Source organism: Vigna radiata, chromosome 8, assembly GCF_000741045.1.
Source record: "Vigna radiata var. radiata cultivar VC1973A chromosome 8, Vradiata_ver6, whole genome shotgun sequence".
Lineage (NCBI taxonomy): Eukaryota > Viridiplantae > Streptophyta > Magnoliopsida > Fabales > Fabaceae > Vigna > Vigna radiata.
Window position 1 is genome coordinate 41,910,822 of NC_028358.1, and position 51,052 is coordinate 41,961,873.

Consider the following 51,052-nt stretch of genomic DNA (forward strand, 5'->3'; position numbering starts at 1 on the left):
CTTACCTGTAAAGAAATAACAAATTCTAATAGACTTTACACTGTCGAGAATAAAACATGCTTAATTAAAAAATATATGTTAATAAGATTTTTGAAATATTTAGAATTACATGAAAATTTTGGAGAATGATTAATTATATATTCATCGAGAAAAAAAATTCTTCAAAATTATCAAGCCTATTAAAATTTATTATGATTTGTTCTGGTAATTCCGACACCTCCGTACATTTCAATTTGCACCCCACCGAGTTGTGAAATGACCCATTTATCCTAATCTTCTATTATTCTTGTTCTTCCTCCTTTACCACTCTCCCTCACTATTTTTCCTCCATCTGGATCGTTGACACCCTCTTTTTCACTCTTCTCTTACTGAAATATTAATTTTGTATTTCAAATACTATAATTTAAAATACATTTTTATTTTGTACTTCAAAATATATAATTCGAAATACAAATTTTGTATTTTATATTGTGCGTTCTAGAATGTCTCTTAATTATGTATTTTGGAACTTAACATGAAAATCCTATGAATTAAAATTAAAAATTTCAAATATATGGAGATGCTGATGAAATTATAAAGGTGCAAGAAGAATTACAGTATGACGCCCCATACATATCAAAAGCCCAGCACAATGTCCATCTTTTATCTCCAAACAATTAAATGGAATTTATATTTATCATTGGCATAGAAACAAGCCTAAAGAAAAAAATGGAGCCAGATTTGTAACGCTATGTGAATTAATATCAGCTAATTCTTATTATAGAGTAATATTCAAGGTTTACAAAAATAATCATTTTTTCCTTTAAACTTGACAAATGATGAGTATTATATTGGGCTTTTTGATACATGGGTAATGATGTGCTTGTTGGGCCATTTTAATAGTGTCCATTGAGAGGCTACCGACCTTGTCTCGTGCAAAATTATTATTTTTTTGAAAAGGCTTAAATACCTATTTAGTCTCCAAGTTTGGAGCTGAATTTCCGTTTGATACCCGGTTTTAAAAGTGATTTAATTAGGTCCTTAAGTTTTTTATTTTGCTTGCAATAGATCCCTTCCCTTAAAGTAAGGTGTAACAGTGTTAATTTTTCTTCTTTCTCCTCTGCTATTACTGACACATCTTTCTCTCTTTCCTATTTCTCTTCTTTTTCCATTACAACATCATTATAACTACCTCTTTCCTTCACCTTTTTCTCTCTCATTATTTATTTCTTCTCTCTCCTGTGACACTTCTTTCTCTTTACAACATGGTGGCTGCAATCGCTTCAATGTGTGTTCACACGGAGGTTACACAGAGACCTTTTATGGGTGAAGTTGTACAGACTCTTAAGTTAATATACAATGACACAGATGAGACTTGTGGAATACAGTTCTGGTCCACTTGAAGAAATGGAAAACAGACCGTTTTCAACATCAAGCTTGATTGGAGATGAGATATCGTTGCCGATTAGGCATGGGAATAGATCAGGCCCCTTAAGAACAGTCCGAAACAAACTTTCCTTACATAAATTTACAGGAAGTCGGAGTGAGCATGGAGGACCTTCTTCCAAGCGTAATTGGAATGATGGTTACTGGCTTTGAAGAGGTTTGGGGGATTTTCCACTGTTTTTTAAATGTACAGTTTCTAAAGGGATCAGAACTAATGATTAAGTGACTGATTTAGTTTAGGGATCTCATTTCTGCAGTTTTCATGTTATGGTTGGAGAGATACAGAGACGTTGACAAATTTTGAAATATTGATTCATTATACAAGGAGGAAGTGTAATTTAAACAGTGTTGTAAATGCCTTGAATTGTATCTCATTGTGTCTTTCCATTTCGTTTCCATGTCTATCACAAAGGACGTTCCATGTAGTCAAAATGATACCTATTTAATTTGAACTCTTGTGTACCTCCAATGTTACATGTTAGAGTTTATTTAATTTGAACTGGAGTATCTCTAATATAAAATGTTATAATCTAATTTAAGTTCTGAATTCTTTTATTTAGGTTCTCGTCTAATTTTCAGTGAGTTACATTTTTTTATTTTTGTAGGAACTTCAATTTTATTGTATGATTTATCTCAGACCCCTCCTTTTGATCTCCCTTTCACTGCACGTCAAATCATCCCCAATTCTGTTTCTTCCAGGATATACAAGATAACATATTATTAATCTCACTAATTATAACGTTGAATAAATAAGAAAATATAAAAGTTAATCTGTAAAGATTCTTTTATAGGATTTTAAATTTCTACGAAAGTTAAGTTTATCTTATGGAACAATTTTTTTATATTATTTTATTTCTTCTAAAAATATTCATCGACAAACTTGTTTACAAAATTCTTAGTCTCTTAAAATTTATCTGTGTAATTATCTTAAAATTCATTGATACAATTTCTTTATGATAATTCTTATGAAATTAAATGATTTATCATTTTTGAAAGTCAAAATATGATATTTTGCTTTTTTTTTTCATTTCTCCATCTAAACTTAAAGTACTCATATAGCAATTAATTACACAGTTTTAATTATAGCAGTTAAGGTTTCAAAATATTATAACAATATATATATATATATATATATATATATATATATATATATAAATTAAAGTCTATAATTGAAAGTTTAAGTTATAAAGGTAAAGAGAAAGAAGTGTCACAAGAGAGAGAAGAAATAAATAATGAGAGAGAAAAAGGTGAGGGAGAGGTGGTTATAATGATGTTGTAATGGAAAGAGAAGAGAAATAGGAGAGAGAGAGAGATATGTCAGAAAAAGAAGAGAGAGAAGAAAAATTAACATCGTTACACCTTACTTAACGGAAGGGACCTATTGCAAGCAAAATAAAAAACTTGAGGACCTAATTAAATCACTTTTAAATCCGGGTATCAAACGGAAATTCAGCCCCAAACTTGGGGACTAAATATTTAAGCCTTTTGAAAATTTAATTTTTGGAAAGTGTTCATTAGGGAGGTGGAGGGCAATTTTCAAAATATAGTATTTAAAATACTGATTTTATTATATTAAAAATTAATATATTTTAAAATATCAAAATTAATATACATAAAATATTTTGAAAATACAACCGAAGAATAATATAAAGAATAAGAATCCAAATTTCTATCGCATACTCTACCTCGTTGATTTATCTTCACTAAATCATTATAAGAAAGTGGATTTAAGTCTAACTCACCTCACAAAACCGGAAATTGGGTGGTCCAATAACGGTCCAACAATGGGTGGAAAAGTAACAGAAAAGGTCACTTAGAACTCGCTAGAATAGACTTTAACCATGACTCTGATAACATATAAGAAAGTGGGTTTAAGCCTAACTTAACTCTACAAAACCGGCTTGTAAGATGAGGTTTGCACCTCACTTATATATTATAATTTGGTCTTATCTCTAGTCGATGTGAGACTTCCAACAATCACCATTAACCTTAAGATAAATAATAGTATGTGTTTTTGTATTTTTTTTCTCACTTATTGATGATTTCTCATGCTAGAGCTTGTATTTATTATTTTATTTTTTTGGAATTTTAAAATTATTCTTCATCAATGTAGGTCATTGCTTCATGTACCCTTACACTTTTTTTCCTTCCTGAACTTAAATATTTTCATTTTACCCTTTAGAAAATATTTAATTAAATCTTTTTTTTATCAACAGATGATAGTTGTCCGTTTTTGTTAGTGATGAAAGTTAAACCCGTAATCTTTTTCAGTCTCCTTTCTAAACTCTTTAAACTAACCATATATCTTCTTCCAAATATTAGTGAGAGGAATTGAATCCATAACCTCTCACACCATTCTTCTAACTTTAATTATTAGGTCAATCTTATAACTTCAGTCAAACCCTAATTTGAAATCCAATTTTCGTCTTGTGTCCCTCCATCTACCCTTTGTTCCTTCCCTGTCCCCTTACATTTTGCCTCCCTCTACATTGTGCCTCCCTTCCCTCTACATTGTGCCTCCCTTTATCAAGAACACTCCTTCACCCCTTATTGAGGCATGTCAACATGTTATGGCATAAGCCCAACACCACAATTCTAAGGGAGGAAGAAGACATTAGAAGTAGGTGCATACATTCACGATTCGTTGTTCCGAAAAATATTTTTTTCCCACTACCAAAATTTGTCTCATGCATTTGAGCCTATCCACCCCAAATTAATGAAGAGGAGTAGAACTCTTGAGTTGCTCATGAAAAATATTTTTAGAATAAGTGTTCTTGAAGGCATTTTCAAATTTGGAAATATCTATCGAAATACCTAATTAAAAATATAAAAGTTTTTTTTAAATGATTATTATGAATGAAACTGACAAAATGGGTCACACGACAAATTTAATCCGACTTATCACGGAGTTGATCACTAAATGAGTTAACCTAGCTCGACTTACTTATTAGTGAGTTCAAAAAATTTGAGTATATCAACCCATTGCGGTTGATGTGTTAAATAGATTGATTCACTTAATTAAAAAGATTACAAACTTTTATTCTTCAATCTAACATTTTTTTAATATGTAAAAAATATTCAAAATGTTCAAACCTAATTTAAGAATTCACTATTTTCCATTTTAGACGATAAATAAATCATTCATCCCATAAACAAATCATAATTATAAATTATATCTTACTACCTTAGAAAAAAGAAAATGACCAATGAGAGACCAAGATATAGAATGAAGTGTTATGAGCATTGGTCTCTCTCCTCCAAATTTTTTAAAAATAAAAAAGTTTGTTTGTATTTTAGACTAGACATTGAACTTATGAATGAGGTGGATTTTATTTTTTTATATCCGAGTTGGTGAGCCAACCAACTCAACTTATTAAGGTTTAATCCAAACGAGTCGGGTTTTTAATGGATTATGTCAATTTTTAGCTCATTAAAATTTGTAATTTTTTAAAATCCAAAACGGCTTGAACCAGTAATGGTCGAGTTGGATCATGGGTTTTAACCTATTTTATCGGTTCTAATTTTAAAAGGTATTTTTGGATCTAGAAATATCTTCCAAAACATCTAATTCAAAATATTTTTTCTTGTTTTTCTTCTTTCATGTCCAACTGTAGAGTTCTGCTCCTCTTCTTCAATTTGGAGTTGGATGTGTGAACATGCATCATACAAAACCTTGTAATAGGAAAAAATTACGTTTTAGAACGATGAACCAGACTAGGGATGACAACGGGTCGGGTCGAGTACGGATAATGCCTACCCACAACCCGACCCCTCGGATAAAATTGTACCCGCTACCCAACCCGTTACTCGTCGGGTATCAATTTAGAAAATACCCATAGGTATTTTAAAACTCACGGGTATCCACGGATATTGGCAAAAAATAAAAAAAAAATTATATTTTATACATTTTTAAGATAAAATTTAAATATATATATATATATATAATATAATATAAATATAAATTAAAAATTATTTTAATTAAATTTAACCTAATAAAATATAATTTTATTTTAATTTTAATTAAATTTAATTAAAAATATATAAATTGTTATTTTTTATTATTTTTTGCGGGTAATGAATACCCACGAGCCGGATAGTATAGTATCCATATCCGACCCATTTAGAAGTGGCTATTTAAATACCCGCTATCTGTTACCTACGGATAGTAAATATTCGCGAATAATAACTATTTGTCGCAAATTTTACCTGCGAATACCTGTGTCCGCGGATTTTACTTGCAGATATCCATGTTCGCGGATTTTTTTTGCTATTCCTAAACCTCACATACGTGCACGCACTTTGAATGCCTTATTCTTTTCTTATAATCATACAGTTGGACTCGCCTCATAACACATTGACTTGTTTTAATAAGTGATACAAAAAAGAAACATGGAGAAAGAGGAAGCAAGATGAAGGGAGGCACAATGTTGAGGAAGACATGATGTAGTAGGGGAGGTGTTGTGTGCATGAGAGAAGGAGAATAAGTGGAGGGTAGAGGGAGGAAGTGCAGCGCAAATGGACATTTCAAATTAGGGTTTAACTAAATATTGAGTGAATGGTAAAACGGAGATATTTGAATTTAGGGGGTACAAGACAGAGAGATGGGGGTTCTGGAAGAAGCCGCCTTCTATCTAATGCTGCCTCCTACTGCTCGCTCCACTTGGACATTACTCATCTCTACTATGGACCTGGCCCACCATAAGTGCTTCAAGACAGAAAAAAAAATACATGGCTTGCTTTACATAACATCGAGGTTAAGCAATTTACAGTATAATTATTGGTTCAATTAATAAAAGTGTCTGAATAATATTTAGATTCCTAAGGAAGTACACAAATAATCGAACATCGGACTTTCCATTGTTTTGAATAAGTTGAAAGGTGGATTTTAATTAGTTACAGCAAAATTTATGGAAATGAATAAATTTTAAAAGGATTACCCTTGAGTAAACATACTACTTTATTATATAAAAAAAAGTTATAAAGATAATTACTATGTACTTTTTATTTCTTTTATAAAAGTAGTTACTTAACATGTGAATTATATTTTTATTTTTATTTACTTTTAATTTCAATATTAAAAAGATATAGTCACAGTGCATTTAGAGGGTAAAATAGGTCATCGTTTGGGATGGTAATTTCATGTATGAAAGGTGTATTAGGGTTCTTCCGTGTGCTCCTCATTCACTATTAACACTTTTAGTGCCTTTGACGTTGCAGAAGATTTAATGGGTGCATAGAAGTCCTGCATGTTACCACACCTTAAAATATTATTGTAGAAATCTTATGATTACTTACTATTTTTATAAGAAATAAAATAAAAATAAAAACCACATCTTATATGACGACTTCAATTTATTATATTTAAAAAAAATTAAATAAATAAGAAGGTAAGCTTTTTAATTTATTTTGTACCTATTAATGGCGTTAGGGGTTAGGAATTTTATACATAAGGCATAATAATGTAAGGTGTTAATAAAATTAAATATTGATGCACCTAAAAGTTATATATAGATGTTTATTTTTGTTATGGTTATTTTATAATATAAGAAGGCTTAATTAACATTCTGAAGTAAAGTGTGTTAAGGTAACCATTGACGGGTAATATATTTATTGCTGAAAGCGGGGAAATTGATTTCTTTATTAAATTTGAAATATAAATAAATAAGGTCCATTATTATTTCAAGTGCAATATAAATAGCCATTGATTTTATGAATTACTACTACTATTATTAAGTATAAATGTTATGTAATATTATGATATACGTAAGTGAAAAAAAAAGTTAAGAACTTTTTTATCTAAAGTTATAACAGAAAAATGTGTTTATTATTTTAATAGATTGTTAACTCAGACTTTATATTTTATTATTATATATAAGAGGATAGAAGTGAATTATAGCTATCCAATATTGAAGATAAAAAAAATTACATTAGTTTATATCTTTTCAAAAAGGGTGCTATTGAGATAATTACTTTGGAAGGACCAAATTACATATTTGGAGCTATAATATTCGTTCAATATTGCTTTTATACGAGCTGAGCAACTTTTATATTTAAAAAAATAAAGTAACAAAAAGAAAACATATTAAAATACTTTTAGGAAAGTTTTTTTAATTTTGGAATGAGCAATACTTTCTTTTTATGTCCTAACAAAATTATTTAAAAATGTATATATTTCAATGATAAAATATTAATTAATGATATCACTTTTGATTTACTATATTATGAATAGCGGTTGGTGCGAGATTGTTTCACTTTAACAAGTGGTGGGAAGTTTGGATGATAAATATGCAATAGCAGTGAATGTAATTTGTAAGATATTGTTTGGGTTCGGTGGATAGATATGCAATTATATTAAATATTTGTAGACCAAAAAATATACTGTGAAATTAACACTCACTTTCATTGTTCATGAACCATCACACTGTAAAGTCTTATTGGATGAAAAAGACTCTGAATAAGAGTGCCTTTTTTGTACATTGAATTTCCTGCCATATCCGCCATGCAAAGGGGATTTTGAGAATCTCCCAATCCAGAAACCCTTTGAATGGTAGGAAAAACACAAGATCTGTATAAAGTCACCCCTTCACTCTGCAAAAGTCTGTATGAGCCATATAGAGTAACATTCTCCATAGCGGCATCATACCCTAAGCCAAGCTATAACCTTTTCCTTTTTTTGTTATTTTTTTGTTTACCACCATGTCTTCGGATACAAAGAAAAGCCGTGGCCGTCAGAAGATCGAGATGAAGAAAATGAGCAACGAGAGCAACCTCCAAGTCACCTTCTCCAAACGCCGTACCGGCCTCTTCAAGAAAGCCAGTGAGCTTTGCACCCTCTGTGCTGCTGACGTTGCACTCGTTGTGTTCTCCCCCGGAGAGAAGGTCTTCTCCTTCGGTCACCCCAACGTCGACGCCGTCATTGACCGCTACCTCGCGCGGGCCCCGCCGCAGGACATGGGCACCATGCAGTTCATCGAGGCTCAGCGCATGGCCAACGTGCGTGACCTCAACGCGCAGCTCACTCAGATCAACGCCCAATTGGAGGAAGGGAGGCAACACGGGGAGGAGCTGAATCGCATTACGAAGGAATCACAGGCCCAGCTATGGTGGGCCCAGCCCATAGAGAAAATGAGCCTGGCCCAGATGGAGCAGTACAAGGCGGCGTTGGAGGAGCTGAAGAAACTGGTTGCGCATCTTGCTGACAGGGCCATGCTTGAGACTGCAACAAATCAGGGTCGTCAGTTTTTTCCCGGGGCTCCTTCCTCTTCCAATCTGCTGCATTACCCACACCCTTCTCCGGTGTTCCCCCAACCGCTGATTCAGCCACCCATGCTTCAGAACTTCATGCTTCCTGATGGGAGCATCGTAGGCCACCAAGGATTTAATCACATGGAAATGGGAGGATATGCACCTGGACCAGGACCCTCTGGTGCTTTCTTTTGATCCTTTCGATGAATCCACACATATAATGCTACTCTTTCATGTTAAAAGCTTCGTGTTATTTTTATTTCGGTGTAGCTCTGGCTTAGCTAGTTAATTCCATGGCTCTGACATGGTTATTATTCGTTGGGGTTCAGATATTTCAGACATGTCCTCAACCATCATCATCAATGCCATGTTCTATTACAATGTCTTCCCTTCATGTGCTACAAAAGTTATTAAACGAAAAAGATAAACCCACTGTAATAGTGTCATCCAAAATAATCACAAATAAAATTTTAAACTTCCAGAATCTTCTTTCTCGTAAAATACATAATTCGAGGAACCTTCCACGACAGAAAACGGATGGAGTTTCTGAAACGGAAAATTATGCGCTGCAGTGTGATAGAAAATGACAAAAGGTAATCTTGACATTTCAAAATTTTGGAGGTGCAGGGGGGAATATGTGGCGAGCAAAAAGTAAAGCCTCAATCTGCTAGCTATTGGATCAGACTGAGCCCAATAATAACTAGCCTATGGGCTTGAAGCCCTGAATGCATCACGCCCATTGCCGGGCAACCTTTGAACACCGGCATGATGAAGCACTTACCTCTTGTATCAGACAAATATACGAATATAAAATATCCATGTTTTACACTAATTTCATTCCTTAATCGTGTATTATTCAACTTACGTACATCTCAATTATTCAATTAATCTTATTAAATAAAAGCCCATGTTTTAAATCATACGATGAACGGAATAAAATTGTTTTCAGAACCATGTATAAAAGTTAAACTTCATGTACATTTGTACAAGTATCATTATCTATTAATAATAATCCAATTTATTTTAGTACATACAGTTTTTTCGAATATCAGTAAAGCAGGCAGTGAGAAAAAGGAAGTGACAACTGAGGTTCGTGAATTTGGTTATCTATGTGAATATCTTATATTAACACCACATGGTTGCATATAGAATGGGTCAAGCTTTTAGTAGATTATTCCAACTCGAATTTTTAATTAGACGTATGTTAAGTTAAATAAATAAATTCAATTTTTTTTATTTAGACTTAATTATTTAGATGAGTTATGTACTATATTTAAAATTTTGACTTGCAAGAAATCAAGAACTCACGTACGTTTGTGTATATTATATATATATATATATGAAAATACTATAACGTAAGTTTTATTGAAATGTTAGTACACTTTCAAAACTCATTATGTAAACTAATAGTAAGTTAGTATTCCTATAAAACCATCTTCTCTTCTAATATATGAATTATTTTTCCAATAAAAAATTTAATGCATGTTTTTTATTAGTAGATTAATATTAGAATGATTTTCGGATGCTGTACTAATTAAATTTAAAATTAATTTTAAAATAATTTGACCAAAACGAAACTACTTAAGTTATAAATGAATTGAATAAATCATTTATTTATTTTTTATCGGCTAATCGCTTGGTAATGAAATTACAGGAAAAGTAACGCCGTTCAAATTTGGGTGCATTTTATCTTATCCAGTAGAATAAAAATAGAAAATTCGGACCTTCGGCCATTTGGCATCACCAAAATTTGCATTAACTGGGATAAGCAAATACATAACAATAAAAGCAATTTTCGCTCATTATTGAGAGAAAAGACATTCTATATATTTCAACCTTTTTTTCAATATTTTGGTGGCTTCATTGGCATTCAAAAGCCGCTTGCATATAAAGTTTTATAAAAGCCACCAGCAAGAACAGCCTGCTAAGTGGATCTTACTAACTTCCTCCAGTTTAAGTCGTAAGTTTCTTCTTAAACTTGCTCTGCGTTAGGCTTAGTAGAAAATCTGTAAATACGTGCTCATAACCTGGCATTTTCCCATACCCTGAAGTGCATAAAATCGTAAAAATCACAGTTATTATTAACATACATTGTCAAAAAAGAATCGACAAATTTCGATGAAACAATCGACACAGGACAAAGTGTCACATGTTTTTTACACAGAATGTGTGGGCAGAGATACTTGCCAGGAAAGTAGTTGATGTCGATTACGTAAAACACATCCTTGGTTCCATATTCTCTAATCATATCTATGTTGAACAAGTGGAGTCCCTAGAGATGATAAATCAGTTTCGTTTAAGTATATATCATCTGGAAATGAAGAGTGACTGCAAAAGAAGAAAATAAGAAATTACAACAGTACCAATCTATGACGGAGCTCTCTCGCAAGCTTCTCCAATAAAGGTGTAGGGGGATGTTCTGTAACAAAAATATCACAGAAGAAATGAGACACTAGTTCCAGCCATTGCGTCAAAGCATTTAGATGCATGTAGTAACTCACACAAACAATCACCAGACAAACATAAAAGCCTCTTCAAATATGGAGGAGAAAGTGTCAGTGGTTGCTGCACAATGGGATACACTCTCTAATGGTCAATATACACTATCTAATTGTATCAACCATTCAGTTGACCTTTGCAAAGCTTTAGTAAGGACACGTCCTTATCATGTGGAACGTAAAAGACAAAACAATAGTCCATAACTAGCACACCTTTGACATACAACTGAAATTGAAAAAATGAAAAGAGAAAATAAAAAGGGTAATAGTATTGCTTTTAAAAAAAAAAAATGTAACACCTTTTTGGTGATGATGGACGAAGGGTAGTTTTTTTAAGCCTTACCTGCGATATTAGGATCTAGATCAGCATCATCTGCAGAAGCTGCTGCACATGAAACTCTTGGGAAACGGAACACACCTGCAACTTTTGATAGCTCACGCTTACTGATATTAGGAAGAGAGAAACGCCTCACAACCTTTATGGTTTCCCCGACAACGTAAATCTTAAAGAGAAGGCCACCTGTATTGTCAATCCCCAAACCAAAAAACAAAATAGAGATTAGGTAACAGTGCAAATTGAACAGAAAAATGTCAGTCTATGGTTCAGTTCAGAGACCATGATTGACAAACTCCTGTAGAACTAGAGGAGGTTCAAGCTCTGATAAAGAGAATTCGTCATAAGCAAGAAATAGTTCATGTGACTTCGCAGTGCCATCCACAACTAGCGGTTTTGCAACTGAAAATACAAAAAAAAAGTAATATTTTAAAGAAACCGTGCTTCAGTCAATTTCAGGTCGTAAAACATAACTTTATAACAGAATATCCATAGGTAAAACAAGGTTCTTCAAATTCCATTGACATATTCTGGGCTATTTGTGCTCTCAACACCCATCAATGTAGAGATTGACCGAATACATGCCGATCATATAGTTAAAATAGTAAGTTAGATGTATCCCAAGAAAGAAAGACAGAAAAAGAAGATTAAACAAAGATACATACCTAATGGCAACTTCATACCAGCTTTAGTAACTTCATAAGGGATACTAGACGGGTCTTTCTCTTTTGTGATAACCAACTGACGTGGAATGGAAACCTTGCCTGAAAAACAGCAGTAGTTAATACGTAGATGCAGATACTGGTAGGGCAAAAACCTAGTTTACCATACATGAAACACAGAATCAGCTTGAAAAATTGAAAAGCCAAGAACTTCTTACATTTCAAAAATAAAATAAAACAAAGTAGTTCAACACCAGAGCAAGATGCATGCTACATTCTGATGATTCTAGTACTTCTGATTAAGATTTATATGTGCTATTCTGAAACTTTCAGATGAGAGTTACCATGACAATCGGATAAGTTCAGATCCACCACATCTTGCAGCATGGATTGGCGATTGTGCAAGTGTCGAATTGCATCGGGAGGATCAAGAACAGTTACCTCGGGATGTTTTTGCCTATAATCCTTCAAAATTAAAAAAGGGAGAAGAGCAAAGATCGAATTAGCTCCATCGATACAAACTTTACAGACTATTCAGAAATCATGAAATAATATTATCAGCTAGAAGACTGAAGAAGCAAAAGATAAAACTTTCATACGAAATGAATGCATTTGGTGTGTAGCAGTATTCGCTTGTAGCCTATATAAGAAATTTGATTTCCATGTCATAGTACAGTAGTAGTCACTAGCAAAAGTATTAAAGAGACAACATTTTTAACTAAGAAACAAAGAACCAAATAGCAGATAGATAGAGATAATAATCCATTCTTTGGGCAACAAACTCCAGCCATGCCTAACCAAATTATTTAGATTAATCACAAAAGTAAATCCTCACTTGTTTGAACACTTGGGGACTGATTTCAACTATCTGATCATGATTCATGATGAGGAGAGCATGAACTCTGCAAATTTTGTCAGACAATAATAAGCTTTTAAGAATCCAAAAGATTTGGTTGTCCAGTCCATCACCGCCACCTCATGCTTAATTCCCAGACTAAGGATACTAACGATATTCATGCAATGTCACAAATGTGCGTATAGAAAAACAATAAAGCTGCGCAAGATTGCTATCACGATGTGGAAGTGGGTAGAAGTGTCAGGAGTTCACTAACCTCAATAATATCATCCCACTCCTCCCCTGATAACTGGAAAAAACAAATACCCAGTCATTTTATAATAGAGCATAGGAAACTGTAGCAAAAGTTAAAATGCTAATAGCCTGTTATTGAACAAATCGACACATATGAAGAACTTCAAACGTCACCGGTCATAAAATGCTGAAAGAACTGTCACAAACCTTATGCAAGATAATGTCAAAAGGACCTTGTTCTGGTAGTGGCTTCTTTAGATCAACAGCAACAAAGATTATCCCCTTGTTCCTGCATCGTAAAACATTTTTACACATCACTATTAAGTGTCTCGAGAGAGTAGCAGAGGATTTTGTTAGCAACTTATTCAGAGATACTGCCAACCAATTATGCATCGTAACAATACATATACCACACGCAGATGGTCAAAATATGTATTACCTCAAACTAATCCTGACTATCTAAGCAAGATTAATCTTGTCATGCCCTCAAACTCATAATTTATATGTTTCCTGTATATATACTTTTAAGGAGAGATTGGTTTAGACTAGAATAGGAAATAACAATATTGGTCCGTTAAATAGCTTTATATGAAATGTGATATCGATCAAATCATTGAATTATAACAACCAATATCAAGCAAATCATGATGGGAAATAAGGATTTTACATAATATTGATGAACTTTCCATTTTGTACCGTAAAACTTCTAAAAAAAAATCATTAAATCATTCATTATGTAGCTGAACTTCACTGATATAGTTTAAGATTAACTATTTTAAATTATATGAAAAATAATCTTAAACTTTTTTTATTGCTTAACCGTTACAGAACTTAGGACACGAATAAAAATTCAATTTAATCCATAAAAATAACAATAATATTGAATGGAGTAATATATAAACAGGCCATACTGACGTAATTCGATTTCCTCTAATTCTAATGCCCAGTTGGCAGCAGTCTTGTCAGTGAACAGACAACAAACTGGAACATTAGTGGACAATAATGTAAATTTGACATTCCAGAGAAGCAAGCAACGTGAATTAATTCAAATTAAGAATTCAAAACCATGTACCAAGATTTGACGGGTTGCCCATGTGGACAAATCGAAAGGATAGTAGGGCATAAATGTTGGAATATTCCAATTTAAATTAGAATCGAGAAAAGCACAACACATAGCAGATATGCATAAGCAAAATCGGTACCTTTAAAATAATTTAAGAAACAACAAAAAAAGGAAAATAAAAAACACAATGGCCAGGGTTCGAGTCACGAAAGTGATAGCCATTAGGCATGGTGCAAAAATTGCTCCACCATTACATACTACACAGACAAGGACACAACGTATGGCTGTGAACCCCACCACTGCAAGCAAAAGCTGCTTTTACGTTAAACAGGTAAAATGTTGAAAACAATAAAACCGAAATGAATAAATAAATAAATAAATAATAAATGGATGAATGAAGTCCTTTGTTTAGGGAAATTGAAAAGTAAAAATGAATATGCATGCAGATGAAGGAGAAATACGAATAGCTACCGTGCAAGGCTAGTGAAACTTGGCTGCAGAAAGCTCTTTTTCTTCTTCGACGTTAAGGCGTACCCAACCACCACTTTCTGCCCCGAAAACGTTGTCGTTCCCGGTTGCTTCTCCTTTTCGTCTTCCCCGCTTGAGATTTCTCCGTTTAGTCTCATCGTTGCACACCCCAGAAACCCCTCGATTCGAAGATCAAATATTTTGCCCTCCTCTGCTTCAATTTTGGAGCCGTTAGGTTCTCAATCTCGGATTTTCCAATCCGAGAAACAGGGGAGGAAAGTGTTTAAGAGGGTAGAGAAGGGATGTAGAGGAATGTGTGATGATTTCTAAGAAGAGGAATATTGAGTTTTGCAGAGGAAGAAGATTGGGTTTGGATGTAATTGTGGAAGAAGTGAATGGAATGACAAGAATATATATATATATATATATATATATATATATATATATATATATATATATATATATATATATATATATATATATATATATATATAATAGTACAATAGTGTGGTATATGATGTTGTCAATCCTTGTAGAAAGTCTTCCTCTGCTCTTCTTCTTTTGTTGTTTTTTTCTATTTTTCTATTAGTTTAATTTTTTGGTTGGCCTATTTTATTTTTATTTTGTGAGTCAAAAGATTAAAATTTTGCAAACAAGACGGTTTTCCTAACTAAAAAAGACAAGTTTCTAATTCGTGGTTCTAAAAGCATATTAATATTTATATTATTTTTCTTTTATACTTTTCTATAAAATTTAATACTTCTAAATTATTAGTTCAGGAGATTTAAATCATACATGATTAATTATACGCGAATTATCAGCAATGTATTCTTAAGAAATATTTTGTCCATTTTTGAGGTAATTTTATATATTACTTAACTTATATAATAATATTTTATTAATACTTTGATAAGTTAAAATAAAAAAGATAAATGTTTATTTATTTAAATAAATAAATTTTGTAAATATAATTTTAATAATAAAATTATCTAAAATTTAAAAACAAAAAAATATTCATATAAAATTAAAAAAAAAATTAAAAACTAAAATAAATAAAAAATATTACTTATAATTCATTGATTAAATTATTACCAAATATTTCAAAATAAAGAATATAAAAATAATATGATTCTATAAGAATTTAAGAAAAGATTAAACAATTTAGAAAAAATCGTTAATTACATTATTAATAAACAATATAAAAATGAATTATATGTTTATATACAAATTTAAAAAACATAAAAACTTAAATTTCAAAAGATATGTTAAAAGATATGAGTAATAATGAAAAGAAAGAAGTGACAAATTAAAACAACAAATTTATATGTTAAAATAAAAATTTTAAAACTATAGTCATGAGGATAAAATATAACTTTTATATAAAATATTGTAGAAAAATTCCTCAAAGTTTATTTTAGATTGAAGTATTAACATCAAACACAACTTTAGTGTAATTAATATTTGATCAGAAATAATCATATGACTTTAGTCCAATAAACTTTTTTTAACAAAAGTCATAATGATTTTAATAAGATTTATTTTTTGCTAAATTCGTTTAGCCTATGACGATTTACTTTGAGTTTATCTAATTTTAATTTTCACAAAAATTATCTTTAACCAATACAACTTTAATACTATTAAAATAAGTTGTTCACTCTTTCCATAACTTCGTCTTTAAAAATCAGAAATGGTACATGTACTCTTTTACTTCAAAATGAAGTTGTGTTCATGATTTAGTCCTTTCGATAATTATTTTAAATTTAAACACATATTCATAATTTCAAAACTAAATAAATCTAAATTTGAAAAAAAAAAACTGAAAAGACTTTCGAATGTGATAGTATTTGGTCACAAACTCATTTCTCATTGTTTATAATTAACTTTTTTATGTTAACTTATATTTTAAGAGTTTAATTAACTTATAAGACTTTTATTGGGAGAAAAAAAGGACACATACCACAAGTGCAAAATCAGTGGAAACATGATTAATATTTTATCAAATAAATTTTTAGGATTTAGTACGTGACATTTGAAACAAACTGTCTTCAGCATGTAAATTGGAGAATAAGGAGTTTTATTTGTTAGTATAAAAAGTTTTAGATTATGAGTTAATAAAAGATAATAATTATAACTTTAAAAATAACTTTTGTAAAATTACTAAATGTATTATATTTAGTAATATATAATTAGACAACAATGTAAAAAGATATTTAATATTAGTGTGCGATCTATTCATTAACGTATCAATATGGTATATGGTTAAGCTGAGGATATATACCTTATTCATATTTAATGGTTTAAATTTCTTTTCACTAAAGAATAATTTTCCTGATAGTTTGACTTTGTATTTTTTAATAGATTTTTTTATGTTAGATTTGTTTTCTTTGTCTTTTTAGAATTGGATTTATTTCTTAGAAAGAATAAAACGTATCAAAAATAGTTGTGAATGTTTAGTTCGGTCAAACTTAAAATTATATATAGCATGTGTAAAATACATTTTTATTTTATATAATTAAAATATGCAACACTGTTATCTTAAATATACAAATTATTTTTCATTCAAAATCATGATAAAATAATTATTCTTAAAAAGAAACTTTTTACATAACAAGTATAGTTTCTCTTGTGCAATAGTTATTAGTTATTATAGTTTAGACAAAGACGATATTTTCTTTCAAAAGTTGTTGTATAATATACTAAAATAAATAAACATGTGTATATTTTTTATATTTTGATTAACTATCAAAATGAATTGTTGTAAACATCAATTATATACGTAATATTATAATATAGACATCTGTATTTGTACAAATAATTTTAAAATAATCCCTTTACTTCTGCATATTAAAGTATTAACAATATAGATTTTGTTTGTGTCTATAATATTTTTATGTGTTTCAATGGACATTTTATTTCTATCATCAATTTTTATTATATAATTTTAGATCAATTTAGTAATATTATGAAAATACGTTAAGATAATAAATGCATTATATTTTTAGAATAATGAAAGAAAAATAAAATATATTTAATTTTAAAATATAACTATATTTCAGGTAAAAATATTTAAAATATTTGAAAAAGTTCATAACTTATTTAAAATGTCTTGATGCACACAATAAGAAAACAAACGAAAATTCCTGTTTTATATGGATCATTCAAAGATTATATATATATATATATATATATATATATATATATATATATATATATATATATATATATATATCACCAAAATTCCCGATAATACTAATATATATATTAAAAGATAAACAATACAAACTCACATGAGATATATAATGTTTGATATCTTTTGTGAATTAGACAATTTGGTTGTTATCTTATCTACATATTAATAAATGCGAGGTTGTGGTTAATAAAACATTACTCTAATAAGTGTAAATTGATTGATAACTTTTAATATTTCAATATTATTTTATATTCACCACAAAATTTTGTCGATTGAAAAAAAATTCACCATAAAATTTTTCATTTCTTAATACATAAAAGATATGCCACTACAAAATGAACAAATTAAATGATAAAAACATAATTAAAAAGTATAAAAGTTGGTAAAAATTGAAAAAACATACAAATTTAAGTATCCAAAAGAAAAGAAAGTAATAGAAAGTCAATTAAAAATATAAATTTAAAAAAAAAAAAACAAAAGTTAATTAAACATAAACAATTATGTTAGTATAATACAACATAGACATCTGAGTATTATTTTTTTAAAATGAACATGCACTTGAAAAACCAACAAGACGAAAACATTTTTTTGGATATAACTAATATCAAATATAAGGTTAAGTATTTTTTATTATTGAACAGTTTAAGAACTTCCAAGTAATCTTATAATTATATGGAAGTGGGAAGTAGAATTTATAACTTTATAAACCATCTAATTTAACAGGGATTTGAAAGCATCTAGCTGAACATCAAAGCATTTCATTGAAACATTGACATTGGAATCCTTTTATTATTTATTTTACTATTAAAACCGATCTTGCTAAACTAGGGCACCACTATAGAGATATGCAAGAGATGCCTGACCTAATCACAATAATTTTTCAGGTTTCCTACTATCATCTTGAAAGCGACAACGAGTCTAACACTCAAAATGATATCACGTTTTCGAATGGTAAAAAAGGACTACATCATAGGGAAGAATTCATAACATATGTTATTAGAAATGGACTCTAAAGCCTAATACCACAATAGAAATAGAGTTTAAAGCATAATTCAATTTCACAAAATAAACTTTTTTAAGATGAGATTTACATTTCACTTCTATATTATAAATTGATCTTATCTTTAATCAATATGAGACTTTCATAATTTGTTGCTTTTATTGTGAATAGAAAACTCCTCACACTTTTTTTTCCTTTTCATTTTCTAACTAATAAACCAGATTAAAAAAATACATGTTTGATTAATTCCTCTATTTTATTTTGTTCCGTCCAAACACGATATTAGGCTTGTGCACATGGTAAAATAGGTGCGTCATAAAAAGTGTTTGTTGCTCTTTATAAGTGTAAAAGATAAGCAGCAACGTGAACCATATTCCTCACATGCTCCAACTTATTCCTTTTGTCAGTTGACTTAATTATAGCATCTTCTTTTTCCTTGAAATTCCGTCATCAACTTTGTTTTCATGATTTAAAATAGTATTATGCCAAACCTGTTGCATGGCATCTGACATCAGTGCAGTACACCCAATTAAAACTCTGGCTTTTGGAGGACCTTAAATTCATCCCGACCTTACATTAGTCCAAGGAGCTACGTACCAATAATATTGTTAGTGTTAGGAATTTAAGTATGAAGAAGAAAATTAATATTGTTTTAAAATTTCGAGTTAGATATGGTGATAATATCTTATGTCTTAGAATAATGTTTTATTAGGGTTGTGTCTTATTCTTCTTAATATATAATATAACCCCTTGTCTTTGGTGTTGGTTGAGATGCCAGGAATCATATCTCATAATCATACTGGGGCATTGGATTCTATCTAAATCCCACCATATTATCCGCATAAATAAATCAAGAATATTTCTATAAGCTAAGAGAAAAACATATATTACACAAATATAGCCTTTTTCCATTAAGTGTCAGAATAATTTGAAATCTCCCAAGATTAGTAAGTTGTTGAGCTAAATGACTAACTTCATGAAATTTCCAATTTTCATGACTGCAGCATGATGAAATAGTTTTTTGAAGTGAACTCACCTTTGCTCTATTCACCATCATGGCTTTAATTGTTATGAGAATTTATAATAGCTAGCAATTTGATGAATATAATAATAAACACATGAGTGATTGACTGTGACAAAATCTGCATATTCATACCAGAAATTAGTTTTTTAAGACGGTAACACCTAGCTCGTCATTTGTCGGAAGATATAGTTTGAAACTCTGCATGTTGCTAGCTAATCCAAGTTATTGAATATTAATGGATAGATAGAATTTGTATAAGCTAAATGGTCATTGAAAACATAGGCCACAGTTGTCTTTACACCAGACATTTGATGCTACAGGCCAAAGTAATAAAAACAAATCTGTACGCATGCAGATTAACTTAATAATTTTCACGAAATAATTTGGCATTAATTGTAATTCATATCATATTTTATCTGTTGATGTCGTATCTACTGATACGACAGTGTCCTTTTATTAACGGAATAGGACATAAAATTTGAAATCGTCAATGTGTTTTGTTTGTGAAATTGAAGCTTCGTACTCTATTGTATCATATGCAACCCTGGCTAAGTTACATAACAGTGTGATCTTATCCCTGGCTAAGTTACATAAGTTTTTTAACTTGACATAATGACACAACCTATCTCGTCTAGTGTGGCGCTCAATTCGACATTATAAAAAAAATCTAAATATAAAGAACTCATCTTCGCTGACGATAACACTTTAGGTTGGTTTGACAGAATATCAACATCATTAAAAAAATCCTAAATACAAAGAATTTATCATTTTTCAGTACAACACTCATGTCTGCTGGGTAATCTGTCATTAGTAATGTTATATTAAAAAATGATAAATTATTCAAGTTAAATTTAATATAAGTATGTTTTAGCCTTACAGCCTTACCACCTCGGAAACCCTACAACTCTACAAACCAAGTTGTAAAATACACCAGTTTTACGTACACAAGGTCTTATGTACATGAGTAGGTCCGACTTAACCTGTTTTTTACATACCAAATCAAATCGGACTTAGTTCAGATTAATCATTTTGTTACATCTAAGAGTTTCGTTCATTCATTTTTCATAGTTTTGAAGAAGACATTCCTTGCAGTGTTCACATGATTTGTGACCAATAGAAATACCTTTATTACATGTGTTTATTTTTGTTTTATTATAGCAAAAAAATTATTAATTTATAGATTAACTTTAAATTATTGAAATAAAAAATGTTAATAAAATAAAGAATAAATTTTGTAAAAAAAAAAGTATTTATAAAACTAATTAAATTTTATGAATTTTTTATTGATTAAATTCGCTTTTATTATGAAATATTATTTTAATTTTAAAAATAATTATTAATAAATTAAAATTAAAAAATATTTTTCTTATTATGAGTAGTTATCTGAATTTAAAAAAAAAAATATTAAAATAAATTAAAGAAAATTGTGTACATTAAAAAAAGAGCTAATCCCTTATATTGATATTATAAATTATAAATTATAGATATAGGTATTTTTAATGGACCATCATGAGAACTTTTCTTGCCATTCGACATCCTAATAATATTTGAGCAAATAATTTACCAGATTTACCCATTCAAAGTATCTTTATAGATCCAGAAATCTCATCAAGGGTAAACATTTTATCATTTTATCTGCGTAACTCAATTACATAAAATTTAAAAAATTCAAATTTGAATTTTAAACAAATTTAGTCTTTTCTATTTTTATTATGTTTTTGTCTTGATTTTAATCTAGGCGTTACAGTTTAAAGATCTATACAATATTGCAATATTAGATAACTGATTATCCGTTAATGTGTTTTATTGATATATTAAATTTTTATTTCAAAATATTATAGTTAATTTTTGTTTATTATAGATCAATGATATTTATGGTTCAATATTAACATACTTTTTTTGATAAAGGTTGAAAAAGATTATTTTTTTTATATATGTACTATACTTTTTTAATTAAAACATACATTAATTGATTTATCATCAATGTTTCTAGTGGTAATTTTCAAAAACCGATACATGTTTTATTTTTTCTAATGGTTTGTTTTAAAAAAATAATAACACAAACTAAGATTATTTTTATAAATGACCATTGACGAAAATTTTCAACTAATGTTAATAAAAATATATGATAATTAATGTCGTAAAAATAACCCAATAAATAATAATTTAAATAATCATGATCAAAATTGATTAAAAATAATATCAATTAATGTTAATTGACAATATTTTTTAACATCAATTAAACTTTTTTTTACTAATTTTATCCTAAAGATAACAGTAAATAAAATAGACTAAAAAATATCAAACCAATCAAACAAAACTAAACAAGCATATTAACTCGAAAAGTCCTAACTTCTAAAAAACTCTACTTCAATCTCTCTAACATTTCAATAACCATATCCATGTTTAAATGATATACTTCCGAAAGCCTTTCTTACATTCAACCGGCATAAAAATATTTTGAAACCAAAACTTATTTAGTCAAATACCATTTTAACTCCATCATCTATAAGATTTTTCTTTTCAACAATTAACAATGCAATAAGTTCCCATGTTTTTAAATAAATTGAAGTAAATAGATTAACTTCTTTTACCTGAAGTTTGCTTAAAATCCAAAACAAAAACATTAGAACTTCAAAAATAAAATTACTTATAAATTTTTAATTCTAAGAACAACAAAAGTAAAAATTAAAAGAAGTTATCAAATATTTGAAAGATTCAAAGTTATCGAGTTTTAATATAAAATGAAAAAGTATATAAAAATAAAAGAAATTACAAAATGAAATTGAATTTATTCTACTATAAAAACCAATCATTTGGATATCTTTCATGTTTTGCTACCATCCACATGGTAGTATATAATTGTGAGAGAGGTGAAAAACAATATTATAAGTAAAGAGAGAACTAAAAGGAGAAAGAAAAGAAAGAACAAGAAAAGAATAGGTCAAAGTTAATGATTAGAATACTATCTAATTATAATTATAAATTTATAGAATTATTTAACCTTGAGAGCAAGACAACAAATGAATATAAGAAAAAGGACAAAAAAAAAAATACTATTAAGGCCTTTATTGATTACTTAAATAGGTAAAGAAAATTTTATATTAATAATTTTTAAAATAAACTTAAAAACACAACATACTATACTACTAATAATTGTGTTATATTGGTATGATATGATGTTTGAACATTGTTATCGATTTATTAGTTGGCTAAATATTTGTTATATGATCATAATGAAGATTGTTATCAATTTGTATGATCATCATAATAATCATAATAAATTTTAGGAATTTGAGTATGGTACTTTATACTGATTTAAAATGAACTCCATCCATAATTTAAAACATACAATAATTAACAACTGACACAGAAATATAAATTTTTAATCGTCAATATATTAATTTTCAGCAGAAAGAATATAAAAATTAAAAAACTTCAAAGAAAAAAGTTCTGAAGTTAAACCAAAATGATAACTAAAATTTCGTACAGAATACAATATGTTTCACAATAAAGCAGACCCATAAGCAAGTAAAGGAGGTATGCAAGTAAATAAAAGTTAATACAAAATAAGATGAATGATATAATGAAAATTTAAAATTAATTGTAAAGTGTTACAAAAACTTATTATAAATATAAGAAAGCATCAAGAAACGTGTTATTCCTGTATATGGTCGCAGTATGAAAATAGGCCCAATTGTGGTCCAAATTAAAACATCGTATCTATGGATTTGGATTGATCAGTTTATTAAAAAGTATATTATATAAGATTAACATAACTTTGAGAAATTCAATTTAAATTAATTAATAAAATTTAAGGTTGTGTTTAGATTAAAAAGTGAAAATAAGAGTATAAAAAAGACAAAGAAGGAAAAATAAAAGAGTTAAATCTAAATTATTTTATCTTTAGTTGGAAATGTCGAAATTAATCGAATTAAATAATTGTTAAATATGTTATTTTTAAAATTATAGTAAAATTTAAATTAATTTTAAAAAAACGATTCAATTTAAATTATTAATTTTTTAAATATTTCAATTTAGTTTTTTTAATAAAATTTTATTTTTTTTAATAAAATTTATTAAGTTTAATTAACGTTTCGTTATATATATTTTAAAAATATTTCATGATATCGTTTGATAGGTCTACTCTCAATAAATAGATTTTGACTCTCATATTAACTGAAAAATATATTTAATAACAAGTAAAATAAATATAATAAAATTTATTCAAAAAATTAAATCTCTACATTTATACAAATAAATAATTAATTTGACTAAAATTTGGAAGATAAACTAATTTAAATTAGATTAAATCCACGTATCTATTCATCGCATTAAATAATCAATCCTAGGATTTTACTATGGTTAACTAAATAATTCAGTATAATATCATTAAATGGTAAATATTTAAAAAAAAAAAAAGATTAAATATATTTCTCTGTGATTAAAATAATGTTTTTTGACGAATGAAGTCCTGGGTTTGTCATTTGTCTTCCATTAGATGATAAAAATCCAAAGCTAACTGCCCCATTCCTAAACCTACTCCCTTGGCAGCCATAATCCAAAACTCAACGCTGACGGTGTTTACAAAGAAACCCTTCAAATCCACAACTAAACCCTCGTAAACTTCAAATCTCTGATACCACATTTCCATTTAAATTTATTCTCTAACCAGAAACAAGCTTCTGTTAGCTTCTTATAAAAATGATTTTGAAGTCAATAGTTGCATCAGCGAGCGATCTAAGTGTAGTGAGTGTTGCTGGGAACGCTCCGCTCGAATTCAAGAATCGAGTTTTTGGCGGCCGAGTCATCCGCCTCGGATTTCGTTTTAACAGAGGGAGATGGAAGGGGAATGAAAGGTTTGACTTTAAGGTTCGTGCTGCTGTGGAGGTGGGAGTGGGGAGTTCAAAGAGTAAGGCTTTGCAGGGCAATTCTGGATTGGATGTGGTTTCAGAGGGAGAGTTAACGGTAAAGGGGTTTGCGGGGTTGCGGAAGACCAAACTCGTCTGCACAATTGGTCCTGCTTGCAGCTCTTTGGAGGAACTTGAGAATTTGGCAACAGGAGGCATGAATGTTGCCAGGCTCAATATGTGCCATGGCACCAGGGAGTGGCACCGTGATGTGATTAGGAAGATCAAGAAGTTGAATGAGGAGAAAGGGTTCTGTGTTTCTGTGATGATTGACACTGAAGGTAGTCAGATTCATGTAGTTGATCATGGAGCCTCATCCTCGGTTAAAGTAGAAGTATGCTGTTTTTTCTTTTGTTTAACATTCACTAGTTATATGTTAAAAAAATAGTATGTATAAATGGGGGTAACAAGGACCACGAGTTAACTCTTGGGATTGAGTTAACCCAAACCCACATTATAAAATATTATTAGAGCCCGTCCTAGGGGCTGTTGTTGGCCCTATCAGACCCTTCGTTGGATTGTTATCTTATCATTCATAGATGTTCAGCCTTGCAAACTATCTAGTACTCAGTTTGAGAGAGTGTTAGAGATCTCACCTTCACTTGTGACATGGTAAAATAACAGAATATGTAGATGTGGAGCAAGTTTCCCTTCACGAGCTGTCTTTTGGGGTTAAGTTAGACCTAGATCCAAATTTAAAAGATTATGTTTATATTTTTTTGTGAAAGGCTTTTTTGTGATAGATTGTCCTATATGATCACACTTACTAGATTTAGCTGATTTGGAGACATGCACTTTTGTCTATTGTTTTCGTTTCCATCTCAGGAAGGTTCAATTTGGCATTTTACTGCTGAGCATTTTGAGGGTTCTCGCCCATTCACAGTACAGACAAACTACACAGGTTTTTCTGAAGGTGATGTCTTGCTTAACGAGTGAAGAACCAACTCTTCCTTTTCTTTCACAATGTATTTATGCATTTAAGTACTGAGCTTAGTTAATGTCTATCAGATATTGAAGTTGGTGATGAACTTGTTATTGATGGTGGAATGGCTTGCTTTGAAGTCGTTGAAAAGAAAGGAAATGATTTGCATTGTAAGTGCATCGATGCTGGTCTTTTCCTTCCTGGAGCTAAATTTAGTTTCTGGAGAGATGGAAAGCTTGTTAGGAGGAATTACAAGCTTCCTACTCTATCAACAAAGGTATGCATATTCCGGTTTTTTCTTCCCCTGCTCATTTAACGAAGATCACGGAGAATAAATTTAGCACTCTGCAATTATTTCTTTACATGTATGGCGTTGATTTTCTGAAAGCATTCCTAGGCTAACAATGTCAACAGTTGTCAAAACTCATGTTTAATAATTTTTTTTTTATTTTTTTTGTAAATTGGTGAAATGATATATTACCTCCAGAATCAGTGCGTACATTTTTCAATATATGGATAGATTGTACAATATATTGATCCTTCCAAAGTCCCAAATTTACTCCTCAAAACCCATTCCGAAGATCTGGAAGAACTGGCTGGATTGATGTTTCTTCAACAACCTTATATGCAATAATTTCATTAAATTCTCAGACAATAGAATAAACCTTTCTGTTTTACAATGTAGAGAAACTACCTTTTTCTGAACTGAACAAATCGTATTCATACTTTACTAAAAACTAATAATGACTTTATCTGTTCGAACGTCTCTGTTTTTTTTTTTTTTTGTATTTTTCTTTGAATAATTATAATTATGAATTGAAAATCTTACCCTTTTATGTTTTTTTCTCTCCTAAGTTTGAATTGTTTACATCCCCAGGATTGGGCTGACATTGACCTCGGTATAGCTGAGGGTGTTGATTTTTTTGCCTTATCCTTTGTCAATCACGCTGATTCTGTTAAGGATTTAAAGAACTACCTCTCCACGAAGTCAACCAAGTAAGTAAGCACACGTTCAAAAAGGAATAGTTATATGGTTTTAGCAATATAGTTTAACCGTTAATTCCTCTAAAAGGATGTTGATATTATTTTTTAGTACAAAATGACGTGCTAGTGGCTAGGAGTATACTAAGTATCGCAAGCATTCTACTGCAGTGTCACTATGTCTATTTTATTTTCCTCGTTTTCCCTTTGAAGTCTTATAAGAACACTCGTGTCTGGCACTTGCACTACAATGCAACCCCCAATCATTTTCACCTACTGGTGTCATGTTTTCGTCTTCAAGAGGGTTATTCAGTTCTATTTCCTAGGTTAAATTGCAGCTATTGTGGTCGAAAATGGCACAGGCTGAGCTATTAAATTTATTGTCCAGCTTCCTCTGCCATTGCTGTCTGTCTGATAATACTGTTGGTACCAGCATAGTTATTCGATAATTAACCAAATCCGCCTATTAAGCTACAACATTAATTTCTTCCAAGGATTTATTTCAAAGTTATTTTAGCTAAGTTGCATATAATTATTTCAGATCCATTAAAGTTTTGTCGAAGATAGAAAGCTTAGAATCTCTTCATAAACTTGAGGAAATAGTGCGAGCTTCTGATGGAATCATGGTGGCTCGGGGTGATCTTGGGGTCGAAATACCACTTGAACAGATTCCTACAGTCCAAGAGGATATAATTTACGTATGCAGACAACTAAACAAGCCAGTGATTGTAGCTTCTCAGCTTCTTGAGTCAATGGTCGAGTATCCAACCCCAACACGTGCCGAGGTAAAAATCAATCTTTTTCCAGGATCATTATTATGAACTTGAGAAAAGATCTTAGATTGAAAAGACATGTTACTAGGAAACTATGACAGAATTCCATTCTATGGTGATATTTTTCCAGTTCGCTATTGGATTTCTGTTCTTACCTCACAAATATTTGCTTTTATTTAATAGGTAGCAGATGTTTCTGAAGCAGTTCGACAGTATGCTGATGCTTTGATGTTGTCCGGTGAATCAGCTATTGGGTCATATGGGCGTAAAGCTTTGGCAGTCTTGGATATGACTAGCAGTAGAATGGAATCATGGAATCGGGAGGAGAACAAGCAGAATCTTCTCAACCATAACCAACTTGGAGCAGAATTGCCAGAATGCATCACTGAGCAAATATGTAATTGTGCCGTTGAAATGGGTACTTCATATTCTTCTTGCCACTTGATTCTATTATGAATTCTGCGCAGCGGTTAGAGTCTAATAATCATAATAAAAAATAAAAAATTACCCATTTGTTCTGCAGCCAACAACCTTGGTGTGGATGCCATCTTCGTGTACACGAAGCATGGACACATGGCATCACTTCTATCACGCAACCGCCCAAATCCTCCTATCTTTGCGTTCACCGACGATGAAAGTACCCGCATGGCTCTGAATCTGTTATGGGGGGTTGTACCCCTTCTGGTTGATTTATCAGATGATGCTGAATCTAACATCTCAAAGTCAGTCCAACTTATGGAATCCAAAGGATTGATCAGACAAGGAGATGTTGTTCTAGTGGTCTCGGATATTGCTCACACACGATCCTCTCCTATGGCTCTCCAATCAATTCAGGTGAAGACTATTGCCTAAAACGCAAGGTTGCCAAATATTGAGAGACACGTGTCTATTTATTTTCTAGGCTTGGATAGTATTGTATAATTGGTTTCTTGTCCTTATGTAAAACAAAGTTCATAAGTTCTTATCTGTAGAACTCTAGCTAGTTCTGAAACCCGTTTCAAAAGATGCTTGTGAATTACACTTCGTGAATTGCCCATTATAATTAACTAAGAAAATTGCACTAATATATCGCAATTATATTTGATTGATCAACTTTGTTTGATTATGGTGAACTTACAGAGTACTACATTGGCAAGCTTCTTTGCTTACACGCGAATCCAATACTTAGTTTCGTCTTTCCATGATATTCTTACGAAAGGGATCTCCCTAATTGTCTCTCCCTTGCTATTAGAGTTGAAAAAGAGTAGTAGGTAAATGGTAGTTACACAGTTAGTTAGTGGATAATTAAAAAGATAAGATTATCGAAGTGAAGTTCAGAAAGTGGCATTCCCTCTATTCTGATTATAGGTAGTTTATTGAGAACCTAAATTAAAATTTAGTTTCTATTCAAAATATCTTAATCAATTAAAACTTTTTATAATTTTTAAGATATTCCTTTTTTGCTATAAAATTTAGTAAAGTTTTCCCATTTCGAAATGTCTCATCCATTCCAAAACTTGTGCTACCAAAATAAAATGAAAAAAAGAGAAAGATGTTATATATATAGACACGATTTGAGATTAAATGAAAGAAAAAAAAATCCTTAAACTATTGGTATGTACACTATTTTCAGAATTAACCGAGGTTACAATAACATTAAAGTTTATTTTTTAGAAAAAGATACCTTTAATTTGATGTAGTGGATTAAAATCAAAATCATTTTCAATGAAATTAAATTTAAATGATATTCTTTGAAAAAAAATGGAACTATACTCTTATGCTTTAATATATTAGATAAATAATTCAGAGAGCGACTCTTGATTAAAGGGTCTGTCAAGTATTATCTAAATTGATAAACAAAAGTAAATAATTATTTTATCTTTATTTGTATACTTTAATTTTTTTTTATCTCTTTGAATTTAAATTTTATTTCAAAATTGATTTTTAATATTTAAAAGATTTAACTGATAACAAAGATTTGTATTTAGATTAGAGTATATTAATAATTAGTAGGTATGCATGTGTTTTAGAATTCTTGTTTTGTGCATTATTTTACTATTGTTGATAAATACGTTTTTAAATTTACCGAAAAAAGACAAACTGGTTAACTGCGTATCACAAGCCAACTAAAAAAGTTTGCCATATTTTCGTGGAAGGAACAAATTGATTGGAGTTTATGAGAATAAAAAATAAAATAAAAAATAGTGAAGGAAATCTGTTCGCTAAACAAAAATCATGATTATTTTGTCCATGTTGTCAGCAGCCTCTGACCGCAAATCTACGACTGGTTACCTCTTTCTCACCACAAACGCAGACCCACCCCCTGCTCACATTAGCCATCCTCAGTTCTATCACTCTAAACTGCGCTTGCCGGTGCAAGCTCCACTCTACTTCTTACTTCCTCTAGAATAAGCCTTTTCACGTCTCTCTGCCACCAAACCCCTTTCATTCATTTGGGTTTGTCTGTCTCTTCAAATTTGGTGCCGTTGTTATGGCTTCTCTGAGACCTACCCTCTCTCAACTTTCCCTTTCGCAATATAATTTTCCCAGAAAATCTTCGTGGAACAATCACCTTCCATGCTTTTTCCACAAAAGGATCGCAAAGCTGCATACTTTCACCTCTTCTAAGTCTTCCGCTTTCAGGGTCTGCTGTAGTTCTCAAGAGTCCAATAGCCAAAACAATGGCAAGTTTGATTTTGTTTTTTAAATTTTATTTTCAAGTCTCATTTAATGATTGTTCTTCGAAATTGTTATAATTCTAGTTTTAGTGAGAAATAAGAGTTGCTCTTAATTTGAAATGATACATAAGTTTACTAAAATTTCTTAGCTCTATTTGTTTGATGACATGTATTTGTGATTTCCCTTCTCTTTGCTTGGCAGATTACCAAAATAAAATTTAGATTTTTTTCCCTTTTTTGTCTGTCTTCATCTGATGTAGGATGAGTTCTTGTGCTTTAAGCATGTCTGTGTGGCATTTTATCTGTTTGTTAGCAAGAAAACTGTTTGTTATTACGTTTTGGCCAGACAAGTAGATTTTCTAATGAAGGGGTTCGGATTATAATCTACAACTGGTTAAAGAGAACATCAAAGTGAATAACTTTACCCTTTTGTGTCATCATACTGCTTCTGTTGTGTTTTCAGGTGAAGAGCCTCCGGAGTCATTATTTATGAAGGAATTGAAGAGGAGAGGTATGACCCCTACATCATTGCTTGATGATTACAAACAAAGCAACTATGAACTTGATGAAGAGGTGTTCGTGAATGAGGAAGATAGAGGTTTCCTCAAAAGAAAATCTGTCTCAACCAATGTTGAGAGGAGTCTAGAAAATCAGAGAGAACGATCTATGGCCCTGAACAGTGAAGGTCTTGAGGTTGATTCATAGTCAACATTCCTTTTCCTTAAACAATTTATAAACAATCAGCTATGTTGTTTCTATGGTTTTTTTATCAGTAGTTTGTCTTTGTTATCTGGTGTTGAACAAAAAATACTGATTAAAATTTTTATATTGATGAGAAGCAAGAAAATGGAAATGGGGAGGGAGGACAAAGAAAAAACAGGAAGGATGAACATTTCAAGAAGTACTGAAATTCAGCTATGAATAATTAATGTCAACTTACAACACTGGTTTCAACCTTGTTCCCAAAACATTCTATACTTTTTAATCTTCTATGGATGAACAATTATATAAATAGTAAGTCCAATAACCCGAATCAACAAACATGATCTGGCTGTTAAATTTTGAACAGAGTGCCTTTTGAGACATCAAATGTTTGGAAATTAAAATTCAAATGGCTTGTGCTGAGTGCATAGAATTAGTAAGAGTTTTAAATAATTTTCAAAATAAGATCGAATGTTATCAGTTTTCCAAGAATAACTCTCTTAATTTCAGAGATGTAAGATTTCATAGCTAAATTCTAACGGCATTTATTATTATTATTATTATTTTAGGACTTAAGAAAACATACTTCATGTAGAATTAGGTTGTTAAAGTCTCGGGTTTTTCATTTCTGAATCTTCATGTAGAAATACAGCTTTCATACTTCTTACTATGAATTTCAATGATTGCATTGGACTAATGGAATGTTTGCCAGAGCTTATTTGTGCTTATGATTCTGAATACTATAAGTATTTCTAGTAAGAGATGCATTAGATACAATTATTCTAAAAATACATAAGATATAATGTGTACCATTAATATACAGATATTTAAAAAAGTTATAAAACGTAATAATTGATATTCTGCAAATCCAAACAAAATAGAATTTATTAACCATTTTCATCATGAATTATTTCTTTATTTGTTGACAAATAGAAATAGTATCAGTCTTATTTCTTTCTTGAAATCATTTGTGAAGAGAATAATTTCCATTTCTACTTCGTATGTAGCCGTATTCGAGTTTTATAGTTCTTCTAAAGTCTTATATACTTTATCGGTGAAATATTTAAGAGTGTGATATACTTACCAGATACGGATGTGGAAAATGAATTAAAGTATAGTGGTTCATGACTTGTGACTTTCTCATAAGTTTCACTTGTTTTAATTAGCTTTGTAGAAAAGCTTATCAAAATAATCTGTTTTTAGCTTATTCTAGTAAGTTTCACAGTGAAGCTTAAAAATAAACTCTCATAGTAAAATCTTATTGAACAAGTATTTATTTAAATTGCTTATCTAAATACTCCGTAAATTTGAGTGTGAAATGGGCATTAGTAACTTAAAAAGAGCTTTCATGAGTACACTGTTCTAGTATTTAGAACAGAATATGTATTAAGAAATCAACATGATGATCTCCATTATATGCAAAGTTCTTCTGTTAGACCATGTTAGGCCAGTTTAGATGTTGACGCACTTTCTTTGCATCGAATATTACTACATGAGAAGTTAGCGATTGCTGCACTGCCTAAATTATGTGGAGTCTTTTGGCCGACAGATATGAACAAACAAATCTATATATCCTATTAGAATGCATCCAAATCAGAATTAGTAATGTTGTATTGAAGTGAGCTTTTATGCTTAGATCTGATTGAATTTCCATTTGGGTTGAAATCCCGTGAAATCACTTGTGTATTTATCCGTTTCAGGGCTTAATACCTCGTGCTAAACTTCTCTTGACGATTGGAGGAACATTCTTCTTGGGATTTGGACCGTTGATCCTCATAATTGTTGCAACTTTTTCTGCTCTATACTTCGTAAGTACTTGGCCTGACAACAGATGTGATGAGTGCATTTTTTTATATATCACTTCATCATATTGTATGCATATCAGTATCACGGCAACAAAGCTCAATACAACATGAATTCTTAGCTTGAAATGCTTTATGTGTTCTTTTTGGCATGTTCTTCTTACACTTCAGTCATCACTTTATAGTGGATAAATAGGAGCTATGCTTTTGAGATGGCTTTGAAATTGATCCTTAGTTTACTGTTGCAGTATTTTGGACCAACATTTGTCCATGATGCAAGCCAGATGGCCATATCACCTCCACAATATGTGGACCCTTACGCACTCCTAGAAGATGAAAGGATATCACAGATAGCACCCCGTCTAAACTAAAGGCAAGACTACACATACCTCTTAGGAATCTAGTTGCATATATCAAATTTCTGTTTTTTTAAGCCTCTGTTGATTTAGTGCCATTGTAAAATATCATCCAGGATCAACTTGCTGTTATCTATTTTCCTTTCATCATTGACTCAATTCTTTACATCTGCCTTTTCCATTTTACATACATCCTATGTATAATTAAAACTAAATAAAAGCTCCATCAGAAGAAACAAACATTTCGTATAATTCTTTATTTTTTTGTTAATAAGTAAAATTCCTCACCTCTAGACGATATTATGATGAAATGAAAGCCACAAACTTGGGAAAAGATGAAGGTCTTGCACTTTCTTGAACATCATGAATAAGAGAAAAAAGGGATCACCGAATGTTGAAATGTTGGTTTGAGAAAGGATGGGAAATCATGTAGCAGTTGTTACGTAAGCTTTTATTTAAATACGCAGTGTATATATTATTGAACAAAGAAACTTAACATGTCTCTGATTAAGCGCAAAGATAGAAAGCTGGTTTATATTATTGAACAAAGAAAGTTAAGTATCAAGTGAAAAAAATCATTTTTTTTAAAAAAATAAATAAACTTTATTATATAGTATGGAAATTAAATATACCTTTTTTCGTTGGAGAATCTTCATCCTAGTATGCTACATAGGAATAACATGAAACAGGAAAGAAACTTGAAGAATCAGACAAACAAATATATATAAAAAATGTTAAATGAAGTTTCTATAGTCTCTGAAAATATTTTCACTTTCGGATTTTGCCTCTGATATGTGAAATACTTATTTTAGTTTTTGTATGTGTTTTCCCAAAATACTAAAATAGTTAAGTCTGCATAAAGGAAAAACTTTCAGCTTTAGTGTTGTGTCCGTGTTTTAAAGAATAGAGACAAAAACTATTAATTATGGAAGTGGTGGACTAGAAACACGATTTGAATTTTTTAGAGGAACAGAAAGCATTAATAATCCATTAGAAACTATCATAGAGAACACTTGAAAGAAAATGATCCAAACAACTGATAAATAATGACCAAAGACATTGATAGAAACAATGGTTCATCCCAAAAGATAAACCACGCGTAGGATTTACTTGAAGGGCTTATAGGTTTTAAGGTCTGTAACCATTCCTTGGATTGATGCAACTGCAGCAACAAGACTGACAATCAAGCAGAAGACATTTAGCATTTTGACCCCAATCCAGATCATAGAGAACTTGGGCACTTGAGCCTGAACCAGGTACATGTGCGTTGGAAAGTAGACGGACAAGGGCCAGAAGGCAATAGCTCCAAGCAACCCCACAATGCTATTGAAGAATGGCAGTATCATAGCAATGAGTGCTGTGAATATCACAAACATTGTCCTCCATATCACCCTGAATGCATTCACTTTATATGTTCCAACCAATGGAATGTTCACACCGTATTCTTTTGCCATGATTCTGCTTTGAGGCCAACGCCCTGCACACCAACTTTCCACAAGCAGATAAATTGGTTGGGAAAATACCTGTTTGTGCACAGAGTGAAATTCAGGTGTTTTTCTTGCGTTTTTATTAATACATTGCTCAACACAAGTTAATTTGGTGATGAAAGAATTACCTGGTAGGCGCCCACTAAATGAACAACTATGAAAATATTACCAATATCAACAAGCCAATACGGTTCATAAAAACCAAATCCTGTTAAGAAGTTTCCAGGTGCCTTGTTGCCGAATGCTTGATAGCCTAGAATACCACATAGCATGTAAAAAAATGTGGTGATGGAGATTCCAGTCACGCTGGCCTTCTTCATGGCTTCATTTTCTGGTGGGCTTGATTTTAATGTGTCCTGTTGAAATCAAGTTTTATATAACAAAACAATCCTCGAAAGAACAGTATAAAAAATTGAAATAAAGCAGCAATTTTGGCTAAGGTTGCTTGCCTGTATCTCAACCATTACCATACTGAAGCTATATGCGAAAGCAATGTTTCCAATTGCTTGGAAAGTGTACCATATCTTCTGCATTTCTGTCACGTCTTTTCCAACCTCCAGTCCCGTAAGACTAGTATCCACATGGCCTCCACCTTTTACGTTCAAAGATATTTATTCATTCATGCGTGGCATAGGAAATGGTTATGTACATAATAAAATGTGTTAATTAAATGCAACGGAGAACCTGCAATTTTTGCTATGGAGAGAGCGATGCCTATGGAAGAATAACCAAATGACATAACGGCAGCAATGAAGGAGAGGCCTGAAAGATTATGGAAATCAGGGATTTGGCTTAAGAAAATCTCTGCCGCTCCAAAGATGCACATATATTTGTAATTTGATGCATGGCACTTAGCTTCGTGCCCATACTTGTGAAAGCAATTCGATCTTCCGATGGCCCTGCTTCGCAAACACCAGTCACATAATGTACAACTAAAACTCATCCTTATTTCCTTTTTCACCATTTCAAAAACTATACTGCATGAGTTATCATATGATTGCACTCATGGCTTTTGAAAAATCTAATATGAAATAGTTTGACTTACACCATGCTAATGGATGCAGTGATGGTGTATCCAATGCATGCTCCAACAAGATTTGAGAACTGAGCTAGTCCACATAAACGGTATTGCCTTCCTCCTGGACCCAAACAAGAACAACACTATTCATATCTTTCAAAATCATTTTTATGCTCAATACTTCACACCATATTCTGCTAAATTACTCTCTCATCCAATACTCATATTCTTTTAATATATAGATAAATACTTACATAAATATTTTAAAAAATCAAAATTCTTTCCTTCATAAAAATAACAAGCGTATTACAAAAATTCTTTCCTCTTACAACTCATTTTAATAATTATTTATTAGTATTTAAATTTTAAAATGTTAAAATATTAATATATTAGGTTATAAATAAGATGTTTTTTATTGGTGGCGACATATCTCGACCAATTTGTAATTCAGAGTAGTTTTTACCTATTTTCCCTGTAATAATCTATATTATTATTATTATTATTATTATTATTATTATTATTATTATTATTATTATTATTATTACTATTATTATTATTATATAAAAGAGATTTTTCGTTTTCTTGTTCATATTTTACTTTGAATTTTATCTTTTTGAGCAACATTTTGTAACATTAAAATATTATTTTACCAATTTTATCTTTTAAGTAATTGATGTTTTTAAATTTAACCGTTATTTAATTAATTTTTAAATTTCACCGTTTTTAAAATCAAAATAAATGTCTGTAATAAAAACGTTATCTATAAAATAAATAAAAATTATTTCCAGTAAAGTTATTTAAAAAATATATTTATAATTTTATTATATTTGTATTATCATGAAAAAGGTTACTACGCTCCACTAACATATAATAAAATACTTCATTTAGTACACATATTCTTTTATTTCTATTTTATCTTTAGTTATATTTTCAAATTATAATATTTTAAATCTCATTGAACCTCATAATTATCTATTATACTTAACCGTAAGGAAAAATAATGATGAATATAAACATAACTCTACTAACTGAAAAATAACTGGAGATATCTCTACTACTCAACAATATAGTTAAACTTTTTCTTCACATAGAGGTAATTATATATATATATATATATATATATATATATATATATATATATATATATATATATATATATATATATATATATATAAATAAGTAATTAGAATTAAGATTAATGTAAATATTAAATTTTTATCATCCGATAACATAAAAAGTATGAACATACATACAATAGCACGTCTGTCTCTCCGCAAAATATAAAATCTGTATGCATGAAATTTATTTCAATTAAATTTTATATTAGGTACACCTTGAACTAAAAAAAAAGGTATTTCAATTTAAAAACATTTATTTATCAGTCGTATAGAGAAACAACACTTAACGTTTAAGAATAATAATGAACTCATTAAATAACGTCTGTCTGTTGTCTTTTATTTTAAATATGTCAACGAGAACATCATTAAAACAATATCTACTTACACGTTTTACAGCTCAACTAATATAGTTTCATAAATTTTATGGTCAATATTTCGTGTTTTTTTTTTTTTTTTTGAAACTGTTCTTTTACACTTAAGTAATAAGAAAACGCGTGAAGTAAAAAAAGAAAAAAAAAAGTTGAATTTGGTCTCCGAAAATCAGAAGAAAAATGAAGAGTTGAAATTACCTAGAATAGTTTTGACCATGTTCATGTAGGTGAGGTTTCTGGTTCCATGAACAGGATCAGGGTACCTGTAACAATTGCAGAGCAGAAAACAAGTGTAGAGAGTGATCAGAGAGAACAACACCAGAATCACAGGCCCAGCAATCCAGCCCAATTGAGCCACGGCCCACGCCAGCGACAGCACCCCTGACCCAATAACAGCCGTTACGATGTGCGCAGATGCAGTCATCCATGTTCCTTCACGCCCAACACAACCATTACAAAATTAAAATCACATGAATAATTGATGAAATTAAAATAAATTATTGGATTTGAGATTATTATTGGATTTGAGATTATATAATAATGTTTTAGGAAGATGGATAGAGTTACCTGTTCGTTTTATGCTACCATCGTCGTCGTATTTAAAGTTATGGGACTCCATTTCCTTTCTTTCTTTCTATTCAGTCACTGGAAAATTGACCATATTAGTGGGATTATCTTCTTATTATAAGAATGGAGAATGAATAAGAGAAACACTATAAGCACAATCCTTATTTAAATTACTACTCACTGCCACAATCCTTGTTTAATGTGTTATTTTTTGTTTTACCTGAACTTATTTATCATATAAAAAATAAAATAATTGAATAGATTATTCATTATTTATTATATTAAAATAATCCTGTGACAAAATAGTTAATTTATGACATGTTTAACTGCTTATTTATCATATAAAGCATTTTAGGTATAATTTATAAGCAGTTAAACATGCTTTATATTATACCTAAAATGGGAGCAGTTGCTTTATTTTAACTTAGTTTTTTTTTTCAATCACCCAATTAGCTTTTTCTCTCTATTTCACTATATTTTAATAACTTTTGTTTCTGTCTTATTTTTTAAAAATTTATATCCTTGTAAATTCTATATTATAATATAGGAAAATAATTTGTGTATGATTTTGAAATATTATTGAAAAAAAAATTCTGGACACAGAGTAAATAATCTCATTATATTTTGTTAATAATTATCACATGGTATCACATGGATAAGAGAGACACTAGAGTGGGAGTATTATTTCAATTCTACTTTTAAAGTAATAATAGTTTCAATAACAGTTTAGTTTAATTGGTCAAAATTGATATTGATGAAGAATTAAATTAATTACATTAATAATATTTATTATATAATTTATAGATAAGTATAAAATATTTATTATAAGTACTTATCCATGACTTCTTATTTCTTGTAACATCCCAATAAGTATAACCAAGGCTATAATTCATTTTCAGGAGTTAACATGAACAATAAAGGAGAACAGTAGTGAATAAACCGAGAGGTGAAAGAGATAGGAAAATAGCATTTAATTTAAAACTGTACAACAGTTCAATTAAGTAAGATATTTACAAGATGGACCGAACGGTCTTAGGCCAAGTTCATTGACCGAACGGTCAAACATCAAAAGGTTCCTATACATAACATCTACAAAGTATAAAACAAAGAGAACCACTATACTAAGGACCGGACGGTCCTGCATAACTCTCGGGTACGGTGTCTACTGCATCTTCCAAAGCGTCCTCCAAAGCAGCTTCCAAGGTAACTTCTAGGTTATACTCTGCTCACACCCAAAAAGGATGATCATTACAAATGAAGAGAATGGTCGAACGGTCGGATACCGAACGGCAACATAGGCAAAGACACAAAGAATAAGGGTAAGCTTATGTAAATTTAATTAATGTTTTCAACATGCAAGTAAACAATTAAACAAAACCAATTCAACATGTTATACACACAAGTACCACTCATACATCCTAAGTTCATTAAATTTAAGACAGACCACTAAGACACTGTCCGGACGTATGAACATGTAGCTCGGTCGTCCCTAGCACCCGGTGTGGTGTAGTAACTGTCTCTCTGATCAGCTGCCACCCGAGGTTAGCCCTCAAACGGTTATCTATTCATATAACCGCGGACCTCCTGCCATTCCCACGCATGAGTGACCTCTCTCTACTTGAGAAAGCATCCTCACGGAATATCAGGAACAAAGACAACACCTGAGTCATTCCCACATTCATACTTTACCAATCAATACTAACTCATGAGTTATTCCGCCAGTGGAATTCTCTTACTTAGTCAAATTCAATCAAGGTGCATTATTACTTCCAAACTGTTAGGGTGTTGAGAGGAGTACCAATATCCAATACTAAGTTATAACCAATAGTGACCGAACGGTTTAATAGAAAAGGGTAAAGTGAGTATCAAGAATTCAAGAAACTGACCGGACGGTCATATCAAAGGTAGGAATGAATAACTGAAGTATGTCAATGGTAGGTGGGGTGATTAGATAAAGAACGAGATCGTAACTTAAGGATTTATTATAAAGAATAGTCATCCAAACAGTTTGACACCATATCATAAAATAGGAATTAAGATGGTCAAAGGTTGGTCTATGACCAAACACTTATCAGGCCGGACGGATCAATAAAGAAGAAATTCCTTTAAAAGAGTGAAAGGACATTAGTCACTTTACACCGGACGTTTCAATAAATTGAGTCTCACTAAACCATTCGGTCATTAAGTGACCGGATTGGTTTCAAAAGGAAGAATATCATATTGTAAGTTTCAAATGTTAAGTGCCAGCCTAAGGCCAAACACTTGTAAGACCGAACACTTGGTTTATGACCAGCATTCTTAAATAGCTATCAAAGAAACACTTAAAAGGAAACCAATTTAGTTTTAGTAACTATACTAGGCCGATCAGTCATAATAAACCGAACGGAACAGGGAAGACCGAACGGTCCTAATGACCTTCGATCTCAGATTCACATTTTCTCTAAGTTTCATACATACTCTCATCAGTACAGAATTCATAGTTCATACTTATCATACAACTCATGCAACATCATACCATATTCAAATTATAAGAATTCAAGCAACATACTCTAGATATCAAACATGCATTAATTCATGCATACTTTCAACCATACAGAAAATCATAAATTAAACTTTATAAGCTTCCCTTACCTCTAATTCCAGCTAAGTCTTGAAAAACAAGTTGATATGAACTATCCTTCTAAGTCTCCCAAGGACAGGTGCAGGCTTGAAAACCGGACGGTTTAGATGAAAGAGGAGACCACCAGGAGTCTTCAGGTGTGATCTGAATGGTGATCGGAACAATAACTTGGTTAGGATTTTAGAGAGAAGGTAAGGAGGTTTTAGAGAGAAGGAGGAGAGTTTGAGGTTTCAGTAAGAAGAAGGTTGCATGCAAAAGTGGCGTCAGGTCTTCTTTCTCACCTTATATATTGCCTCCAATCCGGACGGTTTGGCCAACTCCAGCGTGACACCTGACTTCCATTCCCAGGGTTTTCTGCTATGCTGCTACTGCACGGATCACGAGAGAAAGGGAATTAAAAGCTTGGCAGAGTGTGTCTCCCACTCACCAGGGGAGAACCGGACGGTGACACATGTATTCCACTTTAGTGGAAGATTAAATGGATTGTAATATTTCTTATATTAAAATAACTTTTGTTTCTTATTTTAGATAATTGTAATTTTTAGTTTATAAAACCATACATAACTTAATTAATATAGTTGATTAATTGTTTTGCTCTCTAAAATTAATGACTATTTAAACATTTTATTGTAGTGTTAAATACAAAATTGAATATTCACTATAAAAATGTCATTAAATAATAATTAAATATAGAGAAAAAATTAATTATTTATTATATTAATTAAATTAAATATTTTTTATAAATAAAAAATTATTAATAATTAAAATAGTATATATTATTAATAAAAAATTATAATTGATTTACGAATTAAAATTCAAATTAGTTTCTAGCTAACAAAATTTCAATTACTTGCGAATGTTTAGAAATAAATTTCAAAATTAATAAACATATAAAGAATATCATTTACACGCAATATAGTATTTAAAATTTACCTTTAAAAGAAGGACTTCGAACTCATATCTAATCAAAGAATTTTAGATTAAATAAGTAACACAATATCATTTTGTCTCGTATTAATTACTTTTAAACCAAAATATTTCCAACTAAAGAAAAAAGATGGTACAAAAATTAGAAGAGTATTAATTAAAAAAACAATTAAGATATAAAATTATGATTTATTATTATTATCACCGGCTAATAAATAAGAAAATAAATGACAGTGTTTAATGTGCTTAAAATTTATTTCTTAAACACATTTAATTGTAAGCCTAATATATAAATTTTGTATGTGTTGGAGTTGAGGATTATTTCATATTGCAGGTTTTAGCAAGTATTAATCATATCGTCCGAGTAGCAATAATAATGTATACTTATATAATTATAATTACTAATATCACCATTTCTCTATAAAACATTATAAATACTACAAAATATTACACATAAAATAAAGGTTTAAACCCTTTTTTGTCTCTAAGTTAAGTTCTGATATTCAGTTTAGTCTCCGCTTTTAAAAATGTCAACCTTTAGTCCCTATGATAGGAAAAATGTATCAAATCAGTCATATTCGTTAACAAATCACAAGTTTTTCATTAAGTGATTTGTTGTTCATAACACATTCCGTTAACAAATCACAAAATATTGTATACCTAGGTATGAAAACTTGTGATTTATTGTTTATTAAGTGTTATCATGAGGTTTAAAAGCGGAGACTGAACTGAACATCATAATTTAACTTAGAAACTAAAAAAGGATTAAACCTAAAATAAAACGGTCTTTTTATAATATATATTGCCCACTATTATGTATACTATCATATGTACTTAGATATAATTATACTAATCAACTACACTTAAAAATAATATTTTAGGAATTAATAGAAGCCACAAATAAGGGTGAACTAATTTAAATTAAAATAATACCACACAATGTATATAACAACACATGTCATAATCTCTGCAAAATATTACAATACTACAAAAGATTATAATAAATAAAATCATCTCGAGTCAATAATATTGTTTACTATATACCATATAAGCATACATACATACATACATAAAATAAATATATATATATATATATATATATATATATATATATATATATATCATAAAATATTAATATGCATGTCATATTTTCGTCGCATGTCCGACCTTGAATAATTAATGAATTAAAGTTGTGATCATAATCCATATTTAATGCAACATATGGCACACAGTATAGTCATTTTAACCATCAAAATATTAATACTGTCAAATAACAGTACACTTGAGTGAGTTTATCTGGCTTAAAAAAACATAGAGAGATTTTCTTAGAGACATTCAATTTGAAAATAAAAAGATTTCTCACTATTTTACATCACCAAAACAAATTTTAAAACTTCCTTTACACAAAATAATAAAATCATTACCATGCTGTAAAATAGTCCCCCACATATAATTAGCATATTTTTCCGATTCATGAAAGTTATATTGTATATTTTCACCTTTATATACATATATTAAAATATCACACTTTGCACATATTTAACAATCTTAAATCATTAATTGATAAAATATAAAATGGTAACCCTCAAACCGCTTAAAATATAAAAACAAAAAATTTCTCTTAATAGGGATTATTTTACTTAATTAAAATTTGAGTTTGTTTGTATTAAGAAAACTTTTCAAATGAAAATACTATCAGCATAAAATAATACTATCTAAACGTCAAAAAAGTCAAATAACTTACATTTAGTGAAATAGCATTTTAAATTACTATACTTTATTAACGTTTGTCCAGTGTTATTATATTAACACAAAACACCCAGTACAAGTTAGTGATAATGATGTTAATTACTTATTCACAAAAAAAATAGTAATAATAAAATCTATAAACGAATTAAAACATTTATTGTTTTATTTATTATATCAAAATTTTCTATCAAAACTTAAATAATATATCAATAATGAATAAAAAACGTTTAATTTTAATAAACTATAGACAACAAGTTGTTAAATTTTATAATAATAAAAAATTCATTTTTAATAACAGTTATCCGATGAGTAGGAAAAGTTATCATATAGTAAAAGTACAGAGAAACCAATATATTAGTGATGGTGATTATCTTTTTTCAAACTAAACAATTTTCATTATTCAATCATACATTTTTAAAATATGTAACTTTACTATATATTTACAAAATAAATAAAAATCATACATTTTTATAAATATGTAACTTTATTAAATATTTACAAAAAATATATATGGGAATCGAACTCATTATGATAGATTTTAATTAATATAAACTGTTATAATTATAATAACTTATCCGGTTTATGCATAAGTAGATGCAAGGGACGGTCAACGGTGAGAGTGTCACTCGACTATTTGAAGTTTAGTTTCACCTTTCATATACATTTATATTTTGATGCACTTCTCTTAATGTAAATATTTTATTTTAAAAAATACTCTTAATGATATTTAAAAAAAAACACTAGATAACTATAAATCCAATGTGTATATTAAATGAATAATTATGCTTAATATCTTAATTCTAATGCTCTAATCAGCATACTCTTTTAATTTCCAAAATTTATTTATTTTTTCGTTTCTCATGTGACAAATTAAAAGTTGTGATAGTGGTGATTGGGGAATGTATGTATTTCTAATTTATTTTCAACTCGTGAATTGAAAATATATTTTGAATTAAATGTTTTTTTTTATATTTTTTTTATTAAAAAGTATTTGATTGATTGTTTATATTCTATCAAAGAAAACTAGGGAAAGTTTAATAATACTTTAATAATTTTTTAGAAATTCAAAATAATACTGTTTTATATAAACACCATTATAATTTTATTTTAAAAAGGTAAAAGAAAATAACTAATAAATTAGCTAAAAAAATATAATTTGACTGAATTAATTATTTAAATCTTAATAAAGTATTTGATTGTTTGGTCTTGTTCTATAAATAATGAAAGTAAAATTAATTTTTCTGAATATTTGATTGAGTAAATTAATTATTTTCTGAATATTTTAGTACAAGGACAAATTTTTAAGTCCAGATTAAAACAATGACTAGATATAATGTTTAATATTAATGATCATTAATACAAAATATTTGTACTTTTTAATTAAATTTATAATTATTATATATGTTATTTATTAATTAAATACATACAATCAATTTATGAGTGTTATTTAAATCTATAGCATTAGTTTGTAGAAAAATATGTTTTGAGGGATGTTTCTTTTGTCAGTTTTTCTTTTTTAAAAAAATCAAAGGTGTATGAATATAACTTATTCAAGTTTACATAAAATTTTAATAAAAATATAACACATTACTCGTATTACATTATTTAATATAGTGATCAATTTAAAAATAATTAGAATAATGTATTGTTTTTTTACTTTATCTATAACTTCAATATTTCAAATACGTTTCTTTTCTTTATTAACAATATAAGATCTGATCAAGTTTGGAATGGTTAATTGAAAAAGACGTATGAGGTTGAATTTATGTGTTGTTATTGTTTTCACACATTCCATGTTGAATTTATAGTAGTATGATTTCATCCTTTAAAACAAATCAACATAAATATAAGAAGAGACCACATTGATTCAATTTAACTAAATGATAGGTTGAAATGAGAACAAAAATAATAATAGGGTTACATTAAAAAAAAAATTACCAAAAATACCTATTTAACCAAAACTTTAAAATCAATCCTTGACACTAATTATTTCTTAACTCAACTTGTAGTCTTGTATAAAACATATGACCATATTTTCAAAACAAAAACGAGCACAACAGTAAACTATAAACAATTTTGTGGTGGTGTTCTGCATTTGGCGCTAGCATTTTGAATTTGGTTTTGTGGGTCAATATTACTTTCATTCCCTTTATTACATTTTGAATTTTGTAATTAAGATTTCAATTGTAAATAAAATGAAAGCTATATTTTAAAGTTGAATTCGTGGAAATTAGCATTCACAATAAAAGGTTCAGAAAATGGACAAAACACATATTGTCATTTAAGTCCGGAACATGAACAATGAAGCATAAAAGGAATGCATCCAAATAAAACAACAGAACACCAACAAGAGAAAATACGTAAAAGAATCTGAAGTAGATTCTAGTACTCCTCTTCCTCCTCCACGCCCTCACCCGACTCAGCACCCACTTCCTCGTAATCCTTCTCGAGAGCAGCGAGGTCCTCACGAGCTTCTGAAAACTCACCTTCTTCCATACCCTCACCCACGTACCAGTGAACAAAGGCACGTTTGGCATACATGAGATCAAACTTGTGGTCAATGCGGCCAAATACCTCCGCCACACTGGTGGAGTTCGAAATCATGCATACTGCTCTCTGCACCTTAGCAAGGTCACCTCCAGGGACAACGGTAGGTGGCTGGTAGTTGATACCACACTTGAAACCAGTAGGACACCAATCCACAAATTGAATGGTCCTCTTCGTCTTGATGGTAGCAACAGCTGCGTTCACATCTTTTGGCACAACATCACCACGGTACATCAGGCAACAGGCCATATATTTTCCATGGCGAGGATCACACTTAGCCATCATGGAAGATGGCTCAAAAGCACTGTTGGTAATTTCTGCCACTGAAAGCTGTTCATGGTAAGCCTTCTCGGCAGAGATAACTGGGGCATAGGAGGAAAGCATGAAGTGGATTCTGGGATATGGGACCAAGTTGGTCTGGAATTCAGTCACATCCACATTCAGGGCACCATCAAATCTCAGGGAAGCAGTCAGAGAAGAAATCACCTAATCCCCCAGAGAAAAAAGTAATTCAATCAATCCACAGATTTATTAATAATTACAATTAATCTCATTAAGTTGCAAATTATATTACCTGAGAAACAAGACGGTTGAGATTAGTGTATGTGGGCCGCTCGATGTCAAGGGAGCGCCTGCAGATGTCATAAATGGCCTCATTGTCCAAAAGCACTGCTACATCAGTGTGCTCCAAGAGAGAGTGTGTGGAGAGGACACTGTTGTATGGCTCAACAACAGAGGTGGAGACCTGAGGAGAAGGGTAGACAGTGAAACCAAGTTTGGATTTCTTGCCATAATCAACAGAGAGACGCTCCAACAGAAGAGAACCGAGACCAGAACCAGTTCCTCCACCAACAGCATTGAAAACCAGGAACCCCTGGAGACCAGTGCAGTTGTCAGCAAGCTTTCGGATGCGGTCCAAACACAGATCAACGATCTCTTTCCCAACTGATATACAGCACAAACAACAAATATAACAATGAGTGTAAGAAATTTAATACCCTTACACAATATTACAAAAGTTAACATAGTTGGGACTCACTGGTATAATGGCCACGGGCAAAGTTGTTGGCGGCATCTTCTTTGCCGCTGATGAGCTGCTCTGGGTGGAAAAGCTGGCGGTAAGGTCCAGTCCTAACCTCATCGATCACAGTGGGCTCAAGATCCACAAAGACGGCACGTGGAACATGCTTTCCAGCACCTGTCTCGCTGAAGAAAGTGTTGAAAGCATCGTCACCACCACCAACTGTTTTGTCACTTGGCATTTGACCATCGGGCTGCATAAAAACAATGAATATCAGCTCTCTGTATTACCTTTAACAATATTTATTCTTCATATTTCCACAATTAAGGAGATTTCATACAAGAGTTAAAAACTGCAAGAACAGGAGCTAAAGATTGAAACCAGAAACACGAACATTATATTTAACAGCTAAAAGAACTATCTAATCAGAATGGTTTGCAAGCTTCACGTGTAGATCTGACAATCGAGAGCGAGATCCCATTATGATTTGAAATAACATGCTTTAAAGGGTCACATTACTAGTAATATAGATCCGCAGCCTGATTAGAAAATGCAATTGCAAAACGGATCTGGCAAAATAAACTCTGGTAACACAAAAACAAAAGAGATCTTCAAAAATAATAGAAACCAGGTTTAAATAAAGTACGGATCAAAGTGAAATAAATAACGGAAAATTTGAAAAAAAAAAGAAAATGCTAGAATTTCCTTAGATCTGAGAAACGAATATTCGTATCAACAGCGAAATTACACGAAAGAAGCACCCACGACACAGATCTGACGAAAAAAAAAAAAAGCTGAAGCATGTTGAGATGGATGACTCACCCCGATGCCGTGCTCAAGACAGTAGAGCTCCCAGCAAGCATTTCCGACCTGGATACCGGCCTGACCAATGTGAATTGAGATGCACTCTCTCATTTTCGCAGATTAAAAAAAGCGAATTTGAAACGAGAAAATAGGAGCGTAGAGAGGAAGAAGAAATGGAGAAGAAAGGCGTTTATGAAGACGCCTTCTTTGAATCTTGATGCAAGGAAAGTTTGGGGATTGCGTATTCCATTTATAGGGAGATAGATGGGGTTGCTAAGCTGTCATTGTCTCTAACCATGGTTGGTTCACGGTGCGCTAGCAAGAGTTGAGCTGTCTACATCCCATGTAACCCAACTTCCTAACCACGGTTAGTTCCAATCCTTTTCATTTTTTGAAATTTAAATTCTTTTTTGCCGCCCGAGGCCAGTCCACATTTGCCGTTTTTACTTGACTGCGTTTAAAAGAGAACAACGGTAAGATTGGTTTCCATTTTTCAATGGACTGAAGTTATTATAACTTATTTAGTTCAAGGAGAATTATGAGAAACTAAAGTTATACATAACGTATGTTTTCAGTATTGTGCACGTGCTTTCTTTTATCTAATTAACGTTGGTCTATCAATTTACAATGATTCCTGATAAAAAAAATATTACATGACTATTTTGTAAAGAAAATCTTGAGTGCCACCAGATTAATGAAGTGTTTGAACTTTTCATAAATAAATTAATGTCCGATATATGATACTAACGTAGACTGTTGAATTTGTGACCTTATGTACGTTGGTTTTCTTGGTTACTGTAAATGAATATTTTTTTTATAATTTTATTATAGGTAGTTTTTTTTTTTATGAATAATTTTTTTGTAGATAATTATTTTAATTCAAAAATAGTTGCTAGTTATATAATTAAAGTAACCGTGTTATATCTTTTGTTAGTTGGATATCAAATGAAGTATTGAAAATTGTTGACAGGATATTAAATTACTGAAAATTGTTAGAAGATTATAAACATTTCTTATCATTATTACTTTAAGGTTTAAGTTTTTTTTTATGTATAAAAGTGAATAAAAATCTTTTTTCTCGCATATTATTTTTTTTTTAATTCGCACAAGAATTTTGGATTTTGAAAATTCAATTTTTGCATTTTTTTTCTTTGTAGTTTTAGTTATATTTCGTTTTAGGGTTTTAAAGTATTGATATTGTCTAAAATGTATTTAGTTTGAGTTCTTTCTATTCTTACATGTTGTTTGTTGTTCATCATAATTGTTATAGGACCTTCGACGAACTCATCACTGGAGCTTCGTGAGACTTTTATTGAAGTCTTGTCGAACCTTCACCGGATCTTTGTTGGAACCATTATTGTAACTGTCGTTGAACCTTTGTTTGAGTTATTGTCGAGCTTTTTTCATTGAAGCTTTTACCATCATCAGAATTGTCTTTATAATCACATCCGGACCATGACAGTTCCACTAAGCAATGTTGAGCTTTGAACTTCAAACACATGTGCACTACGTACTGAAATTAAACATTTGAAATCTTGAATGGAGTTTACCAACGCGTCACCTTATGGTAAGAACTTCATTTCATCTTTTAATGTTTCTAAAACTTTATGTAAAAACTCTTTAGTTCTCAACTCTAGTGCCACAAACCATGTGACCCCTCATTCGTCTCTTTTACCATCATATGTTTCTCTTTTTGGTAACCACATTATTGTTGTGAGTGGATGTGGTAATGTTTTCATTTATCATCCCTCAACTTTAAAGATGTTCTTTACGTTCCAAACACTTGTAAAAATCCTAAATCGATATAAAAAAAATCATCAATCACCTAAAGTGTTTTGTAATCTTCTTTCCCATTCACTGTGTTTTCCAAGATCTTTTAACAGGAAAAACAATCAAAATTGTTGAGGAATGGGGATGGTTTATTGTTTTAACAATTGAGATCTAAAGATAGTATTAGTACATGTACCTTTTTTCTCTAATATTGCACTAATTTTGAGTCCTCTCAAATTTGGCTCCTCCATCGTCGTCTAGATTATCCCTCCTTTTTTGTTTTAAAGTTCATGTCCCCTCTCTTATTTTCTAAAGAGTTTATTTAGTCATTTCAATGTGACGTATGCCAATTTTCAAAACACCATTATGCCACATATCCTCTTCGTAATACAAAAAGTATTAATCATTTTGATTTAATTGATTTTAACGTTTGAGGGTCTGCATTAAAATTATAGTATTTTTGTGATAAACGATTTGTCACGTTTAGTGATGATTATACCCATGTTTCATGATTTTTTTTCATCAAAGAAAACTATGAAGTTTTTACTTTATTTTTCCAAATTCTTTCATACAGTAAAAAACACAATTTGGGAAGTCAATTAAACGTTTATGTTTTGATAACAGAAGGGTATGTGTGAATCATGACATGTCTAATTTTCTTTTCCAAAATAGTGTTATTCATGAATTTACTTATGTGAATACACCTTAACAAAATGACATTGTTGAAAGAAAAAATAAACATTTTCTTGGGGTGACGCATATATTTCTTTTTAAAATCCATGTCCCTAGATTTTATTGGAGAGAGGTTGTCCTCATTACGACCTATCTTAAAAAAGTACCCTCTCGAGTTCTTAATGGTTTGGGTCTTATTGAGTTCATATATTCTTTATCCTCGTGTGTTCCTTTTCCCTTTACTCTTCGTAGTTGAGTATTTAAATATGTCGTGTTTGTCCATATTCATTGTCAATTATATAGAAAGTTAGATCATGAAGTTGTTAAATGTATGTTTGTTGGTTATGCATACTATAAAATAAAAAGGGATATTATTATTATCACCCTTCGGGTCAACATTTTTTTACTTCCATAGTTCATTTTAAAATGAAGGATCTAGGAAAGTTGAAGTACTTCCTTAAGATAAAAGCGGTTTACTCGAAGAAAGCATATTTATCTCTCATAGAAAGTATTTTATTAATCTTCTTAAAGAAACATACATGATTAATTACAATACCACTAGAATTACCATAGAACAAAACCATAAATGTGGAAGTGATAAAGGTAGTTTTCGTGTGAATGTAGACAAATATCAAAGACTTATTAGGGAATTTAATTACTCATATCACATTAAATCAAATATAACCTATGTTTTAGTGTCGTTAGTCAGTTAATTTGTGACGCAAAGGAAAGATATTTACAAGTTGTAAATAAATTCTTTCAATATTTGAAAACAAACCCAGGAATGAGATTATTGTTAAAGAGAAATGAAAAATTAAGAATGAAAGTGTATAATTATACATATTATTGCATGTTTTTTAGGTGAAAATCTGATAACTTAAAAAAGTCAGAAACAAAATGGTAGTGCAAAGTCTAGTGTAACAATGTGGTAGGTAAGAACTTGTGATCCTTTATTGGAATAATAAATCAACTATTAACACTCTATTCAATTCAACATGATAGGATCAATTACATAAAGAGAGATTTTAAATGCAATTCTAAAAGTTGTTGGTAAACAATCTTTTTTAAATACATTATGAAATAAGTTTTCTAGAGCGAGACTTTTTTTTCTACAATGCGTTTCCGCTCTATTCTTCCACAGCAGCAATGTCACAGTGTGGTGCAACAATAAAGGGTATTTTAGTCTTTTTGTTATGGCTGCAATTAGTCATGATGGTAATGTAGTTAATCATAACTGGGGCTCAGTTGGTCATAATATGGGGTGCAGGAAGAATAAAAA

The 51,052-nt window shown here is 30.4% G+C and overlaps 6 protein-coding genes and 1 long non-coding RNA gene across 11 annotated transcripts; 3 read left to right on the forward strand and 4 right to left on the reverse strand.

Moving 5' to 3' along the window:
* Positions 1-7,830: 7,830 nt before the first annotated feature.
* LOC106770681 (agamous-like MADS-box protein AGL62) lies at positions 7,831-9,441 on the forward strand. The gene is made up of 2 exons (XM_014656479.2): positions 7,831-8,851; positions 9,298-9,441. The coding sequence occupies exons 1-2, from the start codon at positions 8,122-8,124 to the stop codon at positions 9,339-9,341; spliced, it is 774 nt and encodes a 257-aa protein (XP_014511965.2). The 5' UTR covers positions 7,831-8,121; the 3' UTR covers positions 9,342-9,441.
* A 939-nt stretch (positions 9,442-10,380) lies between these two features.
* On the reverse strand, positions 10,381-15,184 carry LOC106770808 (inositol-tetrakisphosphate 1-kinase 3). Of its 4 annotated transcripts, XM_014656619.2 has the most exons (11): positions 14,789-14,846; positions 13,462-13,543; positions 13,277-13,309; positions 13,000-13,066; positions 12,509-12,629; positions 12,168-12,266; positions 11,785-11,904; positions 11,512-11,688; positions 11,034-11,089; positions 10,858-10,942; positions 10,381-10,715 (listed from the first exon to the last, which is right to left on the reverse strand). In XM_014656619.2, the coding sequence occupies exons 3-11, from the start codon at positions 13,288-13,290 to the stop codon at positions 10,624-10,626; spliced, it is 831 nt and encodes a 276-aa protein (XP_014512105.1). In that variant the 5' UTR covers positions 13,291-13,309; positions 13,462-13,543; positions 14,789-14,846; the 3' UTR covers positions 10,381-10,623. The 4 variants fall into 4 exon arrangements, 3 of the variants coding, with proteins under 3 accessions (XP_014512105.1, XP_014512103.1, XP_014512106.1); XM_014656617.2 differs by lacking the exon at positions 13,000-13,066 and having other exon boundaries at positions 14,789-15,184; XR_002669454.1 differs by lacking the exons at positions 10,381-10,715; positions 10,858-10,942; positions 13,000-13,066 and adding an exon at positions 11,172-11,394 and having other exon boundaries at positions 14,789-15,184.
* A 9,296-nt stretch (positions 15,185-24,480) lies between these two features.
* LOC106772676 (pyruvate kinase isozyme A, chloroplastic) lies at positions 24,481-28,631 on the forward strand. Its single transcript, XM_014659220.2, has 7 exons — positions 24,481-25,243; positions 25,735-25,822; positions 25,918-26,108; positions 26,709-26,827; positions 27,354-27,597; positions 27,769-28,003; positions 28,109-28,631. Exons 1-7 carry the CDS (start codon positions 24,704-24,706, stop codon positions 28,435-28,437), a joined length of 1,746 nt encoding a protein of 581 aa, XP_014514706.1. The 5' UTR covers positions 24,481-24,703; the 3' UTR covers positions 28,438-28,631.
* On the reverse strand, positions 26,140-28,259 carry LOC111242400. Its single transcript, XR_002669455.1, has 3 exons — positions 28,117-28,259; positions 27,741-28,032; positions 26,140-26,451 (listed from the first exon to the last, which is right to left on the reverse strand). It is a non-coding gene; the product is annotated as an uncharacterized LOC111242400 (long non-coding RNA).
* A 1,180-nt stretch (positions 28,632-29,811) lies between the features above and the next one.
* Positions 29,812-34,400, forward strand: LOC106772529. 2 transcript variants are annotated; one of them, XM_022785688.1, is made up of 5 exons: positions 29,812-30,248; positions 30,706-30,935; positions 32,645-32,752; positions 32,995-33,119; positions 34,271-34,400. In XM_022785688.1, exons 1-4 carry the CDS (start codon positions 30,056-30,058, stop codon positions 33,115-33,117), a joined length of 654 nt encoding a protein of 217 aa, XP_022641409.1. In that variant the 5' UTR covers positions 29,812-30,055; the 3' UTR covers positions 33,118-33,119; positions 34,271-34,400. The 2 variants fall into 2 exon arrangements, with proteins under 2 accessions (XP_022641409.1, XP_014514467.1); XM_014658981.2 differs by lacking the exon at positions 34,271-34,400 and having other exon boundaries at positions 29,813-30,248; positions 32,995-33,261.
* On the reverse strand, positions 33,876-37,715 carry LOC106770682 (amino acid permease 6). Its single transcript, XM_014656480.2, has 7 exons — positions 37,664-37,715; positions 37,295-37,528; positions 35,635-35,728; positions 35,274-35,488; positions 35,039-35,181; positions 34,718-34,945; positions 33,876-34,625 (listed from the first exon to the last, which is right to left on the reverse strand). The coding sequence occupies exons 1-7, from the start codon at positions 37,713-37,715 to the stop codon at positions 34,209-34,211; spliced, it is 1,383 nt and encodes a 460-aa protein (XP_014511966.1). The 3' UTR covers positions 33,876-34,208.
* A 7,474-nt stretch (positions 37,716-45,189) lies between these two features.
* Positions 45,190-47,564, reverse strand: LOC106772099 (tubulin alpha-1 chain). Its single transcript, XM_014658270.2, has 4 exons — positions 47,350-47,564; positions 46,546-46,780; positions 46,081-46,451; positions 45,190-45,992 (listed from the first exon to the last, which is right to left on the reverse strand). Exons 1-4 carry the CDS (start codon positions 47,440-47,442, stop codon positions 45,342-45,344), a joined length of 1,350 nt encoding a protein of 449 aa, XP_014513756.1. The 5' UTR covers positions 47,443-47,564; the 3' UTR covers positions 45,190-45,341.
* Between the last annotated feature and the right edge of the window lie 3,488 nt (positions 47,565-51,052).

Excerpts from the sequence above, each read along its gene's own strand:
- LOC106770681 (XM_014656479.2), top strand. The coding sequence starts at position 8,122 with ATGTCTTCGGATACAAAGAAAAGCCGTGGCCGTCAGAAGATCGAGATG. Across the intron at positions 8,852-9,297 it reads ACCTGGACCAGGACCCTCTG|GGGGGAATATGTGGCGAGCA; the intron begins GTGCTTTCTTTT and ends TTGGAGGTGCAG.
- LOC106770808 (XM_014656617.2), bottom strand. The coding sequence starts at position 14,943 with ATGAGACTAAACGGAGAAATCTCAAGCGGGGAAGACGAAAAGGAGAAG. Across the intron at positions 13,310-13,461 it reads TTGACATTATCTTGCATAAG|TTATCAGGGGAGGAGTGGGA; the intron begins GTTTGTGACAGT and ends TGTTTTTTCCAG. Across the intron at positions 10,716-10,857 it reads CGACATCAACTACTTTCCTG|GGTATGGGAAAATGCCAGGT; the intron begins GCAAGTATCTCT and ends TATGCACTTCAG.
- LOC106772676 (XM_014659220.2), top strand. The coding sequence starts at position 24,704 with ATGATTTTGAAGTCAATAGTTGCATCAGCGAGCGATCTAAGTGTAGTG. Across the intron at positions 27,598-27,768 it reads CAACCCCAACACGTGCCGAG|GTAGCAGATGTTTCTGAAGC; the intron begins GTAAAAATCAAT and ends TTTATTTAATAG. Across the intron at positions 28,004-28,108 it reads TAATTGTGCCGTTGAAATGG|CCAACAACCTTGGTGTGGAT; the intron begins GTACTTCATATT and ends TTTGTTCTGCAG.
- LOC106772529 (XM_022785688.1), top strand. The coding sequence starts at position 30,056 with ATGGCTTCTCTGAGACCTACCCTCTCTCAACTTTCCCTTTCGCAATAT. Across the intron at positions 30,249-30,705 it reads GTCCAATAGCCAAAACAATG|GTGAAGAGCCTCCGGAGTCA; the intron begins GCAAGTTTGATT and ends TTGTGTTTTCAG. Across the intron at positions 30,936-32,644 it reads TGAACAGTGAAGGTCTTGAG|GGCTTAATACCTCGTGCTAA; the intron begins GTTGATTCATAG and ends TATCCGTTTCAG.
- LOC106770682 (XM_014656480.2), bottom strand. The coding sequence starts at position 37,715 with ATGGAGTCCCATAACTTTAAATACGACGACGATGGTAGCATAAAACGA. Across the intron at positions 34,946-35,038 it reads TGGTAATGGTTGAGATACAG|GACACATTAAAATCAAGCCC; the intron begins GCAAGCAACCTT and ends TGATTTCAACAG. Across the intron at positions 34,626-34,717 it reads ATTTAGTGGGCGCCTACCAG|GTATTTTCCCAACCAATTTA; the intron begins GTAATTCTTTCA and ends GTGCACAAACAG.
- LOC106772099 (XM_014658270.2), bottom strand. The coding sequence starts at position 47,442 with ATGAGAGAGTGCATCTCAATTCACATTGGTCAGGCCGGTATCCAGGTC. Across the intron at positions 46,781-47,349 it reads GTCTTGAGCACGGCATCGGG|CCCGATGGTCAAATGCCAAG; the intron begins GTGAGTCATCCA and ends GTTTTTATGCAG. Across the intron at positions 45,993-46,080 it reads TCAACCGTCTTGTTTCTCAG|GTGATTTCTTCTCTGACTGC; the intron begins GTAATATAATTT and ends CTGGGGGATTAG.